Below are 71,910 nucleotides of genomic sequence, written 5' to 3' on the forward strand. Positions count from 1 at the left end.
CCATATTAATATGTAATTACCACTATTACAGTTTCCTGTCTCAAGTTTGAATATCCACATTATATAGAGGATAATGGATATTTTTCCCTCATAATGTTAAATAGGTTGGGACTTTAATATGCTAACACATGTCTAAGTTAGTGTATGCATGTAAGTATTCCATTTTGAAAATGCCATTACTGCTATTTTACCACTGTGTGTTTCAGTTAGGGTGTTTCTGTGCCATGTGTCCCATCAAGTGGTCAGGTTCAGGTGGTCCATTTATGACATATTGTTATGGGAAAACAAAACCATAAAATAAATGAATGAAATAATGTGAGAAGTTTATTTCGGTATTTGATTATCAGGGAACTGCCAGGATGTTTGTACCATTGGGGTTAAGTAGAATGAAGTACAAATATCTCAGAATAAAACAATATGTAGCTTTTTGGTGTTTTCACACAAAAGTCAGATGATAGTTTATGCAACACCATCCATCCATCCACTTATTCTAACAGGCTTGTCTTTGCACTGTTGGAGGAAGGCATGGAGACACAGGGAGAGCATGCAAACTCCTCAGAGAAAAGCTCCAGAATGAATTTGAACCCACGACCTTCTTGCTGTGAAGCAACAGTCGGGCCCTTGAGTTCAATGAGTTTCAATAGCGGCATTATTTTTCAGGATGTGGTGCCCTCTTGTGACTTTTGTGCAAATTTCAATCTGCTGAAAACATAAGTAAAGAAATAAATCAATCCACATAGTCTCACAGCAAGTTGCATTCAAAACAATAAATATTAACCGAATAGTTAATGTATAACAGTTTTGCTATAACTAAACTAAAATAGTATTGAATACAATGTAAAATAAAGATAGTAATAATAATATTTAATAATCCGCCAGTCCTGTGGGGGCGCTGCCAGGCGTTTCTAGACCTTAGGCCTCTTTTTCCTCGGAGCGGAAGCTCGACTGTTGTTTATCCGGCTCTGCATCGTCTCGTCGTGTGAGCAACGATGGCTAGCACTGGTGCAAAACAAGCGCCTAAAATTGTCTCCAAAACTTCTGCGGGAGGCACCGGGGCGGCGGGGGCTAGTGGTGGGCCCCCGATAATGCCCCTCGCCTCTCCGCTCATGGGGAAAAAGAAAAAGCCGTTTCTAGGGATGCCTGCTCCGCTCGGTTACGTTCCCGGTCTCGGCAGAGGGTGAGCTAACTTAAAGCTACATGCTGCTAGCCAGATTGACCCTTTTTTTTTTTTTTTTCTTTTTTCAATCGTACTAACCCAAGTTAATAATGAGTAAAATTTAAGTACAAGGTAGTTTTACAATACATTAATTAATTGGTTAATATATATATATATAATTTATACGTGAATAAAGTGCATATCGTTTCCTTTACCATGGCAAGTACGCCAGACTATGAAGTTTTTAAATAGTTTAGTGGTTTTATGATTTAATTGCTTTACCAAACGTGAACTGTTAAATTGAAATTTAATTCAAATATAGTTAAATGTCAATATATGCTCTTCCTAAATCCATAGTCATCTAATATATAATCTGTTTTAGACAAGCGAGCAAAATTTAAGTTAAAAAGTCATAGTGATCAAAATAGTGTTATGTCACTGTGTTATAGAGAAGAGTAAAGACCTCGCGGTATAATTTTGGCCTGGCTGTGTTTATTTATGTCACATTTTAAATGAATGCTTTTCCCTCCAGTGCCACCGGTTTCACCACCCGATCTGATATCGGTCCTGCTCGTGATGCCAATGATCCAGTGGATGACCGGCATGCACCCCCTGGAAAGAGGACGGTCGGGGACCAAATGAAAAAGAACCAGGATGATGATGATGAAGATCTGAATGACACCAACTATGATGAGGTATCTGTGATTTGTTGTAGATAAAGTTTTTTTTTCTGAGAGTTTAAACGATCAAGTCACAATTTTAAAGCCAATTTCTTTTATTATGAGCAGTTAATTTGATAATCTTGTCATACTTTGTTGTTTCTCTTGTAGTTTAATGGTTATGCAGGTAGCTTGTTCTCAAGTGGGCCCTATGAGAAAGATGATGAGGAAGCCGATGCTATATATGCAGCGCTGGACAAGAGGATGGATGAAAGACGCAAAGAAAGAAGGTTACAAAAAAAAGAGTCTATTGTTTAATTGTTTATCAATGCACAGTGTATTTGTTTTCAAATATATTATGGATTTTATATTGCAGGAGTCTTTTGTTCATGGTTGTCGTTGTATTTTAGGGAGCTGAGAGAAAAGGAGGAAATTGAGAAATACCGTATGGAGCGACCAAAGATTCAGCAGCAGTTCTCAGATTTAAAGGTAAGAGATTGACCCTAATATTCCAAACCTCTCTTCAGTATCATTTATGGAGTTAAAAAATCTAATGTTGTCTTCTTTTTGCACTAAAAGCATCTTAAATGCATTTTGGTTTTATTGGCTTTATTATCATATCTACAGAAGAAAAGGATTAATATTATCCAATGCAATTCTTTGGTTGAATCAGAATCAGAAGGCTTTTTTTAATGCCTGAGGAAATTATGTGATCAGAGTTTCTCCAAGACTGTAAGAACAGCAGCTAACTAAAATAAATGAAATATTTCAATATATTGCAAAGTTATGCAATATAATAAAATAGCTCTAATATAAAAAAAATGGCTTTAATTATAAATGGCTTTAATGATAAATGTCCCAGTATATTACACAAATGAAATATATAGTTGACATTGTGGTGCCCCTCTTGTCATACTGTGCTTTTTTGTTTTCTCTGTAGAGGATGTGCAAATAGTAAGCATGTGCAGGCAGTACAGCATACACTGTGCTTTAAATGGAAGAATTGTACAATGAGATAGCCACAGGCAGGATCGGTTATAGTCTCTAGATTCATGATTTTTAAGCAATGAATTCCCAGGCTAAGATCTTTCTGTGAAAATAGCTTAGTCATAGCCTAGTAGTGAAAAGTGCCTTGCATTTTTGTCTCTGAAACAGTGTTCCCTTTTCTTCTTGTTTTACTGAGGAAATAAAATACTGATTAAAATAGAGGTGCTATTTTAATCAGTACAGATATTTGCAGATTCTGTGCAGTAAATCACATTTAGCTTAGGTACTCAGGTATTATCAAACAATCGTAAATGAAAGCAATGCTCACATCCCATTCTTTTCTCCAACATCTTTCTTTACTATTTCTCTACAGAGGAAGCTTGCAGAGGTGTCAGAGGAGGAATGGCTGAGCATTCCTGAAGTGGGAGATGCCAGAAACAAGCGCCAGAGGAATCCCCGCTATGAGAAGCTCACCCCTGTCCCCGACAGCTTCTTCTCCAAACACTTGCAGAGTGGAGAGAACCACACCTCTGTTGACCCATTGCAAGGGGTCAGTATACTGTGTATACAAATAGAAATAATTTTTGTAACTCATATTTACTTCCAAGTGCACTTCACTAAACTTCAGGGTGTAGTTTCACTATGGCCCAGCAGGAGTCAGGATATCTCCTTGGAAAAAAAGTTACTCTCCAGTTACAGCAGTTTGCTCAGTTTTTCTCTGTTTAACAGACTGGACACCTGTTGCTACAGTAATTGGTCACACGAACTTTGTTGGCATTTAAAATACATTTGAAAGGGACACTTCATTGACCTGTGCATGCAGGTAGACGTCCATGAATTGAAAATGGAGACATGCGTGCTGATTTAAAAAGTTGAGTTTTTTAAGAGGTATAGCCTCCTAACAGAGAAAAAGTCATTGCTTGACTTTAAATTAAAAGATTGAAGTAATTTGTGTCATTTTGCATTGGCTAGAAAAGTGTTACATGATTCAGGCTTTTGTTTCAAGAGCTGTTTAAACGTGCCATGACAGACTTCTCACAGACTGTGTTGCTCCTCTCTGTTGACATTGTTTCCTATCTCTACTAGCTGGGAGGTCTGAACACACCTTATCCAGGAAGCATGACACCTGGTCTGATGACACCAGGGACCGGAGAACTGGATATGAGGAAAATTGGTCAGGCCAGAAACACACTCATGGATATGAGGCTCAGTCAGGTAAATGATGCATCACCTAGCGCAACTTTCACTTTTACTTTCTTCTAGGATTCATGCTGCTGCCATTATACTGATAGAAACAACTTAACTATTCTCTATCCCTTTGTCTACATGTTTTCTGTATTCAGGTGTCTGACTCAGTGAGTGGACAAACAGTAGTGGATCCCAAGGGTTACTTGACAGATCTTAACTCTATGATCCCCACTTATGGAGGAGACATCAGGTAGAGAGACACTGACAGCATCAGATTGCTATATTTGTGTAAAAGAAGTTGCTGTGTGTATATGTGTTTAATCGCTTATTTGTGGCTCTGCTTGTTCAGTGACATCAAGAAGGCTCGTCTGCTGCTGAAATCAGTGAGGGAAACAAATCCCCATCACCCACCTGCCTGGATTGCTTCTGCCAGGCTGGAGGAGGTGACTGGGAAGTTGCAGGTGGCCAGAAACCTGATCATGAAAGGCACAGAGATGTGTCCGAAGGTAAAGGAAGTTAAACAGTACAATAAAACTATTAAATGACAACACAAGGATGCTGATGTTTTCTGGATATTTTGCTCAAATTAACCCTATAATCTCTAAGATTGCATTTCTTAGAATATGGTATTAGTATATCGCTAGTATTATAATGTAACAGCTGCTTAAATTTAAGACGTAACATTACTTCTTGAATAAGTTGCAAATGGGGGCAATGGTTTGTGCTTTCCTGTTTAAATAAGTGTTTTCCCTTTGGATTAGAGTGAGGATGTGTGGCTGGAGGCTGCCAGGCTCCAGCCTGGTGACACAGCCAAAGCGGTGGTAGCCCAGGCTGTCCGTCACCTTCCACAGTCTGTGCGCATCTATATCCGAGCTGCAGAGCTGGAGACAGACGTCAGGGCTAAGAAACGAGTCCTCAGAAAGGGTAAGGTTGTCGTTTATCCCCTCCAATATTTAACAAAAAGCTTTTTTGTGTGTTTGTGTTTATTTATTCACAGATTACCAGAAATTCGTCTTCCTGTTATGATATGAGCCGAAGTTCATGCGCCTTCCCAGCAATGCATATCAGAATGAACCATTTCTGCCAAAAGAAAGAAACTTAATTTCTGCAGGGCCAAAACTCAAGACCAGTCTCAATCTGTTTATCTTCTTATAAAATCACCCGCACAGATCTGCTCACTTTCTTTATTCATAAGGTTGCAACAAAAGATTTTATCACAGTTACATTTGGCAGCTGTGTTTCTGGCTTCTTGTCAAAGCGAGACCATGGTGTCAATGCTCTAACTTACGCACACACACAAACGCTTATTAACACTTCCCAGCAGCATACCCCACTGACAGAGATGGATCAGCGTTTCCTCTGAGGAAGAGCTTACTCCGCCTCTACATGTTCAGTTGCCTCTGCTCTACTTTTCTCAGTTACATACAAAGCACACTCCCATCCCAGCTGACACTGTTGAAAATATGTTATTTATTTTTGTTGTCTGTGCTTGTGTGTTCTCTGAGCTCTATAGGATCTTTGTTAAATAGTTTTTGTGTTCTTGTTTTTATGAATTCTTGCATTGAAGTTATTCAAAATAAAAAGCATCAGCAAAATAACTTAGTACTTATTTAACTGTTCCCTGTCATAGCGCTGGAAAATGTATCCAAGTCAGTTCGACTGTGGAAGACAGCTGTTGAACTGGAGGAACCAGAGGATGCCAGGATCATGCTCAGCAGAGCTGTGGAGTGTTGCCCTACAAGTGTGGAGGTACTTCACCAACATGAACATTTGGAAATTGGACTGAATGTCTCAGAGTGCAGCACAATATATGAACATATGCAATGAACTTTATAACTAACTCTCTGTCCTCTCTAGCTCTGGCTGGCACTGGCCCGGTTAGAGACGTATGAGAACGCTCGTCGTGTCCTGAACAAAGCTCGAGAGAATATCCCCACTGATCGCCACATCTGGATCACTGCTGCGAAGCTGGAGGAGGCCAATGGGAACACTCAGATGGTCGAAAAGATCATTGACCGAGCCATCACTTCTCTGCGTGCCAATGGTGTGGAGATCAACAGAGAACAGTGGATACAGGTTTGTTTCTGGGGCTTTCTGTTTTCTTTGAAATGACTGAGAAGATAAAGGGAGACCAAATTGCTTGTTATTTTTATTCATAAATGAGTGGCTCCCACTTTGAACTGTGATGTGCTTTAAACCTGCATTCGATCTGAAGGCTAACAGACTTTTTGTGACTTTTTGAGTCCTCAGCTATCAAGCTGAGGACTCAAAAAGTCACAAAAAGTCAAAATGGAAAAAATGGCTTTCTTAGCATTTAAATTTTCAATATGATTTAATGGGATCAGTCACTCATTTCAGGACATGCTGAAGGGAAAAAAATTGAGTATGTTTCCTTAAAAAAAAAAAGAGGATATGCTCATTGGCTAACAACTTGTGATTGACCAGGCAACAGCCAATAAACAAGCCATTTCACAGGCATGCTCATTCGTCTTTGTCACATCCCATTTTTTAACCAAGATGGCAACAGTAAGATCACTACAGCACACAAAAAACACTAGCACAAAAGTGAGTCATGCCTGAATGAGGGAATCACTTTAACCCTTTAAAGCCGGTCAGAGCAGGCACGCTCCGTTTTGCGTAACTTTTTTTAAATCCCGGTAGCACTGCAACCGTTTAAGCTAGTGCAATAATTTTTTTTGCATATGAAACCGGAGGAGTTGAACTTACATTTGATGCCATCAGCTTGTCCTAGGTCGCAGTTTCCTTCCACGCATAGCTTTGCAAAAATTGCATAAAAAGCACTTGCAGCAACAAAAACATAATATTCCAGAAACACGCTTTGCCGATCCGATCAGCTATTTGTAGAGCTGGGCGATATAACGATATGTATCGCGATATAACTTTTTCTCGATAGAAAAATTAAACTATCGCGATAGACCTCGCCGCTCTTGTCCTCTTAAAAAAAAAAAAAAAAAAAAAGAACAGCCAATCCAAATTACGTAGCGCAGAGCCGAACCAATCACAGCCGCAGCGTCACGTCACGTGACTTGTTACGTACAGCACAAGTGCCAAGCCGCACATGTGTATTTGTTTGGGAAGCAGCCAGCCACCCTACCGCCCGGGTAATTAAGGAAAAGAGTGAGCCGACTAGAGAAATCAACCGAGCGTGACCGAAGGTTACCGAAGAGAAAACAGATGATGGTTCCAATGCCGGAGAGATTGTCAAACGGAAGAGCCATAGAAGTTCCGTAGTGTGAAGGTATTTCGGCTATTTCAAGTCTGACAAAAAACAGAGTAGCGTGCACTGTAAATTGTGCCGAAAGCAAGTCTGGAAATACAATAAACTGGTGCATGCGCTACGTCCACACGTACCCGGGTATTTTTGAAAACGCAGATTTTTCTATGCGTTTGCACTAGGGCAGGGCGATATGGCAAAAAATATTTATCACGATATAGATTTGAAAATTTGCGATAACGATATAACTGACGATATAATTGACGCAAAACAAAATACAACTCTACAACTTTTTTAGTGGAAAAAAACCCCATCAATTTGTTTTTGTTTAAACAAGCAGCTGTTTATTTTAACGTGCATTACAGCCACACAAAATTCAACAGTGGTTATCCTGTTATATACATGGTTATCCATAATCATGTATATCCACAAAACTTAAGAGGTGCTTTGTAACAAAAGTGCAGTGTGCAAAATCAATAAGTCAAATAATAATATTGCACAAACTCTTGAGTAAAAACAAAACAAACAAAAAACAGATAAATTATGCTACTGCTCCTGGAAGTTTTTCTACATTTCAAGTTTTAAGATTCTTTGTCAGAAACACTAACATGTTCACAGATGCGGGCTTAAGGGAGGACCTTTGACAAGTTACAACATTTCCACCTGTGCTGAACAACCTTTCAGATGCAGAGCTAGTTGCTGGAATGCAGAGGTATTTCCTAGCTAATCTGCTGATGTGGGGAAAGTTTACTGTGTGAACTTTCCACCACGAAAGAGGATCACACTCACTGTCTGCTGGTGGACTATTCACATAACATCTCAGTTCAGATGATAACCTCTCTGCAGTTACCTCCATCTTGCCACTAACTGGTCCCTTCAAAAAACTCCCGAGACTCTTCTTTTGCTTTTTAACAGCTCCCTGATTTGTTTGGTCACCAGTAGATGTATGAAGTGTTTCTGAAAAACCTGTGATACCCTGGTGTGGGACAAGATGCTCTAGTTCACTCATGACTTGAACTTTGATGGCTTTGCTTTCTCTCTCACTGAAATATTCTGTATGAAACCGTGGATCAAGGAAAGAAGCCATGTTAACAAGCCTCTCTGTGACACTGTCTGTGTAGCTTTTGTTCATGTAGTCAAGTATTGCTGTTTTGATGTCTTTGGTCAGCTCAGTGTCACCTTCTTTTACTTTTAACATGTCATTGTTAAACATCTGAAGAACAGGCTTAACACATGAAATGGTTACATACTCTTCAGCAGAGAAAGCATCTGTAAACTCTAGGAGTGGATTCAGTGCAGTGCTGACCGAGTCAAGCACTTCAATGTCTTGCCATGTCAACATGAGGTGCCTTGTGGTTTTATCAGCAGCTAAAACCTGTGTTATAGCTTTTTCTTGTTCCAGCAGCCGTTGGATCATTCTCTGCTTTGAACCCCAACGAGTGCAACATTCAGTTATGAGTTTGTGTTCTGGTAGGCCCAGTTCCTTTTGGGCAGCCTGCAGAGCTCGCTGGCGCTTCCAGCTATGGCCAAAAGCAGCAACAATCTTCTTTCCCACTCCAACTGCTCGTTCGATCCTTGGGTCCTTCACACTTCTTTCTAAAAGACATACATTTAAAAGGAAACACAGTTTCAACAGCACTATTAATGCGGTGTGGAATGTGACATTTAAGTTGTATAACACACAATTATTTACACACACATCTCTCTCTCTCTCTCTAATATATATATATATATATATATATATATATATATATATATATATCTTGCAGTACAACTACCCACATTCAGAGATTAATAACACAAACAGTATTATTACCATCATTTAAACTGATACAATAAGTTCTTAATCTGACGTTATAATTAACTTACCTATAGCAAAAAAACCCCAAAAAAACGTACCTATTGCAATGTGCAGGCGATGTCCGAAGCATGAAAGTCTGGTCCAGTTGTTGAGTGCGACGGCTTTCACAATGTTGGCCCCGTTGTCAGACGTCACACACACTTGTTTTTCCTCCTGAAGATTCCACGAGCTGAGGAACTCTTTTAAGACTCTGGCTATATTTTCCCCAGTATGGTCCTCGGGGAAAAAACATGTTTCGAGGCACTTGTTTTGTAGCTTCCAGTCTTTGTCCACATAATGTATTGTGAGGCTCATGTAGGGGTCTGATGTTCGGCTTGACCACATGTCCGTGGTGGACGCAAAAAACTCCACCGAAGATAACGCATTTGACACCTCAGTACGGACCTCTTCATATAAAGCAGGCAAGGCGACTTTAGAGAAGTATTTCTTTGTGGGTAGCTTGTAGCGTGGATCGAACGTTTTAAGCATCTTTTTGAAACCTTCTCTTTCCACACTCTGAATAGGCATCATATCCCTGGCTAAACAATGTGTCACTGCATTAGTTAGCTCCCCCCAGCGTTTGTTACTTTTGTCATAAGGCATGGAGCTATTTAAAGCTACGTAGATTGTTTGTTGAGTCATCTTCTTTGGTCTTACCACCTCGCTAGTTGAAGCGGACAACTCTTCACGTGCTTTAATGGCTTTTTTGTACTCAGAGGAGTGCTTCTGCTTCAAATGATAAAATAGGTTTGTAGTGTTTCCTCCCTTCGCCGCGATGGCCCGCTTGCATGTTCTACAAAAAATTTTGCTTTGGTGGGTATCCGATGGACGAAAACCAAACCACTTCCACACCACCGAAGTTGCACCGTTTTTACTGACCAATTCTGGCTCACCCGCTTCATTCAAAGACGCGCCTTCGTCCGTGTCATCCTCCATTGCCGCCATACTTTTTCTGCCATGTGCGTATGAAAACAAAGGCACTGCGCATGCGCATTTTGCCCACATTCTATCGCGATATTTCATTTTCCTATCGTTGCCGAACTTTATACCGGTATTATCGTGAACGGTATAATATGGCCCAGCCCTAGTTTGCACCTTTCGTCCACACGTAAACGGCGTTTTTGGTCACTGAAAACGAAGATTTTTGAAAACTCCCGTTTTTGCATTTACGTGTGGACTAGAAAAACGGAGAAAACACAGCGTCAAAGGTGTGCGCATTTTTTGACGTCACACTGTGCGCCACGTTATTGTTTCGGTGAAATGAATTTCTACAATACTGTTACTGTTACTTGTACTCTCTGCAGTGTTTAAATGCTTACATATACACACAGTTACTGTCCCTCCACACATACGACTCGGTTCTGCTTCTATGCCCCGACTCGGTTCTGCTTCTATGCCCCAGCTTTGTTTACTATTTCCCACCGAGGCTTCTAGACTTCTGATTGGCCAACATTTCTGCACGGTTAGGAATCTAGCGCCACCTGCTGCTTCGGCATGTTCATAGCAGCGTTTTCCTTCATTTCTGCCTTTATGTGTGGACGGTGTGTGGATTATGTGTGGATTATTTTTTAAAACGAAAACGGAAAATCTCCGTTTTCAAAAATACCCGTGTACGTGTGGACGTAGCCTCAGTCTCTGACTGGAAGCGCTAATTCGTCATTCGGCTTTTGTCAGACTAAAGTAACTGTTAAAACTGTTTGAAAAGCTAAGCTATACAACAAGAAGAGATTGAGAATTTCCTTTTAGTTCTCAGTTTATTTGATATTGACAAAAGTTAGTCAGTTTTGTCTGTTCTTCTGTAAAACAAACTAAGATTTATTTTTAGAATTAATATTTTGTTTCTAAGTGGAATTGACAATTTAGTCTGTTTTGTTTGTTCTATTTTGAAACTTAAACGCTTTAGCGGCTGCCTTTTGTGTAGTTTGCAATATTTGCCTTTATTTATCTGAAAAAGTCTCATGTTCCTTAAGTACATCTACCCTGTTGAACTTATTATGGGAAATAAATATTTAAATAAAAACAAGCTGCTGATTATTTCACATTTTACTTGTGAGCAACGGCACATTTAAATCTTACAAATATAGTTATTTGGCTTATATCGTGATAGATATCGTTATCGCCTGAAATGAAAAAAACATCGTGATATGAAAAAATCTTATATCGCCCAGCTCTAGCTATTTGTAACACTTCCTATATCCAACAGCGCGAACTATCGCATGTCCGCCATGACCTGCCCGAAACTGGAAGTGACGTCATTTTGCGGAAATGTAGTTTTTTTTTACCATCAGGGCCTTATGAGCCTATACTGGTGTTTTTAAAAGTTATGTTTGACTTTATGACTTTCTGTGTCGTTTCTGGGATGCTTAGGACTCGTATTGCACTGCTGGAAATAGTTTATTTTGATGCATATGCTGTTTTTTTTTTTTTGCAAATTTGCATTATAATATTTATTTTCATTTTTCCTGCAAGTATATAAAAATTGGTGTATTTCAAAAATAAAACTATGAAGACACTTTAAAATAAATTTCCTGTGGTGGGAAACTATTTTGTGCAACTTTTTTGTATTTGCAGTTTTGAGGGGTAAGCCTCTTAAATTTCTCTAACTAGAAATATATGTTAAAAAAACAAAAACGATTTTAAATTTTTTTGTAGTTTATTGCACTTTTTTGCAAATTATGTTATTACTATGCACTTAATGCAGACATATTATTTAAATTTGAGCTATAATGGTTGTATTGATGTATATCTTGAAATGCTCCCAAAAATGGCTCTACAGCATGTAAAAATATAATATAAGCTCTGGCGGACTTGGTTCTATGGTAGGTCTTAAAGGGTTAACTAAGTGAGGAAGCCAATAATGTGACGTATCCTGTTTCTGAAAAGGCCCAAAGATTCACGCTGAACAGCCTGCTGCACTTAAACTTGAAGCGAGGATCTGTTTTGGGAGATTTCATACGAACTTGTTATTGCGAATTGTTCATTGGTTGTTGTTGGACTACTCTTTTAGAGACTTTGCTGTGGAGTTAAGTTTGTAAGTCTGCAAGAGCAAATTAAAACCTTGCAAAGACAAACTACTGATTTATTTTACATTTACATGACTAGAGTCCCCTAAAGGCTCCAGAGAATTGCCTGTTTACACATTACCTGTCTCACTGTTGTGAAGAGAAAACGGCTTTTAGCCAGAATATGCGGAACACTTATCCAAACAACTTTGAAGTCAACCCTACTCTTCCTTGGCTCCCCAGCAATCCACTTGCCAAGTGTGGGACATGTTAAATGAATGGTTTATGAGAACAGCAAACAACTCACACAAGATCCTCAAAGAGATGCCAGTAATGTTTCATCTGGATGCAAAACAACACACCACTGTGTCTAATGTTTTCTTTAGTGCAGTACACAGCTGTTTTGCAGTAATTGGCTTTAACTGAAATTCCTCTTTTGCATAGTTGTTTTATTTGTTTCTTTTTTCTTTTTTTTGCCAGTGGTATTTTTTTCTTGTCACCGCAAATATTTGCTTATTAATGTCTGTCAGCTTTAATATTATTATTATTTTATAAATCTGCAGGTGTTCTGATGTCAGTTTTAAAATTTCTTTCTAATTAATATTAGAATTATTTTTGTGTTAATCACTTTATCATTTCATTTGAATGGCTTACCTAGAATTGATACCAGCAGTTCATCCAGTAATTTTTGCACCCTTCTTCTTCTTCTACCAAAGTGTCTATCCTTCTAAATGCTTGTTCATACCCTGCAGGACGCAGAGGAGTGTGACAAAGCAAGTAGTGTGGCTACCTGCCAGGCTGTGATAAGGGCTGTCATAGGGATTGGAATTGAGGAGGAGGACCGCAAACACACCTGGATGGAAGATGCCGAGAGTGTAAGTATAGAGAGATTAGTTTGGGTTTTTTAAAATAAGTTTTTTACATACTTGCTGTTGTAGTTAAATTTAACAATGAGATGGTTGTGTGTTTGTGCCTCAGTGTGTGGCCCATGGGGCGCTGGAGTGTGCCAGGGCCATCTATGCCCATGCTCTCCAAGTATTCCCAAGTAAAAAAAGTGTCTGGCTTAGAGCTGCCTACTTTGAGAAGAACCATGGCACCAGGTGACAATCTTTAATTTCCAAATGCAAACATTAGCAGTCAGAAGGTGACAGTTGCTGTTTCGCATCACTATACTTATTTATTCTTTTTTGCTCCTGTGCTTTATGACCTGCTGCTTCGTCGTCGCCGCCGCATCCATTATTCTTTCATGGCACATTTAATTTCTCAGAGAGTCCTTGGAGGCTTTACTTCAGAGGGCTGTGGCTCACTGCCCCAAAGCAGAGGTATTGTGGCTAATGGGTGCCAAGTCCAAGTGGCTTGCTGAGGATGTGCCAGCAGCCAGAAGCATCCTTGCTCTGGCCTTCCAGGTAATTAAAAAGCATTCACTTCTCGATACAGCATGTCAAATATTAGAGTAATCTATGTATACCTATGTCTAACTCTGTTATCCTGTGTCTTCTGCTTCTCCTCTCCCTCTGTCCTCCTCTGTCTGTTTTCATAGGCTAACCCAAACAGTGAAGAGATCTGGCTTGCTGCTGTCAAACTGGAGTCGGAGAATAATGAGTATGAAAGAGCCCGTCGACTGCTAGCCAAGGCCCGCAGCAGTGCACCAACAGCCAGGGTAAGTGTATCTGTGTGAATTTCAGAGTAGGGAACTATTGTAAAGGTTACTTCGTAGAAAGGATAAAAGTTAATACTTGGTTTTCTGTTTGAGCTTTTAATACTTGGTTGAATTATAGAATTGCCTAAAAAGCTATTAAAGGAAACTGAATATTTGTATAAGAAGATTAATGAAATCAAGTTGTTCAGGTTATCTCATGTCACTTGCACTGAGTATGACTGCGTTTGCATTGAATCAATCCTGTCCTTTCACTTTGACTGGCCTTTTATGAACTGTACTACATTGTGTTTTTCATGTAGTGTTATTAATTTTTGAACTCTGACACATTTTGGATGAGTGATTCAAGTGTTAGTTTATTTTTCTGTTTTGAAACCACTGCTCTCTACATAATGGTGCAATTTCCTTGAGGTTGTTTCTGGGAACACTGTCAGGTTCAGGCTTGCAGGTTTTCCACAGATTATGCCGTTAAGTACCACATAGGCTGACAGATGTGTCAGCCAAGCTTTTAAACCACCACTCTCTGTCAAGTGACCTGGCAACACTCCCCTTTATCTTTGTTGTATGCTGACAGATGTGAGTAAGAGAATCTGCCTTAATGTTTGCTGTACTGCTTGTCCTATCAGATAACACAAAGTTTTAGTGTTAACCACTTAAGCATTTAGGCAAAAACTTAGCAAGTTGGCATTTGATAAAACTGATGTATAGACTTGCAAGTACTGGGGTTCAGTATAAGCATTTTCCTTGTTTTACATTATTCTGTTTCAGGTGTATTACAATGCATTTGCAAATATAAAACTTCATAGGTCTCATTTGTATTTGTAATCTCTACAGGTGTTTATGAAGTCAGTGAAATTGGAGTGGGTGTTGGGAAACATAGAAGCTGCCCAGGAGTTGTGCACCGAGGCCCTGAAGCACTACGAGGACTTCCCTAAGCTTTGGATGATGCGAGGCCAAATCGAGGAGCAATGTGAAAATATGGATAAAGCTAGAGAGGCCTATAACCAAGGGGTGAGGATGGGGTTATGTTTGGGGCGTGGGTTTGTTTTACCGGTAGTATTGGATTGACCACAAATGCAAAGGAAGGAAGTGTTTTATTTTTTGATGAAAATGAGTGTATCATTAAAAACCAGAGTAAGGGTTAAGGATTTTTATTTTCATTGGTACAGTTAAAGAAGTGTCCCCACTCTGTGCCACTGTGGTTGTTGCTGTCACATTTGGAAGAGAGAGTGGGACAGCTGACCAGAGCCAGAGCAATCCTCGAGAAGGCGCGGCTCAAGAATCCCCAGACCGCTGAGCTGTGGTAAGAAAATACACGACAACAAGGAACTAGGAAGAGTTTGGAAAAGGTCACTTGCGCAGCAGTGTATTTTAGCATATGCAGGTTTTTTTTCTCTCCTATCCATGAAAACCTGTAAAAAGTTACAGCTGGAAAACATTATATTTGTGCCTCCAAACTAGAAGCAGGCTTAATTTGCTTTTGCAAAACCACATCAACCGAAACTGGCACATCAAGAACATATATAACACCAACACCATTTATTGCCATAAATTCTGAAATAAAGGCATCTAAAAGTACATATGATCTTATTAATCAGGCTGGAGTCAGTCAGATTGGAGTACAGGGCTGGACTGAAGAACATTGCCAATACGCTGATGGCCAAAGCCCTGCAGGAGTGCCCAAATTCAGGTGTGTATAAAATGCTGCTATAGATGGAAAAGCTTTGTTTTTCTGAACCTGTATTAGTGCAAAAAACCCAACATCAATGTATTTTCAGTTAAACAAGCAACTGTTTTTTATGTGGATTAAAGTTATATAAAAATTTGACAGTTTAACCAAAAGGCATTTCCAGTGGAAATTGGCCGACATATCCTCAGCATAACCATGTATAATATCCACAAAACTTAAAAGAGGTTAAACACACACAATACGGCAATATTATGTTGAAGCACAGTACGTATCACTCCGCGAGGCTCCTGCCTACGATAGCCATAATACTCAGACAATCCATCAAGCGGTGCAGGTTCGTAGCTTAGCAAAGTCTTGCTAAAACATTTGACAGATTTTCGAGCGCCGTGTACCACATAAAATCGTTTTGAAGTAGGCTGTGCCAGATTGGAGTCTTTGGCGGGCCGAATCTGGCCCCTGGGTATTTAGTTTGTGATCCCTGCTTTAGATGGTTTGTTTTCCTCTGTGCCCTTCACGTTTATGCAGACTTAACTTTCGTTCATTGCACTGGCACTATTGGACTTTAATGCACAAATTTCAATCTCCTTTTATTTTCTTCCTTCAAAGGTATCCTGTGGGCTGAGGCAGTGTTTTTGGAGGCCAGGCCCCAGAGGAAGACAAAGAGTGTGGATGCTTTGAAGAAGTGTGAACATGATCCACACGTCTTGCTCGCTGTAGCCAAGTATGACTTGAACTTTTCACTCCCTTTAGTAATAGCTATTACTTTTTGTGATAACCTACAATATAAAAATGTGTATTTTGTTGGTGTTTTACATTCAGCAGACCTTTCTGTATGAAACTCTTAACATTTTGAGATGTTCTGCATATGTCAGGTTGTTCTGGAGTGAGCGTAAGATCACCAAGTCTAGAGAGTGGTTCCTCAGGACCGTAAAGATTGAGCCAGATCTGGGGGATGCTTGGGCTTTCTTCTACAAGTTTGAGCTGCAGCATGGCACAGAGGTAAGGATCTGGTGTCTAGACTTGTGCTATTTTGTTCATGCATTAATAAGTTGATTAAATCATTTGAAGTTTGATTCAAACCTGCTGCCTGGCTGGGGGCTTTCTGTGTGGAGTTTTCTAGTTCTTCATGTAGCTGTGTGAGTTTTCCTCAGTATTGATTGCATTGGTCCAGTTTTACTCCAGGCGTTGGTTGTGAATCAATTGTTTGTTATTACTTAGTGTTATTGTATGAAGTGGATATGTCAGCTGCTATAAACTTAAAATTTTCAGATTTATGTTCAGTCGTTAAAATGTGCAGTAAAACGTGAAATCATACATGATAAACATGTAATTAGTTTTTCCAGCTGCATGATTTATGGTATACATTCTTGCTTTTTTTTCCTTTCTTCACAAAGTTGGTAGTCACTTGTTTGTGTGGCCGGTCCATGTGTTGTGCTGTGATTGTATAACATTACTGCTCTGTATGCTTCAGGAGCAGCAGGAAGAGGTGCGAAAACGCTGTGAGAATGCAGAGCCCCGTCATGGAGAGCTGTGGTGTGCCGAGTCCAAACATGTACTAAACTGGCAGAAGAAGACAGGAGAGATCTTAGCACAGGTAGCCAGCAAGATCAAGAACACATTCTGAGAGTGGGGAAATTTGGACTGAAAACACCTGGAGGACTCTGGCAGTCACCAGTATAGAAGTGAGCAGCTATTGACATGCTTATTCTGTAACAGGACTTGCCCATCTCTGGCAGATTTAAAGTATTTACACACGCCCTTACATTTTTTTGTTGTTGTATGTGTCAGGAGAAAGTAATGATTTGACGTCAAAGTGACGGAATCTGTGGATGTTTTTTAAAAATAAAAATAAAAAATCAAAGTGACTGATGGTTACCCTCTTCATCCTGATATGCAGTAAGGAGATCTTTGGCTGCGATGTGAGATTTTTGTGGATACGTTTTTGATCTGTCTGTGTGTATGGGGTTTCAAGGTGTGGCCTCAGCTATCGTTGTGATTTGGCTTCTTTGTTAAAATCCTTGTCTTATACTCTCCTAAAAGTGCTAGAAGAGTACCCTTAGGTGTCCTCTCGGATTTCACAGCATTTTTCTGTTATTATTTAAACCTCCTGAGTCATGCTCTGCTTGATGTTGAAGATCAGAGGTGGTGTGTTTTGTTTTGTTTTGTTAAAACATTGAATTTTGTTTTGCTTCAGGTCCCACACGCCTTCTGGCAAATAATACATTGTTTTCCCTTTGCAACTCTGCTGTGAAGATGCAACCGATGAATCATCTAGTAAGCAGCTGTCGCATGTGCATTGAATAATTAAAGAGAAAAACACCCATTCTAGTGATTCATTCATTCATTTTTAAATCCACCTTTTTAGAATATTACTGAGTATAAAAGGTTACTTTCAGGTTTATTAAATAAATGATTATGTCATAGTAAATCTGCCGTTCTCTTCTCTTTGGTTTAGAGTCATGCAGAGTGTCTCCCATCTTTTTTATCCAATAATCCCTGCTGTTATTTTATAGTTCTGCCGTGTTGGATCATTCAGCATCATCTAAATTTTAATATATTACCACAGAATTCTTCCAAAGGTCTGCCTAGTTCAGCTAACAACCTGACTAACTTTACCGATATCGATCAAATATCACAGTCTGCACTCCCATTGGTCAGTGTTGGTATTCTGCTTGTTAGGCAGAAGAAGGGCAACAAAAGATAAACAGGGCAGGCTATAATAGCTTTGTGGAGTTGGAGTTGGGTAACATTCAGCTCTGTGTACAAGTAGGAAGATGGCAGTTTTTTATTACTGAAAATGTAACAAAAGCTACAGTTATATAATCAATATGGACTTAAAGGACAGACTTATAAGCTTTAATTCAAGGGGTGTCCAATACCACTGATGAGTTAGAGCTGGTCCAGTGTTTTTACAGTGTTCTGTTTTTATTTATTATTTTGTTTTGTGAGCTGCTTCTATTTTTTTTTCTTCACAAGTTAATGCGGTAAAAGGTTGTGAGATGTTTCCAAGTGATGTGTTTGGAAAGCAGCTGTGAACCACAACGTGCCATCAAAAGAGCTCTTAAGTACAAGTGTAACAGACCAAATATCAGCTGCAAAACAAGAAAAAACAGCTCCTTCAGCGTGATAGCGAGTGCATTAGAGAGGCCAAATCATTTAGACAGGAAAAAAAACAAACCAAGGCACTTTGCAACATAACAAAGTCCACATTTCCATGGATGACAACACCGGTGGATGATCCTGGGATCCTTTCCATTGTAAATGGAGCCTGACTGATATTTAGGACGATACTGATATTTGTTATTTTAAAAATATGATATTGCGATATATTTGTCGATATCTTTTTCTTTTTTTTAAAGAAGACATAAAATAAACATAAACATTTGTTACGTGTACGGTACTTTTTTTTTATCCCCTACCTGAAGCTGCACGGATCAGCTGCTTGTTGCGTTTGGTGGGTTGCGAATAGGGAAGTTGCAGAGTGCCCTCTGGTGGACAACTTATGCAATATCAACACCCACAACGTGGTTGAAGGGCGTTTCTCTCTTCTATGTCATTTATGAGCTGTTACAAATGCAGGTACCAATAGACTGGCATACAACTAAGTCAGTCGGGCTCTAATTATAAGGATACAGAGGGTTAACGACAAGGTTCAAACCATACCTGAAAGTAAAAGGAAAGACTTTGCCAGAGCAGTTTGGAAACACCATTCTTTAAACAAATAAAACTGACATCAACCTTTACCAGAATGACGGGACAAAAAAAATTTGGCACAGCCATCCATTGGCTCATAAATCAAGCATACAGCATCTAATAAAAAAATGGACTGGAAACAGTATGATGCACAGACACACATGCTTTCCAGTTTCACTAATCACTAGTGTTGTGATGACACAAGACAGAAAGAGTCATGAAAAACTTAAATGTTGGGCTAAACACCACAAAGTAGGAAACTCATTCCACATTAATTTATTAAATTACATTCTAGCTGCTGAAAATAAGTGACTGTGAAAGATGGTTGTGATTTTTCAACAGTTCATGCAATATTTTTGTTTAACTCAAAGCTGAGAGTCTGTACTTAACGTCCATATTCACTCTGTAATAGGGGTGGGTTTTAATAATCGATTTATCGATTAAAATCGATTCTGGCTTGGATAACGTGATATCGATTCATTAAAATCCCGAATCGATTTTTTTATATAAATGTATTTTGCCCAAAATTCAAGAATCTCAGGTGAAACGTCACAAAATTTTGACAACCACCAAACATTTAAAACAGTAAATGAGAGCAGGTACACGGCTTCTGCACAAAGACGTAAACACAAAGCGCGGACCCGCGGATTAGAATCAGTGAGATGTCGCCTTTCTCACCCGACAGCACGGACACGGTCTGGGCTGAAAGCCGACAGCTCGCTGATTCTGATCCGCGGGTCCGCGCTTTGTGTTTACGCCCTTTTTGCGCTGATTCTAAAGCTGTTAGTTTTATCTCTCTCCAAACAATATTGACCAAACCAGCAGCAAAAGAAGATCCCAACTACGCTTCACAAAAACATCGTCATGGACTCCCTCTGACTTTTTCTGTTTTGCTTCCACCACAATAAAATCACACTTCATGCACAGCTCTCTCTCTCTCTTTCTCAGTGTACTTCAAGAACAGTTTCCCGTCTATTCACGAAATCTGTTTTCTGCATTATTCGCTTGCTTGTTACGCACAAGTCTACCGTTATTTACAGCGCTGTCGGCCACTGTTTTTTTTTTCCTTTTACTTACTTCCGAAAAGAAAACCTAATTTCTGCCATTCAATAGGCTTCTGAACAAATTTAAACTTTTTAAAATTATACAAAATGCAAAACGCTGTGTCTCTAATAAAACCACTGTAACTTCAGAGATAATGTTCATATGTTGATTAATGGTTTTCTTTCGTTTTTGATGTACTGCAGAATATTTTTATAAAATCCCAGGCCAGGAAAACCTTCATGTTTTTCTGTGTTTTATCTTCAGCTACTTTGACACAAAGGCATCTGCTGTGATGCTCACACCTTTGATAAAGTCTGGAAAGTGTCAGCTTCCTTTTTATAGATACAAAAATATGTAAATGTACTGATCTGAATTATAACATTTCTGACTGTCTGAGGCAAAATTTCCCAGATTCGAATCGAATTGAATCGAATCGTGGATCGAATCGATTCAGGACCCTGTGAATCCGAATCGAATCGAATCTATTCTAGAAATCAGTGACGATACCCAGCCCTACTCTGTAACACTTGAATTTGTTTTTGTGAAATCTTTAAATGAGAAAATGTGTTCTCTGGTGTGTTGACAAGCACTTATTTTGCTTTCACGATGCTTGATCTGTTCATCATTCTTTAGCTGCCTGTGACCAGCCATTTCAAGTCATCTCACAGCAAACCAGCACACTGTCAGCTGGATTTGGCACACATGAGAATTCTGTTAACGAATTATATTTATAGCTCACATTGAAGGTGGTAAAAATGTACTATTAAATCAAAAATTATGCTTTATTGTTTTGATTTATTGTTCTGAGTTCAGTCTATGTGGTTGTTACAATTGTGAAATAAATGCATATTTCAGGCATTTTATACAAGAACTATCTAAAAAGGGCAGTTTCACCTTTACAGAATGTTTGAACTGAACACATTAAGGTGTTTTTATCTGTAGCTGTGTTTGTTAAACACTTTACATTTTTGTGGAATTATATGTTTTGTGTCTTCTCCAGATTTGGCTATATCTGTTTAGAAACACATGACAGTATATAAACTCTTTCTCAAGGATTATATCATGTAGCCACGATTTTTGTCCTTTCTACATATCTTTTCTGAAATGTGTTTAAAAATACTTTGCAGGCATCCAATAAACAGACAAAGTTTATTGCAGAATTCACTGTTTCTCCCAAACAAGTTGGTTTCTAAGACTTTTTTTTTCTTGTGCTGTAAGTTAAATGTCAACTCAAACTCTGACTGCACACTTTGTTTGTGAGATGTGATTTCCCACACTTTCACTCTAAGAGTGACATTCATCCTCCCGAGCAGTTCCCATGCAGGGTCATAGTTTTGACTGCTCTCTCTGGTATTTCATTCCATTTTTTTATGTTGTAGGCTGCCTTTTTTTTCTTTTGCTATCACAACAAGCTTTTAAAAAGTTTAAATCGGCGCTTTGGATAAATGCCGCGTCGTGTCTTTCCAACGAAACCGAAAGGATGGAGGCAAATGATTGATTGCAGAAGTTGTCCTTGACTTGATCGGACTGGAGTTTGGTGAAATCCTAAGCCCGGCGTCAGCAATCCACGACGGGGAAGGAAATAGGAGCAGTCAGTTTGGTAATGTTGGAAGCCACGGAGCGCCACATCGGAAGTCTACCCGTCGCCGTATTAACGTCTCCGCCACAGGTAGTGCAAAAGTACTGAAGGGGAGCCAAAGAAAAAAAAAAGTGAAAGTTTGGAGCTCACCATGAGCGAAGACGGTCACGACTAGAGATGGGTTTGCTCGTCTGAAGATCCTGCAGAAAAACATGATAAATGGTAAGCGCAGTTTGAACATCTGGTGCGTACTTACGCAGTAAATGAGCTGCTGCTGATGAAGCGTGCACACCGACGTATATTAATGTGGTTATTTCGACTTTGGTCGAGATGTCAGGTGGCGCAGACAGCTGGAAACTGACAGATGCTTTTAACGCACTGTGCGCCTCAGCGGGAGCCAAATTGAGCGATGATTCGTGGCCTGTTTTCCTTGGTTGCCTGTGAAGAGTTGTAACACTGCTCTCTTTTCATAGTGTCTGACTGGAACTCTGCTCCGTAGTGTCCTGGTGGCTGTCTTGTTGGCCTACTCCTGTGGGAAAAGTAGATGTAACTATAAAGAAATACTGGGCTCCTACAGAGAAGTCATCTCCGTTGAACTACAGAATCTGGTATGATTGCAAAGTTTATCATAAGACTGTGGGATTAATTAACTGTGGTAGATATTTAAAAATGATTGTGTTTTAAGTATTGTATTGGCAGACATCCCCACTAACTAAACTACCATTAAATGCAAGTTCACTGCAATCAGTTACAGCTGTGATAAAGCTTGTGAGTTAATAACATGTGCTAGGCTGCCCTCCAGTGTTTGCTCTTCAAGTAAAGCTCTTTCTCCCCTCTCTCTTTTGCATCACAAGCCAAATAAATGTCTTAAATAACTCAACACTGGGCTTTTTCTTTTGCAGAATCTGACTGTTTCGGCGAATAAATTTAAAGAGAGAGACCCTTGTCCCTCAGGAAAGGTAAGTGGCACTACATTATATGCACTTTCAGCACCATGGACAGGGTAAAAATGACAACCTGCATGGCACATGTTGTACATTTACGTTTGGGTAAATACAGAAGAAGTTTTCAACCTTTGACTGACATGCTAGATGGACTATTCCACCTTTTTAATTTTCTACACGTTTGGGCTGTTATCTCATGGCAGGCACGTCGCATCCTGGTTTCCATCTATGGTATGACACAGCAGATGCGGTGTCAGGGGAGTGGCAAAAATCAATCTGACCTGGAGAAGCCAGTTGAGAGCATGGAGCAGCTAATTGTGCAAAACTGCCGTCCCCAGTATTTGGTAAGATGACTTTAATGTGTTCTTCTGAGCCCCCAGCACCACCGCACAGTGAGAAAACAAGCCAAACCGCTCTTGTGCTATTTTCTTTTTCCATTTTTTTCAGGGAAATAAAACCTCTTGTTCAGCTGTCCAGAAAATACGAGGAAAGAAGAGAAAAAGGATGAGGTTAATCCGAGTTATCAAGGCACTGATCACTTGCTGGCAAAAACTTCAAAGTGTCTCTGTGCTTTAAAAGTAGGAAATGTATCTCCCTGGTTCCTATAGGCCTGTGCTACTTTCTCATGAAGACATAAGGTGAATTTACACAGTGTTCCTTGCTACAGATAGCGAATATTACATGTGACCAATCAGTGACTGTGTTTAGACAGCTATTTTTCAAAAGCAAAGTCATGAATGTTTACTGTTGTCAAGTTCTCAGTGTCTTGTGTATTAAAAGCTACACCAGCATCTGCATGTCAGCATTGCTACATTTTATGGAATAGCTTTATATAGTAAGCAAAGATAAGCTAAAGATCGACGCGTTCAGATACTTTTAGACCATTTTAAAAGTTTCTCCTGTTGTACAAACTCTTATGTTTTGTGTTTGCAAACCACATGTCATCATACCCAAAAATGTTCTTATGTCGGTTATATAGTTGAGTATATGCCACATAATAAAATTTGTACATGTTTGATTTATACTATTCTGAAGTGAGCCTATGCAGTTATTGTAATAATGATATTAATTAATTAATTATTATTATTAGGGGTGCTATAGGTGTATCAGCTACAATAGACTTTTGTTGCAAGATATTATATAACCATCCTTTTTTTCATTATTTTGATTAAGGAATGAATGTTAGTGTTACAAAATGTCATTCAATAAATATTGCACAATGTCTTTATTGTAAAGAATGGAAACATATAGAAGCTTGTTTCTGTCAATCAAGATTTTTTTTATTTTAATTTAATTTTTTTTGTTAGTCAAAATTTTCAGGTGATGTCTTGAAATTTTCTACTCATGACAAATCACTCAATTTTAAAACATTTAGTCAGTAACTTGACGTTTTGTGAAAAAAGTTCTAACTTAGCTTCTAACTACTTTTTTTTTTCTGAGTGACGGAAAAAAGCTTCCATAAAGAGGTCACAAGAAAAAGCTAAATGTGAATAAAGCAGATATTAATACATGCTGGCTAAATCATTATATTTTAAATAAAGTGTAGCAAAAAAACCCCAACCAATCTGCTATTTATTTATTAGTGATCTGCTCTTAGCCACTTTGTAGTTTGCAGTTGTGATGGACAAGCTGATAGATGAGGTCAGGCAGGAGTCTCTGTGTACTGTGATGTTTGTAAACGACATTGTGATCTGTAGTGAGAGTAGTGAGAAGGGGTGAGAGCCTGGAGAGGTGGAGGTGTGCACTGAAGAGGAATGAAAGTCAGAAGAAGCAAGACATGTGTGTGACTGAGAGGGGGTAAAGGTGAGGATGCAAGGAGCAGAGGTAATGAAGGCAGACAAAAATATAGGAGGTGGAGGTGGCAGAGTTGAAAATGTTACGATTTTCATTTGTGGTGACAAGGATGGACAAGATTAGAAATGAGTCTACTGGAGGGCCAGCTTACGTTGAGTGGATTGGAGGCAAAGTTAGAAAGACAAGGCTGAGATGGACATGCGCGGATACAAGAATGAAGAGGAAGAAAAGAGCAAGACCACAGAGATTCGTGGATGTAGCGAAGGGGAGCATGCCAAGGTTTGGTGAGACAGAGGACGATGCATAGGGTGAGATCTCTGGCGACACCTACAGGCAGCAAGCAAAAGACGAAGTGCAAATATAGATAATATACAATAACTATACACATACACAAATCATATAATACATCTATATAATTATTCTATTATACATAAACGATTTATAACATTTTAAATTTATTAATTAATGTATTTAAATTAAAAGTAGACGGACACAAATGTGTTTCATGGTACTGTTTCCGTCCGGAGCAAGAAATTTGTGGCACAACTTCCACCATACGAACGACTCGAAACGTCAACAGCTGGATGTATGAAGTGTGGCTGTGAGAAAGGCTATTACACCGAAGTTACTAACACAGTGTAGCTTTAAAAAAAAATTTGCCATGTTTTCAGTCATCGAGAATCGCATCAATTGAAAGTATTAGCGTCAAAGCAGCAGCGGCTCTCTGACCTTTTGAGGAAATCCGTTTGAGTGATCTGCATTTAACAGGTGAGAGCAGAGTTTAGTTAGTTAATTCGTTAGTAGATTCACGTTAAGTACCCCTTAAAAGACATGGCCAGCAGCAGCAGTGGTAGTGTGGACATGGATCCAGATGTTGCCCTGAGGCTTTTCGAGGAGGGAGCTACCCTCGTGCTGCTGGGTGTTCCTCAGGGTACAGAGCTCGGAATCGACTGCAAGAGTTGGCAAGTGGGTCCTCGTTTCCGGGGTGTTAAAATGATCCCCCCTGGTCTGCACTTCCTCCACTACTGCTCGTCAGGCTATGGAGGACAAATTGGCCCGAAGACAGGCCTCTTCCTCTCTCTCAAACCCAGAGAGATCATACTGGCCAACTGGGACGCCAAGGAAGAAGATCTGGACTTCTCAGCCTCCAAGAATGAAGAGGAGTTGAGTCGGATTCGTGCCAGCTTGCGCGAGCTGGATCCTTACCTGGGCCCCTATCCCTATGAGGTGATGAGGAAGTGGGTGTCCCTCACTGACCGTATCAGTGAGGAAATGGCCAAAAACTTGCAGCCTCTCTCAGGTCGAGTATGTGCATTCAGTGACGTGATTCCCGAGCTTCAGTTCACACACACCAAAGACAGGGCGGAGCAGCCGAGGAATGACACGGCCTGTCAGAGCATGAAAGAGGGGCTTGACAGGCTCCCCAAGATGAAACAAAGGGAGGGTACGGAGTTGCGCTTCTCTGTCATCCCTAAGAAGACCTACCCTCCCGGGGCTACGCCGGCTGAGATCACCAAGTGCAGCATGGACCTGAGCTACGCTCTGGAGACGGTGCTGGAGAAGAACCACATGCAGGAGGCTCTTAACGTGCTGGGTATGTATCACATTTGTTAAAAATGGGTTACTCTTGATTCATTATGCAAGAAAAAGTACTGACATTTAGCCCCTCTCTCAGGTGAGCTGCAGTTTGCCTTTGTGTGTTTTCTCTTTGGAAATGTGTACGAGGGCTTCGAGCACTGGAAGTGCCTCCTCGCTCTGCTGTGCCGCTCAGAGGAGTCCATTCTGAAGCGCAAGGACCTCTACCTGGGGCTCATCGCCGTGCTCTACCACCAGCTTGGAGAAATACCTCCTGATTTTTTTGTTGACATTGTATCTCAAAACAACTTCCTTACCTCCACGCTGCAGGTACATGCACAAATCAGACTATAGTGTTTGTCACTTGATGCTCCTTTATATCTAACTAAATAATATATATTCATCTCACTGGTGCAAAATTGATTTTAGATGTGAACTAAGATGTTGTGATATTAAAAAGTTAAAAAAATGTGTTCTTGCAAACTAATCTTAAGTAATTTAGGGTCCATTAACCAGTATCACACTTTTCAACCAACAAGCCAGAAGATCAGCCTTTTACTTGCTCCTTGTGTGACTTTATTGGCCCACAAAAATGACAGTTTAATTTCAAGATTATACTATAGGAACATATAATTTTTTATTAGTAGATTCAAGCTGTATTCAGACTACATTGTGATCTGTGGACAGAATTAGAATTGAGTACATCAGAGGGACAGCTCAGGTTTGAGAGTTTGGAGAGGGAAGGCTGAGATGGTTTGGACATATGCAGAGGAGGGATAGTGGCCAGATTGTACAAAAGAAGCTGAATATGGAGATTCATGGATGTAGTGAAGGAAGATATGCAGAGAGTTTGTGTGACAGAGAAGGATGCTAGGGATAGGCGGAGATGGAGGCAGATTATCCACTGTGGTGACCCCTAAATGACGCAGCTAAAAGAAGAAGATTATTAGGAAAAAAGCTGTAAATAAAGGTTTAAAATAAATGTAGTGGAATAAATAAAATGGAAGTCAAAGCAGCTAAAAACAGTCGATCATTTCGGTCAGCTCTGTTCAGGGGTAAATCGGTCAGTGGAAACACCGTCACTGGTCCAAATGGGTCAGCAGCTGGGCTATCAACTTTCCCAGTAGAGTTTTCTGCTGGCCTTGGGCCATTGGCCTGTTGGTTATGTTGAACCCTGCATTTGTACTACTTAAACCCCAGCGGGGATTAAACCTGGGCTTGCTCCACACTTTGCATGCTCTTCTGGTTAAATGTAAAAAAATAAATTATAAAGATAATAATTCGTATGCAACGAGAAAGGGATGTTTAAATTGCCAGTGTGTTGAATACCTTTCACAACACTATTTTTTTATGGCTGGTATCTGAGGACAGTTTATAATTCGATCCGTACAACATACGTTCATAATCCTGAATGATCTCCACGACACACAGAAATGCTTGCAAACAGAAAATGGACCACAGTATCAAAGCATCACCTGAATTTTTACAGATCACATTTACAGTTACCAGTTTATAAAATTGTTTGATTAATTGTTCTTCACAGGATTTTTTCCAGTTTGCCATAGGGCCTGGTGTAGATGCCAACCTGCGTAAGAGAGCAGAGAAATTCAAAGCCCACCTGACCAAGAAGTTCAGATGGGATTTCGATTCAGACTTGGACGACTGTGAACCTGTTGTGGTGGAGCTGCCTGAAGGTGTGACAGTCGACTGAAACTACTCAATGGACTCTCCTCACCGAGAAAAAGGAACACAGAAGGAGATCCACAAAGTATCTTATGCTACAGTCACACTAGGGAAAACAGTGGGTGGAGACGACGGCACGACCAAACATTTTTGCAACTGACTGATCTCATTGGCTTTCAAATAGTTGCTTTGAAGATGGCGACCAAGTCTGTGATCACTTGCAGACAACTGCTATCTTTAAAGTGGATTTGGTGATGGTGATAAAATGGCAATACACTGAAATTCACATTATGTACTTACATTCAGAGTCCAGCTAGGACCTGATAGTTTTGAAGCATAATTTCAGACATTTCTACACGAATGGTGACACAGCTGCTGCAGGACGATGATTCAGCTGCAGAGTCACATAAGCATTCGGCAGCCTCACATTTAAATTAGCAGCTGGAAAACAGTTGCAGAGAGATGCAGTGAAGTCTGGTTCAGCAGAGACTGACTCAGAAAGATTGTGTTGTGTTGAATCTGTTTGTGTTCATAAATTAGACAGCATACTTTCTCCTGTCTGTCTGAGAGTGATTGCAGACAGAACCTATTCAGTCATTCAGAGGCTGAGCGTGTTGTTGGTCACTGCGACTGCTTCCAGCTGTTTGCTACCATCATTGTCTTTCTCCTAGTTACAAGGAATCCTCATAATGTTAGTTTGTGTAGCTCTATTAGTTCTTTTGCAGAGTGCATTGAAATGATCGTGTGTGAGCTGCACTACACCTGTGGGAAAAAGCATACTCACAAGATTTACCAGGTTTTCTGAAAGGGTTGGAACTCATAAAGTAATGATTTTCTTGTTAAAGTACTGCTTTGTTAAATTTTGTTTTTATTATATTTCTTTACTGTAATCAATTTAATAAAAACAGCACTTCTGAAACAAAATATCCACCTGTGTCTGGTGGTTTCTGTCACTGTTGTTTATCATTAATGAAGCTTTCAATACTTGCTGCCATGTCTTTTCTCTTTCTCCTCCACTAGATGGCGCACATAGGCTTATTTACAGCTTTAAAGCTGCTCTATAACACCATATTTGCAGATTGTCAGTTCCACAATCGATAAAAGCTGCTGTTTTTGGTGGGAAGGACTTGTAAGAAGAATTTCATACAATTTAGTAGCTTTTTTTTTTTTTTTTTTTTTTTTTGCCTGTCCCGTTTGGCTCTTTTGCCATCAGAATTGTTGTCTAAAGGCAAAGAAAGATGCCCAACGGATTTACTTTACCAAATTGACCATCCCAGCCTTGCCGTAATGGTCCATTTGATTCACCTTTTATTGTTTATTTTATTTTCACTTACTGAATACGGGACAGACTTGACTGGGGGAAATAAGGAGAGAAAGAAAGAGGGAAAGAGAAACAGCTGAGAAGAGGGACGGGGGAGAAGGGCAAAAGACAAAAACCAACAGAATGAGCAGAAAAAAAAAAGAAATAAAAAATGCATATATCAATCACCTGGGTCACCTGCTGAGAAAGAAAAAAGAAAACAAGCACTGTCCCAGAAAGAGCTGAGGAGAGTCCCAGATGAGGGCTCACTCAGCAGCCGCGGAGCAGAAGCCAGGGGGAGTTGCAGTGACGCGCCCGTGAGCTCCGCCGGCAGCCAGCCGCGCCTGAGTGACCGAGCCCCAGGCTGAGAGGCCGGGGGCACCCCACCTCCGAAGTGGCCCGAGCGAGCCCCAGGCTCCAGGCCCCGACAAGCGGCCGCCAAGGAGTGAGCCGGTGTGTACCTGGACGCCCACCCCCGGACACAAAGAACCACCAACGCACCGATGTCCGAGGGGGACCGCCACTGGCAGGGGAAGTGGTGGTAGGGGGAGATAGGCCTCCATACCTTGGAGGGCCTGAGATGTCCCCAGAGAGGTGGCGCCTGACACCCAACCTGACATATAGACACAGACATACAGGCACACACAGATACAAACATCCATTCCCACCCTCATGCTCTCATATGCACTTACTCCACACTCAACCAACAATTTAGTAGCTTTGATAAGTTTTTTTCACTTAAAGAAGAGTAAAGAGAAGATAAAAGGTGCTGCTATCATGATGACATGGATGACTGGGATAAGAGCTTTTTTTGTTAATCGACCTTTTCTTCTTCCACCATCACTCTTAACACTTATCTTCAAATATCTATATAAGATTATCTAGAGCGGTGTGGAAAAACACCAAAGGAGGAATGTAATTGTATACATATGCAGTTACAACTCCTATACAGTTTACCCATACCTTTCAGCTCCATCCTTTCAATTACAACGGTGGATTTCACAGACTGTGCTCTCCTGTTGGTTCATTGATCTGTTCACCCGTTAATCTTGCTCTTGCACTTCTTGAACCCTTTTCTCTTCAGCTGGACCTCTTTTATTTGACATGCCCTGGCTCCATGAACCAATCTATAGCTATAAAGCTGTTTTGAAAAGGACAAAAGTCATCTAATGCAATTATGGGAATCAATAGAGTCCGAGCCCGTTGCTGGAAATCTAAATGGCAATACAAGAAATCCATTCTCTTCCAGGAAGACAGCTGGTATTGTGAAAGTGATGGTAATAGTGGGCTTTACACTGAAAACTCCCCTTTGAAGATTTACGCAACCCTTTAAAGAAGATCAGTTCGTGTTTGTGGTCCGCTGTGAGACCACTGGGGCCCTGTGCTGGTTGTTATTTTCCTTTTTAAATGCAATTAAATGGCGAGTATGGCTTGGAGAGCATGGCGGAAACTTATCAGCACAACATGGAAGGAAAATGTATGCCAGTGATTGGTAAATGCATTTTCCTCTCCGGAGATGAAATACTGTACATTGTTGATGAAGACAGTTGCAGAAATGACTCCACTGGGATGTCCTTGGCATTCCAGCCCCTCTATTAGTGCTGGAATTACAGTGTATAGGAATTCAGCGGACAACTCACTGAGGGTCCAGTTTTTCCGTGCCACATGCACCCCTTCACCCTCAGTGAAGGCTCTCCTTCTGTGTTCCCTGGTATGGCAACCATTTTCCTTCTAATCTCTCTTATTTGTTTTGTTTGGTGTGGCCACCCCGGGGGAGCGAGGCACATAGAGAAACAGACTGCACTGACTGTGCAGAGCTTCAAAAGCCAGGCCCTGTCAGTCATGGCGGAGCTTTCTCGCCATCAGATGTGAGCTGGCCATTTCCATGGGGCTCACAGGCCGCTCACTCTGCCAGTGTAAACACAGGCCCCTCTGTTTCTTTTTCAGTCACTCGCCCACTCGCCTTTCTCTTTTCAAGACAGAAAGATGGATAGCGCTTAGTGTGTGCGACGTCTTGACAGTCGGTGGGCTGGATGTGATGAATTCATTGTGGATTAAACAAATCAGGTGTTTGATCATGCGCGTACTGAACTGCTAAATTACTAACTCTTAATTCATTTGGGATAAACAGTTACGTTTTGCCATCCCTGTGGTGTAAAGTCAGAGATTAACTAGGAAATATAAAAAATATCAGGATCCACAGATTTGCTGCTAAATGGCAAATGATTTTCTTATTTATTTTTAATTTCATGTATGATTTCCTTTGTTCTCCCTCCCTGTGTGTACACACAGTTATGTCTGCATGTTTCCAGGACTATTCTGAGCTATAGCAGAAGGCATAATCTGGATAAAAACTAGTTAAAAAGTAAGATTTCAGTCATTGTTTGCGTCCCAAAGTTATATGTAAGGATACATATAGATCCAGAAGTGGAACGGGTGTTTGCTCTGCATCAAACCTGGTTTTGCTGATATAAAAATGCAAGCAAATATTCCAGATGAAGGCAAAATGACCTGCTCTCATAAACCAAAACTGGTGTCAGAAAAAGTTTGATGGTGTGTGCATCTGTGGAATGGATTTTATTCCCTGTTCATACACACATCAGTTTTCAGAAGCTACTTTTTCTCATTTTTTTGTTGTTGTCTTGATGTTTGGCATTTACTAAATTGGGAAGTATATGCTGATGACCAGGCACTGCAATAATCCCTCTCTGCTGCAGTGCTAGTGGGAATTCACATGTCTGACTCGCATGACCCAAATGTGATTCAGGCACGTGTACATTTTCCCAGGGTGCATATATGAGTGTGCGGTCTGGGTGCGTGCACATTTTGAACCCAGACTTATTGACGGCGGAGTGGTAGGGGTGTTAAAAGAAAGGATGAACGAGGTTAAAAAAAATCTCTCCTGGAAATTTCATACACATCAGGGGAGAGAGAGTGAGTCTATGAACAATATGTTCTGCTATAGTGATCTGGTGAAGCGATTAAAGGCAGGAGTTAAAAAGAAGACAGACCTTTGAGACCTAGTCGGCAGTCATCTGTGTGTCTTTCTGATCAAGTACAGCATAAGCACACAGCAGCTGGCCAATAAATTTCACAGACTAAGCAACTAAATGTGTTGAGGTGAAAAAAGCACCGGCCGTGATGAACACATAGAGATGCTCCAGGACAACAGAGGCCTAGATCACCTTCACTTACATGTTTCAGTTTTGTCACAGAGCTTATAAAAGTGTCTACACCTGTGCTGTATGTCATCCCTGAGAGCTTAAATAAACATCAGATGATCATTGAGAATCAAACGCGGGTTAAACAAACCAAGACCTTTCTGGTTCCTATCCCCCGTTCACAGTCCATCAGCTATCTTTCACTCTACCCCACCTGCTCTTCAGATGACTGAATCTGACTTCCATTTTTAGTGAGCTCGTGTTGTCTTTGGCCATGGCACGAACTCTGGCCGACATCGTCACAGCAAAAAGGATTTGAATACCCCTGCACCCCAAATACACATAGATGCACACACTCTTCCAGCTGCTCACTTTCTGTTAGGGGGCTCTGAGGTGATAGCAGACCCCTCCTGGTAGCCAAACACTCAAGAGAGAACTCCCCCAAAAGGCTGCAGCATGGAGGCAAACACATAAGCAGACTGGACCTTTGAGATTGGTCTCTGAAGTGAATGAAAACTTTCTTTACTCATAGCTTTCCTGTCAGTCCTGCTTTATTCATTGCTATTTTGTTAAACTTTTAAAATTCCCTTTTTTATTCTTTACGCACAATGTAACTTGCCATCACCAGTGTGTATGTGTGTGTGAATGGGTGGATGACTGGACGTGTAAAGCGCTTTGGGGTTCTTAGGGACTAGTAAAGTGCTATACAAATACAGGCCATTTACCATTTACACACAAGCAAACACTGTGTTGCTTCCAACATTTCATTTCCTGTTTGATTTGTACTTATTTACATTGCTTTGGATTAACCTCTGCTAGTTATTTTTGATTGTTTGTTTGTTTTCTTATGAAACAAAAGTCTTGTAGATACTGTTGTGGTCAGAAGTTTACAACCACTCATCATGGGCATGAATGTCACTTTGAACTTTTCTCTTGATGAGAATTGGATCCACAAATTTGAATTTATTTGGGATTTTCTTTAATCCACACAGGGTCAAAAGTATACATAGAGGCATAGAGGCTCTCTATTTTTCCATGTATAAAGGCTCAAATAGAGGATATGTATAACAACACAAGGGGCAGTACCCTCCATGGAGAAGGAGGCTAGAGGCTAAGATCAAGGTAGCATGGAGGGAGGTTAGCCAACTATCGGAGTTGCAGAAAGGCGCGATGAGGAAGGTGCCTAAGAAGTACAGGAAGCTGTCCATACCTGAGGCCTTGGAAACGACTCACAGCCTTGGCCAGCCGCTTGAGGAGGTACACCAGAGAGATCGAAGGCAGGAGAATAAACCAGCTGTTCTCCACGGAACCAGCCAAGGTGTACTCTCAGTGGCAGGTGAACAATATGAGAACAGCACCACCAAGGCTGGAGACGGAACAATACTGGAAGAGCATATGGGAGAAGGACGCAACCCATAACGGCAATGCTCAGTGGCTAGTGGATCTGAGGGCAGACCACAGCAACCTCCCCGAACAGGGTCCCCACCATCACAGTGGCAGATATCCAAGAAAGGGTCTCCAGTATGAAGAGTTGGACAGCACCAGGCCTTGACATGGTTCACGCCTACTGGCTGAAGAAGCAGACTACACTCCACGACCGTCTGGAAGCACAAATGAACCAGCTGCTAGTTGACGAGAGACACCCGGAATGGCTAACCGAAGGCCGGACAGTCCTGATCCTCAAGGACCCCCAGAAGGGACCGGTCCCCTCCAACTACCGACCAATAACCTGCCTCAGCACCACGTGGAAGGTCCTGTCAGGCACATGGGTGGGCACAGAAAGGGATGGGCAAGAATACCAAAGGTGCAAAACACCAGCTACTGGCAGACCAAGCAGTCAGCCGAGACTGCAAGACCAGACTGATCAACCTGTGCACTGCCTGGATTGATTACAAGAAGGCCTATGACTCAATGCCCCACAGCTGGATCCTGGAATGCCTAGAACTATATAAGATCAACAGGACCCTAAGAGCCTTCATCAGGAACTCAATGGGGATGTGGCGGACAACACTAGAGGCCAACTCCAAGCCCATAGCACAAGTCACCATCAAGTGCGGAATCTACCAAGGAGATGCTCTGTCCCCACTGCTGTTCTGCATAGGCCTGAACCCCCTATATATAGATATATAGATATATAGATATATAGATATATATTTGAGCCTATGACTGTACTTTTGACCTTGTCTGGATTAGAAAAAAATCCAGAATTAATTCAAACCTTTGTACCCAATTCTTTTTTTAAAAAATTTATTAAAGATCTATTTTTTTTTATTTAACCTTTGTTTAACCAGGAATGTCCCGTTGAGATCAAAAACCTCTTTTTCAAGGGAGTCCTGGCCAAGAGGCAGCACATTTCAAAACAAATACATACGAACAAACAAAGTTAAAATTACACAAAACAATTGCACATTATTGAGGCAGTCTGTAGGCCTTTGAGTTTAGTTTTAAAAACATTTAAAGACAACAGTTCAGTCAGTTTCCAGTCTTTCTGTAACAGATTCCACGAAAAAGGCGCAGAGTGGACAAAGGCTTTCTTACCCAGCTCTGTGCGGACAAGAGGAACAGACAGCAGCAGCTGATCATTTGAACGCAAGGAGTAAGAACCACTATTTGTCCTTGTGAGCAAAGTACAAATATAAGGAGGCAGCAATCCAAGCATAGCTTTGTAAATAAAAGTGTACCAATGCCCCTGTCTTCTAATGGCCAAAGAAGGCCATTTTACTCTTAAGTACAAGTCACAGTGATGGGTCAGATATCTACAGTTGGTAATAAACCTCAAGGAAGCATGATACATCGTGTCCAACATTAGAAGACATGAAGAAGAAGCGTTCATATACAGAATGTCACCATAATCTAACACAGATAAAAAGGTTGCAGTGACAAGACGTTTTTTTACTGCAAAAGAAAAGCACTGTTTATTACGGAAGAAAAAACGAAGTTTAAGTCTCAGTTTCTTTACAAGTCTCTCTATATGTGGTTTAAAGGTGAAGGAGTCATCAATCCAGACACCAAGGTATTTATATTCATGAACTATCTCTATGACATTTCCTTCAAGGGTGGACACCACTGGAATAGGCTCCGGGACCTTCTTTGACTTAGAAAACAACATTAGCTTAGTCTTGTCAGCATTGAGAACTAATTTTAGCTGAATAAGTGAATGCTGGAAAGCAACAAAGGCTTTCTGTAGGGTTTCAATGGCCTGAGCAAGAGATGATCCATAACAGTAAATAACTGTGTCGTCAGCATAAAAATGCAAATTTGTGTCTGAGACATTTTGACCCAAGTCATTGATATATAAAAGGAACAGAAGGGGACCCAAAACTGAGCCCTGTGGCACCCCCTTTGTGGACAGCAACAAATTTAGAACAAAGACCTTCAAGTTTAATGCACTGGGTTCTATTATTCAGATAATTTGAGAACCACGCTATTGCATGTTCTGACAATCCAAGGCTGAGCAGTCTATGCTGTACAGTTATTCCACCCTGGAAAAAGAACAGTTCAAAGCCCCAAACTGCCATGATGATGAGTATGTGAACTTCTGACTACAACTGCACATATGCTCCTTTATTAATTGTGCTTTAGCTCATTTTAAATGTGCACGATTTATTTTGTGACACAGGCAGCATTTAAAAAGCCACAGAAAAATCCCAGCCTCCCCTGTTTTATTCCCACATCTCTTTAATACAACAGTAAATCGTGATCTTCCTGTCTCCTTTATGTACTTTTTACCCTTCCCACTATTTCCTACCGTATTCCACTTCCCCCATACCTCTGCGTCTCTGCGTCTAGGCCTGAGTTGAGTTATTGGACCATCATCCACCGTAGCTGAGCAGAGAGAGGTCAGTTCTCTTCGGCTATCAGTATTTTGGGGAATTTGGGGAAACTGACATTGCTGTACCAATGTCAGTTTCCCCAAATTCCCTCATAATCATTAGCAGACCTTAAGGAAACATCACTTCTCATCAGGGTGTTTATTAAGTAAATAACTCTTAATTACCATATTCTTTAAACTCTTTCCATCTAGCCTTCCAGCTCTAACTCCCCTGTGTCCCTGGCCAGAATCCTAGACTCATCCAAGCCCATCATCACTAATCTGAGTGCTAGCTGTCTCCTTTCCTATCCTACTGCTGTCACCACTGCTATTAAGTCTGTCTAATTGAAGAGGCTTCTGTCAGTGTGTGTATGTGCATGCGAGTATGGGTCCGTATTGTGGCCAGGCTCACTGGAGCCAGGTGGCCACGTGTTTGGCTCATAGGAGGCCATTTTTCTATTGATGTTAAACCATAGACTATAAACTCAGCCATGTGGTGAACATAGAGCAAGATTGTATTTGATGCCAAGGACTTGGCAACTGATGCGTAGGAAGATATAATCAGGAATGCAAATTTGGCCAATTATTTTTGAAATTTGGTGGATATGGCCAAAGTGGTTTGAGATTTTTCCAATACTTTAATGAAACTGCAAGCAAGAGAAGATGACCCTGGACGAGATGCTAATAGATAAACAATACTGATCTGCACATGAGAATTCACTGGGTCTTGATTAAGCTGAAATGAGAGTGTCGATACTTTATAACAAGCAAAACAGACACAACCTCCAGTGTTAAATCATCTAGATTTGAAAAAAAGAAAAGAATTCTCCGGCTATCCAAAAACATGTTAGATGTGGTATATTTGTGGTATGTCAGCTTAGGATAATTAAGGGACTTGAGTTACTCAACCCAAATCACAAACAACTTGCAGAAGCTGTTATTTTGTTGTGATGTCACTTAAAGCTGCAGCACAGCTTTCTGTCATAAACATATTTAGCAAACTTCTCCCTCTTCGCTGTATCAAATCAGCCACATTTTTTCACCAACTCCTTTCACTCTTGTTATGTTTACCTCTCTAAACCCAAGATGTCTGGCAAGTAAACAGATACTGGCTCTTGTCATGGTCTGAACGAGGTCCACGTTTCTCCTTTAGGCCCTTCTTCTTGTCCAGATTAGCGAGGAACCATAGCTGCTTAATGAAAGTCAGGAGTGACTGCCCACAGAATGCCTGCACAAAGACTACTGTAGTGTAGTAACAGGAGAGAGACCACTGCCGCAATATAAATATTACTGAATAAAAGCCAAGAACATGAGAGCATAATTGTGATTTGTTATTGTATATTAGTCAATCCATTGGTTAACATGCTATATCCATGCAAATAAATAAGTAAAATCAAATCTTTGATCTCAGCTATGTTCTTTAGCTGACCGGGACCTCCATTTCTTTTTAAGTAGGAGAACCCACAGTTGAGATTGCATTCTCCTGCAGTCCTCCTCCTCCTTGGGAGACACTAATGCATCCACATACTGAAAAACATTTTCAAAACTGAAAAGGAGTATCCATCTCTCAGTTCAGACTCACAGGGTCCTGTTCATGTATGTTACTGAAGGAAGAAGAAGCTCCCTTGGCCTTATGCAGTCCTTGCCCCATCCTGAGGTCTGCAGAGTGAAGATTTATGCTTTATGGTTAATGATATTCTACTCCCACAGCTTCCAGCCTGCATCCCTCCCTGCAAACCCCCCAACACCAGGGCTGCTGGGATTCATGTGTAGACAAACAAAGACCCTCACTCGGACGGAAACACGTGCAGTGATCTGGTCGCATTTAATGGTCAAAGAGAGGAATGGAAGCAATATTTTTACACGGAAGATTGGTTCCCAGTGTATGCTGTGCACAAAGGCATCCAGCCTTTACTGATTCTAGTATTGTGCTCAAAAGTTCAAAAGAGTGTGTTGTCAAGCACACTTGCTTAACAACACACTCAAGAGTTTTACTTAAAGTTGGCAAAGCTGAAGACATGCATATGTTACTCTAGACTTGTTTGCCATATTGAATATAATACAACCACCAGTAGATAGGAAAAAATGTGTATTCCCTGACTTGTTAGCAATGTTTCTGGAGGTTGCTAGCTCTCATTTGCTAGCCAATTGCCACGGGTGCTTATAATTATTCATGTTTGCCTTCAAATACTTGCTAAATACTAGATGATTGGTAGTAAGCCAACATGTCTCAAAGGACACAGCTTTTACTTTGAAGGCAAACAGTCATTTTCACAGTTTGGTAAATGGTAAATGGACCAATTCTTATATAGCGCTTTTCTATTCTCCCAGAGTACTTAAAGCACACCCATTCTCACAAGCACTTTCTCTGTACTTAGTGCTTTCTAACTACATTCACACATATTCATACTCCGATGGATGCATCGGAGAGCAACTTGGGGTTAGTATCTTGCCCAAGGATACTTGACATGCAGACCAGTGGAGTCAAGGATCAAACCACCAACCTTCCGATCAGTAGGTGACATGCTCTACCTCCTGAGCTACAGCTAGTTTCAGGACAACTCGGAGAGTAGCTGGACAGTGTTTCTGAGACAAGTATGCCACTTTGTGCAAACTACAGGCAACAACAGAAAATATTAGAAACCAAAACAATTACAGTTTTTGCCAACATTTTCCCATAGCAACAGGTGGTTTCAAGTCAGTCGCAGACCAATTTCTAGGCCTGTGTGCCTCATTTGACCTATGACACCATGATGTCATAGGTCCAAAGTGGTGGACACATTAACATCACATGGTTAGCAGTCACATCTCTGCAAAACCTTGATACTACACAGTGGTTCAAAGCAGTCTATGGTGTTCAGACAACTGTTTTGAGAAGAAGGATAACAGGTTGTCTTCTTCTGTGTTCACCCATACACACACACACACACACACACACACACACACACACACACACACACACACACACACACACACGATTTAGCATTGGTTCTTTATGTCTAAATAAAGGCTTTTTTTTAAAAGAATGTTTTTTTACGGGTCTGTGTGTTGGCATTTATTTGTTTCTTTCTCTTTCTGGTTTAATCTGAAAGGCAGTGTTTCACACTTCTTTTGGCAGCCCTGTCAGTCTCCTGAAAGAAATGGAATGATTGGCAAATCAGTGGCCGTCACACCCAACCAATTTGGAGTCCAGCATTTCACAGAGTGATTTCACACGCCCAGGAGTGACCTTTGTCTCCGGCAAGGACACGTGAGCACATTATGAATGGTTTTGTTTGAGTTCTAGTATTATGAAGGAAAGATGTAAACTTTTTATGAGTAACTGCAGCTGGGCAACATATACGCACCATAAAAAACAATGAAAATGCTTCTCTTTTCTGGGATGCACTGGTGATGGCTGTATACTTTAGGGGCTTTCTTAGCTAATCTAACAGAAATCCTGACCAGTCCATTTGGGAATTGTTTAAGTCAAAGCCATACCCGGTTTCAGCTGAAGTGCTGCCATGCTAAGTGGGAACAATCAGCCATAAGTTAGATGTCTGGGGTCACCAGTGCACAATTTCTTGCCTTAATAACCAATAGCCTGAGAAAAGTCAAATGTTGGAGGTTTGCACGTTGGGGGTTCCTAATCCAAACCACAAAAATGTACTTACATGTGCATGCATGCACTTTGTGTCTCTTTCTCCCACATGCACTAAATGCACATACACGTACCCAGACGTGTTTGACCGGCACATGCTCTATGATTGCTGCAGCATATAACCTTCATACTCTGTCTGCTAAAGAATGGAGATTTGTTAGTTTTTCAGATTCCTGGATGTGTTAATAAATTCATGCCATCACAACCACTGGAACCCTTTGTTTATTTTCATTAAGAAAAATCATCTTCAGGGCAGGAAAAGTGTAAAATGCTTTAAAATACTGAGCTCATTACATCATGAAGAGTAAGAGATGATAAGAGCTACAAGCAGGGGAAGATGTATTTTATTCTCAGAGTATGAGTTATTAAATTACAGATTCAAGGCTTTTGTAACTCTAAATTATTAAGAAGGTGGAACAATTCATTCAAATAAACTAGAAGAAAGTTCATTAGTACTACATTCCTTGAATGAAACCTGTTAGGTATGAAGATATTTAATATAATTTATGGGTCTGGGGCGATGGGATCAGGGTTAGGGTGAAGGACAAAGTCATGAAGATTGTGCATTTACCACATTCACACACTGAGAGTTTTTTGATGGCTTTCTCTATTTTGATAAACTGTTAGTGATGCAAAGGACAACTACAATTGCACTATATTACAACTGCAAGCAGTACATGGCCATACTACCACCTGCTCTACACTGCATGAAGTTGAATAATAGTAAAGGCTTTAAAAATACCTCCAAGGACAAAGACATCTCTGAATTGTTATCCATGCTAACCAGCTAGGCTCATCTTAGTGCCATTTTGTACCTCAAAAGTCCATAGTCACTGTAGCGACCAGTCTGGTTCAGAGAAGAAGAGCATCCTTTCATTATTTTGTTATTCTAACCAACAAATGAAATAATGAATGCAACAATGACTGATGCTCTTAGCTTGCAGAGCTGAATTAATGAAGAAGCCTGCTGGTTAGAGTCAGTTAAACTAGCACGGGCCGTTGCATTCCTGCTATTCTTAATGGTATAGTGTGGAAAATCTCACTGTAGATAGCAGATTGCAGTCAATTGAATTCAGTTTTCTTACCCCACCCAGTTCAAGTGTATTATTCTAGCTGCAGCGCCTGCTGTTGGAAAGACATTTTTTTGTGTCAAGATTATTTAAATCATTTTCTCTCTGCAAATCCTTGCCTCTGGAAAGATACTATGCCAAAATCATCACTTTGTCTCTTTCTGTCATGTTTTTACCTCTTTGGTGAAGGGAAGCCCTTCTCAGGTGACAAAACATAGGCATGATTCATTATATCTTCAGTCTGAAGGTGCACGTGTGACTTAAAATTTGTCTCCACTGTACATGAACACCTACGAGTTCTTGTGTCTGCCCTGGTGTACTACGTACAGTATGTAGATTAGTTGGAATGGTGATTCACATCTTGGCGACTATAATCAAGACATGGCAGCTTCCACAAACTGACACCTGCTCCTGTGTATTTTTATGGGATTAATTCTAAATTTATGAGACTCCATGAATTTATTGGAAGATGTAATTACACACTAACTGATATACTATTATGCGTATAATAGTCTTATAAAATTTTTTAAATAACCTCAAAAAATGACTCACTGTACTTTTTAGCGTTTTTTTGCCTTAGAACTGGTACTTACAAACATGTTTGCTCCAAAGTTCACAAGGTGTAAAAATTTAAGACACCTCCGATAAGAGACAAAAAAAGAAAGAAAGATCAGTTTAGAGTCTGTAATGACCATCGTATGATACTGCAAATACTGATGATTATGAAGTTGGATTTATGAACCTAGTTGTGGCTCCTCACAGCTTCTATAGTGATTGGAGTGCCTTTTTAAAAATATGTGTAAATTATGGCACAGCACATCAAAATGAAAATGTCTTCAATGCCCAGAGCTATTTAAAAGAAATGACCGCATAGCCTTCTAGAGAAAGGTACTTTTCAGCTATTTTACAACCATTTTACAATCAAAATGTTTGTGACTTTGCCAAAAAAAAAAAGAAAAAAAAAAAAAGAGTTAAAGCGGTACCTGATTTAAATCTGGCTATTACAAAGCCCTTTATTTGCAACAACTCCTGTAACAAAATATTAAGTTTTCATTGAGATTCCAAACTTCTTGTTTCCACATTACCGTTTCCACAATAAAAACCTTTGATTCTTAATAATTATTTTCATGTTGTAATACCTGGCTTATCAAACCTTTATGGGCTAGACCTTTCCTTTTAATCTACAGTGAATGTCTTCGTTTTAAAAGTGATTGGTTGTGTCACATCCTGATTTTTGCTGAAATTAATTTAATAATTGGCTGGGTGCTTATCAACCATGGCTTGCTGACTGCATAAATAGGGAACAGACTCCCCTTATCACATATCACCAGAATCAATTTCATACGCACACATTAGGCCTTATATTAAAAATCAAAACATTTAAAGTACGTAATATATTTTCCCTCCAGCAATGCACCAAGTCGGGACTTGGTCCCTCTTGCAGTCAGATGAAGAATTACATTCTTTATTAAAATATGAGATTTGTTTGGCTGGTACTGTGTCATACAAAACTTCACCGTGAAATATAGCTCTTCTTTAAACTAACACGATCCAGCGTGCAAGCTAAATCCATGTATTTCATTAGGGATTTATTGACACTGATCCACCAATCGAGCATAATTGCATTCCAGACTGTAATGTAGCAACAGCCCCTCTGCACTTCGTCAAATCCAAGGGTGGGACTTGCAGGCACCCCTGAAAGTAATGTATGCATGCATGCTCAGGATTTTTTAAGGGCACAGTGAAGCGCCATACAGGATGGTATGTAGAGTAGAGGCACTGATAGCAGCTGCTGTGTGTTTGGTATGTGCTCTATCCATTACAATTGCATGTATAGCCTCTGACATGTCATTAAAGCATTCTTCAGGAGTGACAACATGGGGTCAGGAGATGTGACAGCAGATATCACTGTCTGAGCAATTTGTATAATGTCATACTGAACAAATATGCAAAGACAGCATCAGATAGAATCACAATTTTATGATGCTATCAAAGTTGTTTACTAGCTAATATGAATGGTGCTTAGCCTTCTTGATGTGTCCTACAGGCCTGTCTTGTAAGGGTGGTTAAAGGGCACTTCTAGGCTTTGAGCTTGTAAAAATAGCTCAACAAAATAGGAATCAAAGATGGAATGAACCCAGTGAAAATACTTGTGATATTGATAGTTCAACAGCTACCATTTAACTTGATTCTAATTAAGACCAAACATTTTAATCTGAATGAAAGCCAAAAAACGTCAGTGCCTATGAGGGATCGTTTCTGCAGGCCACAAACTGAGGAAACTGGAGAAGGGTGTGAATATAAGTGGGAAGGAAGGGTGAATTTAAGTTATTCCCCCAAGAACTTTGTGTTTCAGATATATAACTTGGGGATACATGCACCCTAATACGTTTTGAATGCCATCCTAAATTTTATTATAAGGAAACTTAAATATCCCATTGCCTCAAAAGACAAAGGACCCCTAACACACACACACACACACACACACACACACACACACACACACACACACACACACACACACACACACACACACACACACACAGCAGCAGCAGCAGCATGTGATTGGACCTCCAGCTTTCAGAACTCTGTGTGCGTCCCCTTTTTTCTGACCCTGTGCCAGAGGCTGTGAAATGAGATTATTATGTGTGAAATGATAAGCCGTCTCACTTCTTCCTATAATCCAGACAGGACAAATCAGGGTTAAAGACAGAGGCTAGACAGTGTTGAGCGATAGCTGCAGGCTGGTGCTGCGCCACAGGGGAGTACAGTGCTGGACTAACTTCTTCCACATCATTGCAACTTTCTTTTGTGTCCTGCGGCTTGGGGGAGAACAGTTTATACAGATAGAAGGCGAGATAGAGACGACGGCGGCGTAACCACCTCCTTCAGCGTGTGCTTTTTTCATAAAAGATCCCAGGTTGAACAAACATCCAGCTGGGTGCGAAGCACGGTCCTCACCCCTTAACCTACAATTCCTCCCACTCGCACCCCTGAGCAGCATCTGTCTGGCTCTGCTGTGATAGCATTCCCTGCATACCTGTGCTCTCAACTGACGGGAGCACATGCACAGGTCACAGGGCCACAATGGGGAGCGGATGTATGCGTATTAACTCAAATCTCCAGCGACAACCCAATTTTGCCATTATTGCAGATTAATCTTTCCCAGACTGCGACGGTATGGGGACTATAAATGTACGTTAGACTGCTGAGTGGAGTAAGGGGGATTAGGTGATGGTGAAGGTGGGCATTTAAGTGAGAGGTTTCAACCCTGGGCGACTGTGACCTCTGGCCTCCTGATGTGAACTAGAGAACAGCCTCCTCTAATGGAGTAATTACCGTGAACAATAACGCACAATTGGTTACAGTTGGATTAGCTTGAGCTCATCTAATAAGTCATGCAATGCACCAAGTGGGTCAGTGAAGCGCTCAGTTTAGGGGATGATACACATTCTTTAATGAAAGGCATTGCTCTCTTCCCAGTTCACTGGCCATTTGATGGTGATATACAGTATAGATAATGATAGAGGTATGAAGTTTCTGGAAGGGCAGAGCAGTGATGAATGACTAAATGAATACAAAAAGACTTTTTACTACTGGATTTGCTCCATGTTAAGGTTTAAAATGTATTAATTTATCAATTTTAGTCATTCTTCAGTTGTTAGTTGGATATATTTAACATTTCTCTTTTCACACATTGAACTTACACGAGGGTATGCGTCTGCAAACCCTTAAAGTATTTTTTTTCTTTGAGTGCAATCCCTCATGTAGTTGATTAAAGGAATTCAGTAATGCCCATTTCAGGCCTACAGTGTATTTCATGGTTACAGTCTCAATAGAAAACACATTATTACGCATATTTGCTTGTGATGAAATGCAATCCCTGGCACAGAGGCCCCAAAACTGTTTAGTATTTCATTTTATTCAGTTTACACATTAAATTTCCATCAGTGTGGTTTATGAATGCAGTCCATTCGCTCTGTTTCCATGAAATCTTGGGCAATGTTTGGTTCTGCACAGTGATTTATTACCCGAATAGAGTAAATGTTTAATTATGAATATGTTTGATTTATAGTTTAACACACACCGTTTTGAATAAATTCAAAATCAGCATGAAAATCAGCAAATAAAAGCCATATTGCAACATTATGACCAGAAGACTTCATGCATATACCTGCTAATAAACTCTGCAGTCTGAGTGTGTTTACCACATGCTTATTGGCTTAACATGCAGATGTACCAGTTACACACATTATAAAATGCTACTTGTGTACAGTTATGATCAGAAGTTTACACACACTCATCCTGAGCATGAACTTCATGGTAATTTTGGGCTTTTGAGCTTGGCAACAATGCCAAATAAATTCAGACTTTTGGGCCCAATTCTTGTTTTTTTAATATCATTAAGGATGTATGCAGTACAATCATTTCACCCCGGACAAAGAATAGTTCAAAGACATCATTCATGCCCCTTATTGCCACGACATTCATTCGACTTTAAACTTTTAAACTAAATCATGACTGTACATATTACACACAATTTCAAAAAGTGGTTCTTTAACACATGTATTGCAAAACCTATATGAAGTCACAGCTACAGTAAACCCACTCATGCGTGGTAATTATTAATGTAAACGCTATAATGAAGGTTTGTAAATGTATGTCAGTGCGCATTTACATTTTCAGCCAGTTGATTAAAAAAAAGTCAGGCCTTACATTTGAGCTTCTGGAACTGAAAAAAAAAAAAGAAAAATATGACAAATTAGAGAAATCCTGTTCCTTACAATCGGAAACTGTTGCTGTATTTTGGGACAGAAGGACAGCTGATGCACTAAAAGCTCATCCACGCTCCATGACTCAATGAACAGTGCTACTATTTTATTTATTTGAAAAATGATTTTTCTGATTTATTCTCTTATGCTCCTGTGTTTGTTATTTATTTTTATCTGTAGTCTAAACTTCTAGTTTCATGTTTTCCAGAGCTACCACACACATTCATGAAACTGTTCCTTCTGGTGGCCTGAACTCATAAACACAAAGGATTTTTGTGTGACTCAAAGATTATCTGCTGTCAGAAAAATGAAAAGCAAAACGTCAGACTCTTTTTTTTTTTAGAAATTTATATTCATTCTTAATTTCAGATGAGTTCTAACCAGGTCCTCTTGGAATGTAAAAAAAAACATATATCAGGAGACAAAAAGCATCGTCCCTGCAAGTGACACAGTGTCACAGGTTAAGACTGGAGGGATAACGGGGAAAACAGAGGTAGGATCCAAACTGCAGTGATTCTCTATTTGTTATTACAGGTGTTGAGACAGAATGAGCTGCAGAAGTCTTTCTTTGCCAAGTTTAAGCCACGATATATTATTGTTGAGATTTGCTCTTTTGGTCTTGTCTAAACGTCTAAAAGCATCAGATTAATTACTTTACTCTGTCATGTCACCAGATGTCTGCCTGATTAAATACACATTCACATGTGTGTCAAATGCTGATATGAATTAGGGGATATAAAACAAAGGTTCATATTACAAAAGGGGTTTTAGAGTAGCAGCAAAAGTGTGAACTGGAACATGAATTCTGTCATCTGATAAATCATTACCAATTTGCATGTTTTCGTTCAGTTTATTATTCACTAAGTTTTTCTACTTAATGCTAACTCGCACTGTTGGACTGTGCGAACGTGTTGGTCTCAATGTATGTGATAGTGCCATCTGCTTCTTTACACCTGTGAGCAGTCAGCTTCAACAGGAGGGCGCCGCACGCAAGGATGTTGATGCCATGTGCCTCAGACTTGGTTCCTTTCCCCACAGGCGCTCTGCTGGTGCAATAAGCAGTTGCATTTGGTTAGCTTCAAAACAAAACCAGTAGTACCCTCAACTGAACTCAAGTCACTGCAGTGGTTAGCAAGGGCCTTTTCCCAAGGCAACCTCAGCATCTCTGCTGTTAAACAAAAAAAGACTCTGTGCCAGAGTGTGAGTGAATACAATACTATGACTCTGCCAGCTTCTCCAAGAGACCACCTTAAAGACTTCTGGATCCTCTTAGGCAAATCTATATTTTTTTTCCACAATAAACTGCAGCATATTTTATCTTGCCACCATTGTCTTACAGTGTTGTATGCAGTTTTTGTTCTTTGCACATGGACCTAAATGATTAGGTGATCACTCTGACTACACACCAATAATCAGCTCCACAAAGCCTCCATTGGCAGTTTCTTTTTACTGCCTGAGGTGCTGATTGATTGCAGCTCTCTCAGCGTTTACGGTTGTAGAGCTCCAACATTATTACCCGAACCGAGTGGACTCCAGAGTTCTGAGAACCAGCCTCTGGTGTGCATTCAGTTTGTTGCTGTCTTCAGCTCCTGACCAGCATCCAGCAAACTGAACCTTCCTTCCCTCCAGTTTCCAGTCTCTTCTCCAGTCACCCACCGCAGGCAAAAACAATGCTTGAACGGAATGCAGTTTATTCATTTCAACTGTTTTGTATTTCCAACATTTTCCTCCTTGCATCTTATTACCATTAAAAGCAGTACATAACATATGCCTCTTCACAAGACATCAAAGCCCTGAATTGCTTTCATTTAATTAACTGCCGCAGCATAAAAACAGAATACTCAGCAAAAGAGATAAGACACTCCAAAGGAAACAAGTCATTCCTGTTAAATTAGAAAATATTTGTAGTAATCCAGTGCAGTGGGAGTATTATGGGGCAAAGTATGGGGGAAATAACTGACCAACATAAGTGAATCATACAGACGTTATATGTTTTCTGGTTTAAACACCCACTCATATTAGACCAATAAGTGTCCAACTTTCATTACTTATTAGAATAAGTGTAAGTGACTGAATGTCACTTTTGAAACCTGCCCCGGATACAGTCTTGTTTTGCTTTCCGTTAGTCTGTTTGTCCCACTGTCTTACTTTTGGAAAGCTTCAAATAGCAGCCATGAAAACTAAAGGGCTCTCATCTTCCTTTTTCTTGGTTGCAGCTTCGTTTTCCTGATAAATTTTTTAGTCGCTGGGGGAAAGATCTGTATAGTTGTATTATAATAGAGAGCCACTGTAACTCTGACTCTACAGCCACTACACTGTGCAATCATTTCACCATGTTAATGTCAAAAAATTGCCCAATGCTCATTAAAAAATGAATGAAAGTGAGAACCATTCATCTGTAAGTCATCCAAATTGTAAAATGATCCTGCAAAAAAGTAGATGCTTATCTTAATTACTTTGCCTTAGAGGGAAAGGCACACAATAATTTCATGTACGATTACAGCGTGTTCTGCACAATTAGAGGGTCCGGTCATGTGATGCTTTGCAGAGGGGAGTCAAAGTCAAAAATCTCAGCTCATAGCAGAAGTAACCACTGAAAGATTTATAGTACACACTGGCAGTACTATTTAATTAGAACAGGGGTGTCAGGGGAGGACTAGCATCTATTACCTCTGATTGGTGAGGCTGAAATTATTTCCATTCCTCAATCAATTAAGTTCAGTGGTTGAAGACCCATCTGTTTGTGGTTACTGTGCCTGGCTCTAAAATCTCCTGTGCTATTCTTTTATTTTAATGCTGAATGGGCTTTGTTATGATCAGATAACTTTTTTAATCCTTGCTTTGGGTTATAAAGTGCCCATTCAGTACAGTAAGCACATCTATGTGTGTGTGCACATGTGTGTATGCTCACAACTGAAAGCTGATTCCCATTCATTTGCAGCTTGAGGGGAATCAAGCACAACATGAGATTTCATCAGAGGTTATGTTGTTTACTGAGCTTGACTTTCACAGAGAAGATTCAGTTGTGGGTTTGGACAGTGTCACGTGTACATTTGAAATGTCTTGTAAATCAACTTTATGGAAGTAGGATTATTTTAACGAGGCCATCTCTGGCTGTAAAGAGAGGTCATGGTAAAAACTATGGGAAAGAAAATAAATGGTTATCCCTGTTTTAATTTGACTTTGCACTGGCGATGAAATGGACACAAAGAAAACTGTTGAGCAAATCGTAAAGTTGGACTGAAACTGTCCAACGACTGAAAGCGGAAGCAAAGACTTATGCAACGTTACCGTCGCCAGGTCTCTCTCATCTTTGCAGCTGTGTCAACACTCAAAACTCGGAAGCTTGTTAGCCAGCCTTCTGTAAATGTGCAACAGAAGACTTTATCCAACTATTTTTTTAATGAATAAATAAAGGTATAAATTAAAAATGCAACACAAAATCTTGAACCTATCCAGATATGCTGTTTTATTCAGGAAACCTAAAAAAAACTGTCTGATAAGTCAGCACAGAAGGCTATGCACATTGCTGGTTAACCGCCTGTTATTTAAGTGATAAAACTACTTTTAGTGGCTTACCCTAAAGATTCCACACCATGGAGTTACACATCACTGTTTGATTGGGGTTTTCACATAAGCCATATCAAATAAACCATATCAAATCAGTTTTAAAGCTCCTGTAGATCCCAGCCCAGAGACAGGGAGGGTTGAATGAGTGCATGATGCTGAGAGCACTGACTCACTGGATTAAACATGTTTGGAATTCTTGGCTGCCCTCCAGAAGAGATGGCTTTCAGTTTTATGATCACAATCACACAGCTTATCGTCATGTCATCGACTTGGGGCACAAGGGAGCTGACTTTAAAATTCTTAGATCTTTGTTGTTTTCATTGCAGTGCACTTAAGGAGAATTTCAGCAATGCAGCTTCCACAGTCTCCGTCGTGTTTTCAGCTTTTTGTTTTTTGCAAAGCAGAGTGTGGAAAAAACAAAATGCAACCACTTTAAGAACGTATTCGAGAGCTCTAAACATACACAACTCCCTGTCGTAGCCGGGTGCTCCTACACATCAGCACATGTCCCACATTAATATGTTAACAATTTCAACATACTGACATCCTCTCACTTGTTGATTTGTGGTTTGTCCATATGGCAGTGATACTGAGAGAGGGGATAGTGTTGGACTGTAGTGATGTGATTGGCCGGTTGCCTGTGTAAGTGTAGCCGCTAGACTGGTGGACCTAAATCTTCACCACCACGTCTGTATACATACAAGCAGAAAGGGGAGTGAGTGGGTCAGCGCTCAGAGCACAGAAATTTAGCTGGCTTCAAACACACCATTTATTTTCAGGATAAAACACGGTCAGAACCCCAAATAGTATGGCGTTATTTTTGTGCCACTATTCTGAGCGCACGTAAAAAAGGTTTGCAGGTGCAAGTGTTGCATTTTGAGGAGAAATTTATTTTGAGCGAAGAAAAGCTGAATTTGAGTGAACAAAATTCATTGCTGCATGCAAAAAATGTATATCCGTGTTTGCTATTATCCATATACACACGCACAATAGCAGCCCCTCTCGCTCAGTTTTTGTATTTGCGCTCGCAATGTGTCGCTCACGCTCTCAACATTTCTGCCCGTGCACGCTCAACTCTTTCTGTACACCGTTATATTTGTGCCACAAAACCAGCCAATCACAGACTTGGATGCAAAAAAATCTGATTGGCTGTTTTTGTCTCCAATCAGCTCGAAAGGACGAAATGCAATATCCCAGAATCCATTTCGTCCAAAGCTCAAACGAGGCAGTGGCGGAGGAACACAGAGTGGCGGAGTTTGAAATATTACTCTTTCTGGACACAAAATAAACTTTTAAGATATTTTCATGTTAGAATGTAGCTGTGTGAACTTCAAATATCTGCTCGATTTATCAAGACATCACATATTTGCATAAGTGCTCCAACGTTTTCGGAGATGCCTGTTACCCACCAGCTGACCGGGTGGGAACTCGGGTTAAACATAATATATAAGGCTGAACTGACAAAAAAATCACCGACTACACCACCAGGTATTATTGGAAAAACCATAAAGCCTTTGAACGAAAACAAACGCTGTTGTGACAGTGATGTACACTGTTTTGTTGGTATATATGTATGATTTGTATCACCTTCATGTTTCCAGCTTTACAGCTGTGGCTCCAGCAAACATCAGCTGATACTAGAAATTAATTTTAAATAAATTCTAACAACAGCTGATCAATTTTGAACGTGCTGCTGTTGTTGTTTAGCGCAACATCCGCTGGTTTCCTGTTTCTGGCGCAAAGTGGGAGATAAACAAACAAGAGAGACGATCAGCTGATCATTGATCAGTTTCATGATTGAAGTAGCAACAGGAGAGGGAGGGAGAATGAGGAGAGAAGAGGCAGCTAAGACACAGAATAACTCCAGCTTTGTGTCTTTTTTATTCTCGCTGAAGTCTTTCCCCCTCAATACGGATGTATTGTAATTGGTCCAGCCCAGAGTTGATTATTACCAGCTGGCTAATCCACCACCTTTCATTGTTTATACCATTACAAAAACAAACAAACTAACATAAAAATGAAAAATCACCATTGGCCCACCGGGCAAATGCCGGGTAAATGCCCAATGGCCAGTCCAGGTATTCGGTCAGCTGGTGGGTAACAGGCATCTCCAAAAACGTTAGAGCACTTATGCAAATATGTGATGTCTTGATAAATCGAGCAGATATTAGAAGTTTACACAGCACCATTCTCGCATGAAAATATCTTAAAAGTTTATTTTGTGACCCACAAAGAGTAATATTTCAAACTCCGCCACTCTGTGTTCCTCCGCCACTGCCTCGTTTGAGTTTTGGACGAAATGGATTCTGGGATATTGCATTTCGTCATTTCGAGCTGGTTGGAGACGAAAACAGCCAATCAGATTTTTTTTGCATCCAAGTCTGTGATTGGCTGGTTTTGTGGCACAAATATAACGGTGTACAGAACGAGTTGAGCGCGCACGGGCTGAAATGTTGAGAGCGCGAGCGACACGTTGCGAGCGAGCGCAAGTGCAAAAACTGAGCGAGAGGGGCTGCTATTGTGTGTGTGGATAATAGCAAACACTGAAATACATTTTTTGCACGCAGCAATGAATTTTGTTCACTCAAATTCAGCTTTTCTTCGCTCAAAATAAATTTCTCCTCAAAATGCAACACTTGCACCTGCAAATTTTTTTTACGTGCGCTCAGAATAGTGGCACAAAAATAACGCCATAAAATACAAGCTAAAATCCCCGTATACAATAAAAATAGTGTTTACAACCCGCTAAAAACCCTGCCGGCAGGAATGATTAAGCACTAAAAACACAAAGCTAAATGAATGTTTTTCCCTATGCTAAAAACTCCCCCCCCCCAGGGTCCTAATTCTCACAGTCCAGCAACACACGGGCAAATTCTCCTGAGCTGAAAGAGACAGGAGGGGAACTCCTCTTCCGGGATGGGGAATCTCGCCAGCAGAAGACCAGGGAGGAGGCTCCTATCTCCACCTGACTGTGCGCGATTGTGCAGTCCAGCCACTCTCCACACCCGCGCACGGCCTCCCTCGTAGCCCCGCCCTGAAACAACAGACACGGGCCAGCAACGTTGTCGGCGCAGCCGCTGTTACCCTTCCCCGGCAAAGCTACGCCTAGCGCCCAACAGTGGGAAAGCGATACTCACAGATGCAGGCAGAGGCGTACCCCTGCCCTACTGTGGATTTCATGCGTCACCTCCCATGGTCGCTATTCTGTCCGTCGGGACTGGATCGCCGGGTTATGCTGGCCGATCGCCGAATGTCTCGTGGCGCCCCACAGTCAGGCCGGAGGTCCTTCTTTTCATATGCTGGCTTGCACACGTTTTGTTTCCAGCTCTTCACTTGTCGTGTGTCTCTCTTTCAGTCTTTGCGCTCACTATCTCCCTTAAGTCAGTTTGGCAGCTGATAGGCCACCTCGGGGAACGCCCCCACCTCACAGGTGCCTACAATTGTCCGCTTAATCCACAGTGGAATAAAAAAAAGCATATTGTTCAATCAACACTAAACACACACTATAAATATGGGGATAAAATCATGCAATAGGAATATCAATAAACAAACATGCAATATCACTATTACAATAAAATCATACAAATAAAATCGACACTATGTACCAACACAGTCTGATCCAAAACAAAATATAAAAACACAATTTTCCACTGTGTGACATCCCCCCACATTTTTACCTGTGACAGTCCCTGTCACCCTAGTCAAGCGACCTGTAACGGGCGGGTGGCTGACCAAAATTAGGCCTCGTCGAGCGCCGCACCTCCGACAACTCTCCCGGCTGCTGGGCTGGAGCGCTGGGCACAAAACCATAAAATGGAGGCTCAACTAGCACCTCTCCCTCAAGGCTGACTTCCTGCCCCTCTGAGTGGTAGTCTGCTGCAGGGGTAACGCACAACTTTAGTGCATTCCGATGGAGGACCTTCTCCCCCCCCTTCTCCGGACGCACCCTATATACTACACCTGTATTGCCAACTTCTTCCACTACCACATACGGCTCTGAGCTCCAACCTGGGTGCAACTTGCCTTGTCCCTGCCTATTCCTGTCCCTTATCCAAACTCTCTCGCCTGGCACCAACGGCAGGGCCCGCGCACTTCGGTCATAAGCCCTCTTGTTTTGGGTGGCTGCTGCCCTCATCTTCTTCCTAGCCATCTCATAGGCAAAAGATAGTTTCTGGTGATGGTCCTTAACCCACCCTCCCAGGTTGTGGCATGGGGAATCCCGCTCAACACCTAGGTTCAAATCCACTGGCTGCCTCAAATGCCGCCCAAACATCAGGTACGACGGCGCATACCCTGTGGCACTATGGACAGTATTATTGTATGCTTGTAAGAGCTCTGGGAGATATTCTGGCCACCTCTGTTGTCTCTCTGACTCTAGGGACCGAAGCATGTGCAGCAATGTCTGGTTCATCCTCTCAACCCCACCATTTCCAGCCGGATGGTATGGGGTGGTCTTGCTTTTTGTAATGCCATAGCACTTACACAGCTGGTACATCAGGGCAGACTCAAAACTACCACCTCTATCTGAGTGTAGCCTGGTCGGGCAACCGAAGGTCTGAATCACGTGAGCCCAAAGAGCATGCACCGCAGTCTGAGCAGTCTGGTCTTTGGTAGGAACTGCCCAGGCGTACCGTGTGAAAAGATCAGTCATAACCAGAATATTCTGGTACCCGTCTGTGGGCCTCCCCAATGTAAGAACGTCCAGGGCCACAACCTCAAGGGGATAGGACACAATAACGGGATGCAAGGGGGCTCTAGGCCTATTTCTATCTCGTAGGCCACACGCAGCGCACCCTAGCTGGAATTCGCGCAACTCCTCTTCCATGCTGGGCCAATAAAAGAAGCGACGTATCCTGGACAGTGTCTTTTCCACTCCCGCATGCGCCACTGCCTCGTGATACTTCTCCCACACCTCCTTGTGTCTCTCTGCAGGACATAGGATCTGAAGGTACATTTCGTTAGTGTTAGGGTCCCTTACCGCTCTGCACAGCGTACCCTCGCAAACCTGCAGCCTTCTCCATTACTGTAATAACTTCTGTACAGAGCTAGGTAGGGATCTCCTCGTTGGTGCATCAGGGGGGATTCCCTGTTCCACATACTCCCTCAGGATGCGCAGATCCATGTCCTTTTCTTGAGCCTCCTTCCAGTCATTCATCTGCGGCACCAGCCCCTGTGGATCCCGATGTGGAGCACTCGTGATGTTTATGTAAGCTGTTTGACAGGTGTGGAGGAGAGGAGGACTCCACACCTGCTTCATGCCCTGGAGGACGGGGCTGTGGCCCCCCCACACCCTCTAGCAGATTATTACATGAAGGAACCTTTTTAAAAACAAAAAACAAGCGCGTCCATGCTCACAGGTGTACACACGGGTGATCACACCCACAAACTACACCCTCTTTGGCTCCTACCTCAAAGCACACTGTGTTCTGTTGATCTTATGTGCTGCACAATAATGTTTAATATTTAGTATTTACTGTCATATTCCCATATATCATTGTGATGTTGTTTATTCTATTACTCTTGTTCTCTTCTGCTTGCTTTCTTTTTTCTTTCTCAGCAGGTGACCCAGGTGATTGATATATGCTTTTTTTTTTCTCTGCCCGTTCTGTTGGTTTTTGTCTTTTGTCCTTCTCCCCCGTCCCTCTTCTCAGCTGTTTATTCTACCCTCTTTCTTTCTCCCCTTCTTTCCCCCAGTCAAGTCTGTCCCGTATTCAGTAAGTGAAAATAAAATAAACAATAAAAGGTGAATCAAATGGACCATTACGGCAAGGCTGGGATGGTCAATTTGGTAAAGTAAATCCGTTGGGCATCTTTCTTTGCCTTTAGACAACAATTCTGAGGGCAAAAGAGCCAAACGGGACAGGCAAAAAAAAAAAAGAAAAAAAAAAAAGCTGTTTGACAGTCTGTGGGAAATCTAGAGTGAGCATCAGCATTAGCATTCTCTTTTCCAGCCCTGTACTTAACCTCGAAGTCAAAGGATGCCAGCTGTGCCACCCAGCGTTGCTCTGTTGCCCCAAGTCTAGCACTCTGTAAGTGGGCCACAGGATTGTTGTCGGTATACACGACAAACTTGGCACCTGTCAAGTAATCCTTGAACTTCTCAGTAATGGCCCATTTTAGAGCTAAAAGTTCCAGTTTGATGGAACTAGTTTTTGTCATTTCGTTCGGTGGGGTGTAGGCTCCTGCTGGCATATGCAATCACCCGTTCCTTGCCATCTTGCACCTGAGCTAACACAGCACCTAAGCCTTGATTGCTGGCATCAGTATAAAGTGCAAAGGGCTCCAGGAAATCTGCATAAGCCAGAATAGGGGGCTCGGTCAGAGCACATTTCAAGCTGTCAAAGGCTTCCTGACATTCAGCAGACCACTGGACCTGCATGCTTGACCTGCTAGAAATTCCCACGAGCAGAGCATTTAAAGGTCGAGCCAACCTAGCAAACCCTGGGACAAATCGCCTGTAATAACCTGCCAGGCCAAGGAAAGCTCTGACCTGACGGGTGGTAGAGGGAACAGGCCAGTTCTGGACAGCTTGGATTTTCTCAGGGTCCGGTCTTACCCCTTGTTGGTCGACAAGATGCCCCAGGAACTTCACCTGACGGTGGAACAGCTTACATTTGTCCAGCCTCAGCTTCAGACCATGTTGCCACAGCTTCTGCAGGACATTCTCCAATTGCTGTAGATGAGTAGAGAAGTCAGTTGAGTAGACTATTATATCATCCAGATATACCAAAACAGATTCAGAAAGGTGACTACTTAGACACCGCTGCATCAGGCGCTGGAAGGTGGCAGGGGCATTACAGAGTCCAAAAGGCATGCGATCAAACTCAAAAAAACCCAGAGGAGTGGTAAATGCAGTTTTCTCCCGATCCTTAGGATCCATTTCCACTTGCCAGTATCCACTGGCAAGATCCAGTGTGGAAAACCACTCAGCTCTGGTCAGACATGTTAAAGTCTCTTCAATTCGGGGGAGCGGGAACGCATCTTTATGAGTTACTGCGTTTAATTTTCTGTAGTCTACACAAAATCGCCAACTGCCATCCTTTTTCCTCACCAACACAATGGGGGCTGCCCAGGGACTGCTACTCTTCCGAATGACACTGTTTTTCAGCATATCTGCTAGAAGTATCTTAATCTCTTTGTACATCAGTGGTGGTAAAGGGCGATATTTTTGTTTAATGGGTGGTGTATCACCTGTGTGGATCTGGTGTTGGACCAAATCAGTTCTTCCGTAATCCTCCTCGTTCACAGCAAACACCTTTCGCCACCTCTGCAGCAGGGTCTGGAGCTCGGCCTTCTGCTGGGGGGTCAAGTCTATGCCGTTAAGCAGTTGACTCACCTCCTCTTCAGGGATCGCATGCTCTTCGGGCCCAGCTACTTCAACTACGCCCACCTCGATCACACCATCGGATCCCATTGTCAGGCTAAGATCACTGTCCATCTCCACGTCCGACTCCTCCACCTGATACAACTGGCCCACTTTCTGGTAGCGTCCTATAGTCACGTCGTATGGATTAGGGTTACAGACCCGGATAGGGAGCCTCCCTCCTTTGACTACTGACATCAGGCATCAGGTAAGGCTTCCACTAGTGTCAAGCGTTCTGTCCCACCCTTACCTTTACACCCTTACCTTTACACGTCCGGCCCCAGACCATCACTTCACAGTTCGGGGGCACCTTGACTCCTCTGTGGCTAGCAGGTCGAACATAGCCTAGAAAGCCTTCAGTCTTGGTGGTAGCAGTCTGTTGACAGATGGCAAACGCCTCTTTCCATGCTCTGCGGGACTTCAGCTTTTGAGGATGAAAAGCAGACTTGCCTTTGGCAAAAACATCATTCCAGCATGCACTAATAACATTCATACCAATAATTAAAGGGTGCGTGGAATAGTCATTTCTCACAACCACAACCCCTTTTCCTGGTATCTCCACCCCTTCTACCTCAAAATCCATAACCACATAGCCTGAGTATGGTACCTCAAGTCCATTGGCTGCCTTTAAGGTGAACAACAGGGGTGTGTCAGTTTTATTCACTTCAGGGAAATGGAGATCCATTACCTGCTGTTGCACTAGTGTAACCTGAGAGCCTGTGTCTAATAATCCCGTCATCTTAACCCCTCCCATACACACCTCAATGAGTGGACATTCTCCCACAAAAGCTGTACTGGCCCCCTGATTGTTTGAATAGTCCCTTGTCCCCACCGCCTGGGCCTCGGCAGCGGGGTTTATTAGTTTAAAGGTGGTTGCTGGTCTAGTGTGCTCGGACAGAATCTGGCAATATGCCCAGCTTGTTTACAACGATGGCAAATGGGTTTTCCCTCTCGGGTCCAGTTATTAGCATACCCAGAATGCTTTGGCTTAAACCTTGATTTATTAAAAGCTGAGCCGGCTGGGGTTTGCTGTGGCAAGACCGGTTTAATTTCATTAACAACATCTTTGACGAGATCGCGCATTTGACCCTTGACATCCTCCATAATTTCTTTTTTAAATGTCTCTTTCCAGTCTGGTTCATAAGGTGGCTTAACACACCTGGACTCACCCACTGCCAAGCACGTAGTTTGCAATCCCTGGTGTCCCAACTGTTCCTCCTCTAGGAGCAACGCCTCCCGATGGACTGTTGCAAAATCCTCTTCTGGATGGTGACACACGTAGGCTCGCAGGGTTTGTGACAACGGGCCCGCCCAACAGCATCTGTTCCTGTAAACGCTTACTTGACGCTTTGCCTCACCGCTTAAAGCCCCAATTAAAATTTCTACTTTCCGGGTCTCAGCTATTTCTTGAGCATTCAATAAACCTTGTATTTGTTCTTTCCAGTCTCCATATGAAACATCTGCTTCAGGACCCTTATATTTTGGTACCCAAGGGGCACCCGGATACACTGGCATCATCATCTCTATATCTGCACTCCAGGGGCGGAACACTGCTCCCCAAACTTGTATCCTGTCGACAAACACCAAAATTATGTAGCCGCTAAACTGGTGGACCTAAATCTTCACCACCACGTCTGTATACATACAAGCAGAAAGGGGAGTGAGTGGGTCAGCGCTCAGAGCACAGAAATTAGCTGGCTTCAAACACACCATTTATTTTCAGGATAAAACACGGTCAGAACCCCAAATACAAGCTAAAATCCCCGTATACAATAAAAATAGTGTTTACAACCCGCTAAAAACCCTGCCGGCAGGAATGATTAAGCACTAAAAACACAAAGCTAAATGAATGTTTTTCCCTATGCTAAAAACTCCCCCCCCCCAGGGTCCTAATTCTCACCGTCCAGCAACACACGGGCAAATTCTCCTGAGCTGAAAGAGACAGGAGGGGAACTCCTCTTCCGGGATGGGGAATCTCACCAGCAGAAGACCAGGGAGGAGGCTGCAATATCACTATTACAATAAAATCATCCAAATAAAATCGACACTATGTACCAACACAGTCTGATCCAAAACAAAATATAAAAACACAATTTTCCACTGTGTGACATAAGCAAGCGTTGTGTGGTTCTATGGTAGTGACCAGAGAGACTTTCAGTAATTTTCATTTCCAATCGAGCTTTTTCATGTGCTTATGTAACACACTGGCCAACAGCTGCTGTTACATCAGCAGAGACAGGACAGCGATGTCCTTGGAGTAAGCGCAGCTGAAGTCACTCTTAACTGCACATGTTCAGCCATTATAGAGTCTAAATGGTGCTTGACTGTGTTTTAGAAATGTTTGGACCCGTCATTGATTGGTGGGATTTGTTTCAGTGGTCTTCAGTCTCCATGAGATGGACCCAGAGGTTAAAAATGCTAAATGATCACTTGGGTAGGATTCTGCCTGATAATGTGTTGGATGCAACGGACTGCTGGAAAGTCAGATTCTGGAAATCCTTGGCATGGGCCCTGAGTGAAGCTAATAAATAATATAGAGAATAATGCAGGAAGCCAGGAAAGCATCTGGCTTTTGTTTGACCAGCAGGCCACAGAGTCAGTCTGTATCTCAGACCCAGAGTATCTATTCAGTTTAACTCTCTGTTGTCCTCATAAACAACCAGCTGTGCCAACAGAGCTTCTGTGTTTCACTGTAACCAGGAATGTGTCACTCAGTCTGGTGCCAAGCTGTTCAATTTCATGGCCAAAGTGAAATGAACTCCACCTTTAAACTTTATGTCACTACATTGACAGTTCAGCTTCTATATATTTAACTATTCAGATGTGTCATTCATAAACTGTATATAAAAGATGAATGTCATCCAACAGTCTGTTCCATAGAGAACATACCATAAATTAATAAGTCTCGATAAGTCTCCAAAACGCACAGACACTACAAACACTGGTGCTAAAAGACTATTCTTAAGACCTTTACATTTATCATAACTGTGAAAATATATTACTGCAGATATATATATATTTATTTAGATTTTTCCATTTGGCATGAAATGAGCCATGAAAAGAAAAAGAAACTTGCCACAAAAGCCCTCTCCAAACTAAGCTTTTTCTTTGGTGCCCACACAGACACAAAAACACAGATTCTTTCACTGGCGAGCCGATGAAATGGGGCTAAGCCCTGACTGTTATTTATTTATTTATTTTCTCAGCATGGATAAATACACTATGTGGCTTCTCTGGCAAGAAGCCACATAGTGGAACAAATACTTGTGGACTTTTTTATTAGTTCAGTGACAAAATAACCAGCTCGATGCATCGCATTAAGCTCAGACCTCAAAGAAGACGGCACAGAGTTGAAGAAGAGAAACACAGGCAGTAACTCTTACACCACTGCAGGAGCTGAGAACACAAACAGAGGAGTGGAACTTAATCATACTCTGAGATTTTTTTTACTGTTACAGTAGATGGCCTGTGTATGAAAAGATGGAGAAAAGAGATAAAAGGCAATGAGAGTGCTGAACAGTGAGGAGGACAAAGATGCAGACAGATGTAAGGAGAGGTAGAGAGCAGTGGATGTAGCTAACAGTCAACTATATGGTCAGAGGTCAAGAGGACCAGGGTGAAGCTGAAAAAGTCACGAGTTGTTTGTGAGTCAGTGAACTGTGTGACAGTGAGTCTAACAGCAGCTCTGCAGGACAGCTCTCCACCTGTGACTTTGGTATTACTGCATTGCTGAACTAGACTGTTTAAAAAAAAACATCCTCTGACCTATAAGACACAAAAAAGAAAGGATAAGTAGAAAAACACGAAAGTGGAGATATTTCCTGAAAGGAAAGGGAACCCTTTTGGAATTCTTGAATTCCGGGATTCTCAGGCTCCCCACGGTGGCTCGGAAGTTGCAGGAATCAGATTGGCTTCGAGTGACAGGATGGAGAAAAGTCGGCTTCCTGACAGGATGTGAATCTGTATAAATATGTAAATGAGAGGAATGTGATTTCTGCATTTATTGTCTTGGAAGAAGGGCCCATGCTTCAAGTGGTTTAAAGGATATAGTGTTTCCCACTGGCGAGACTGACTGATATTTGAGACAGCTGAGATTCATTTGAAATGACATGCTGGAGGCACTAGTTTTGGATTGAATATGACCGGGCATTTGCTTTTTGAGCATTTCATCTTTGAGTCACTCAGACTTTCTCAGTGGCACTGACACTGTGTTAAGTGCTCTTTTTACAACACTTTCCTAAAAAAGCACTCTTCAGAAAAACCCATAAACAAACAGGGGGCTGCTTTAGCTTTGTCATTGTGAGAAGTGATTAATATACAGGCCTCTAGTGTGCTGTTGAAAACAATGAGTCACAGTGCTGGACAGTGTCTTGCCGAGTGAATTCTGATTATTTGGAAAGCACACTAAAACAAAAGCTGCAATTTGAGGATTATATAATATGTTAATGTGCTGTGACTGGAGGGAAAACTGGAAGACGGATCGTAGCAAAGAGGAGTCCGGAATTAGAGAGCAACACGCAAAAACCCCCAAACACAGCTGGGCAAAAAAGGTGCCTGATTATGATTCACTGCACATTGATGATCAGGAAACAGCCACGTTAGCAGCCATGAACACATTTTTTTGCTGGATATTTCATACTGTGTTCTGTAGCCTTAGTTTTAGCCCATACTGCCAGCTGCTCAGGGCACTTATCAAACACATGGGCTCAGTATGTGAATAAAGGCATTCGGTGTGTTGGCCAGAGATAAGAGAAAAGACAATGGGAGGAATGAAATGTGAAACACTAATCTAGCTGTAAACTCAGGGTATGGATCTGCAGTTGTAAAAGTTCGCAGAGTTGAGCGTAGACACTTCTGAGTGGAAACACTGTATTGTATTAAACAAATGACTCTAGTGTTGGGAATCAGCAAGAATTTTATGGGAATATATTACATTTTGTATAAACTGTGAATAAAGGTATATCAAATATCATAAATCTTGCTTCAGGCCTGCATGCATGTATGCATGTGTGGCTGCAGAAGAGAAGGGTCTGTATGTTTAATTGTATAAATGTGTTACACACACAAGGATCATTGTATTTTGCTCAATTATCCTTGGGTGGAACAAAGGCAATTATTGTTCTGAAAGCCAACAGCACATTCTCTGACTACCCACACCTAAAGCCCTTACAGATGAGCAGTATCCACATGATTGTAGCTCTTATTGTTGTGCACTGCTGTTTGCAGAATTTCTTTCAGGTGCCAAAGCTAAATGATCTTTTCAGCTATATTAGGGGGAAAAAAACCACTAATCCAATTATAGCTACAGTCAACATAATTTAAAATTACTTTCATGTTTGCTGACACATCTCAACGGTGACCCCTTACACTTTGACATTTTGTCTGTTGTCCGTCTGTCGTCTCAGCTGTAGCAGGTGCCAGGTGCCATGTGGCAGGCAGGCTTAAATTTACAAAGCAAAAAGAAAGAAAAAAAAAAGAGACAAATTTCCTCAGGGAAGAGATCCAGAAATATGCTGATCAGGTGGTTTTCTGACACATTTTTTTCACTCACTGGACTTCCCTTCTGAAAAGGCCACTCATAAAAGGCTTACTGGGTATAGACATGTCCAAATACTGCCATCATCACCGTAGGCTCCAAGTGTCAGGCCAAATTAGTGTCAGCATGCCTACTAAACACATCTGTCCTCCTCCATTAAGCGCCGAGTCTAACTCTAGCTTTCTTGGGCCCAGGACCAGACACACCTGCTTTAACCTGCCCACAAAGCTGCTGAAGACAATAGTCTAGAATCCTTAATGCCCCGCCAGCGCTCCATCACAGCTTGGACACCTGCTACACGCAAGAAAGAAAAACAAGCATGAAGAGAGGGACGCTGGGTCTCCAGGATAGTCACCCTTGAGCTCAAACTGTCCTTTAAAGTGAGCTATCTCTCTCTCTCTCTATATATATATATATATTACAGAAAGATGTTGCAAGTCTTGGTGCAGCCTTTACGCCAATGAATGGAAAGCAGTGATTGATTAAACACTTGTTATTCGTTACACTCCCAAGCTAAACCAAACAAAAGCTCTTATCTCAAGCTTCCATATCATATTTGTTTTAGTACTCCCTGCACAGTTCTTTGTACCTTGCACTGCCACAATAACATCTACAGAGTAAGTTAGACCTGTTGCTTCACTTTCATGTGCAATAAATGGATAATAATGTGTTTGTGACCATCATCGGTGTTTCCTCTCTAACACCATAGACTGAGAAAGTGTCACTAAAAGAATCCTGAATCAAAATCTATGCTGCAACAAAGAATGTGGTAGAAGTTTAAATTTAAGGGGAAAGAGTTTTGAATATTGTTTCGTTTTTTATTCAAGTTTCTAAGCTTTGTTTTGTTTTTATGTAAACAAAAAATAAATAACTACATCCAACAAGACTTGCATTGTAAAGTTGAACACATAAATGCTGTTTTAACATAACACCGTAGTTTTAAGCTGGGATAAACCTGGTCATTTATAAACCAATTGTGAACAGTGAAAAAAAAATAGAATCCTTAATGAGGCACTGACTGAAGGAAATGTTTTCAGCAGCTGTTCCATTTCATTTGGACTGTAGAGTGACATTAGTCATTCTCTCTCTGCCCCCAAGTAAATTACCTTATATGTCTATAGCACAGGGGATGTGCCAAAAATGAGATAAGATAGTCAAAATAAGTCAACAGGCCAGGGGAGGATGTCTGTACAAAGCAATAATTTACTTTTTAAAAATGTAATTATTTAAGTTTCCATTTTCAGCTCTTTCCATGCTATTTTATAAAATCAACTGACTTAGCTCAAGCTTTAGGGCTTATGTCCAGTCATCACATATATGAAATGATTTTAGAAAATTGCCATACATGCTATCTTTTCATGATTGGCCTTAAAGTGTCACCAGAGTTTAAGGTGGGCCAGAGGGAGCCTGCACCTTCAAATAAAGAAAAAAAAATCTGAAGCTGTTTTTCTGAATGTCAATCTCAAGTTCATCTGTTTAACTCGATAAATGAGAAAGTAATGTGTCTCTATGGTGTTTCCACTCTCCTCACAACTCCCTTGAATGGGTTCAAATTCAGTGTTTAAAAAGAAAAGAAAAGACTGGTTGTGGTATTTATTACCAGTGTAGCTAGCAACATGTTCTATCCTTTCATCAGCCATGTCTTCATGTCTGTTTATTGTCTCTGTGTGAAGTTCACGTGCCTTAGTCTGGTCTCAGTGTGTTATTTCCTGTTTTATTCTGATAGTCTCATGTCTTGTGTGTGTGTGATGTTCGCGTTTTCTTCGCTTCGTCATCAGTCAGATTCGTTCAGCTGTGGTCCACAGGTGTGTCAGCTTTGCCCTAATTTCCTTCTGTGTATAAATGGCCTGTATTTATATAGCGCTTTACTAGTCCCTAAGGACCCCAAAGCGCTTTACACATCCAGTCATGCACCCAGTCACACACTGGTGATGGCAAGCTACATTGTAGCCACAGCCACCCTGGGGTGCACTGACAGAGGGGAGGCTGCCGAACACTGGCGCCACCTCTGACCACCACCACCGGCAACCTTCTGATTACAAGGCGAACGCCCAACTCTTGAGCATCTGTATATTGTGCATAGTCTGTCTTAGTCTGTCCCAACCCAGCATAGCTATTAATTTTGCAGTGCCTTTTTGCCAGCGATATTGCTGTGATTTTGAGTTTTCCACCTGTCTTCTGAGTCCTGCATTCTGGGTGTACTCCAGCTGCTTGCTCTGCATCACATGAAATAGTTTTGGGGTTTTTTTGTTTGTTTTTTTGAGGGGGGGGGGGGGGGGGGTTGTCAGTGAATGTGCATAAAAAATGAAGTTGGTTTAATACATTAAAGAGTAGCAAACCTCACAGCCAGCAGCACTGGTCACCTGATCACATGTCCTGCAAAGAGAACAGGTCCAACAGTGCACAGTACAATTTCAATAAATTCATGAGTTGTTTTGAGGTGAGTCATTTTCCCCTGCTGCTTCCATTCACTGGATCAGGGGTTCCAACACCTGCCAAACCCTATAAATCCCAGATGTAAATGACCTCACTAGTCAGTAGCACCCTCAGTCTACCAGCCAGCCAGCACCCCTATCTTGCTTTTTTACAAAGAACTTTTTGTTTTTGTTTAACAGACAATTATTGCATCGTATCTCATATTCCACTTTAACTCAGCAGGGTGGGCTAATGCTAGCTTGCTGACACTCACTCTTAAGTATATGTGCACAGTATTTGGATCCTCATATTAAACATGACCAGCTTTTTAAACAACGTAACAGTGAGGTCAGCATGTGTGCAAGTAATCCCTGCCCTGTATGATGTCAAAAACAAGAGATCCTCCCATCTCTGGCTTTGAGCGCAGCGTCCCCACCCACTATTTGCAAGGGTCAGCCAATTCCTTTAAAGCTTTTTGACAAAATAAATCAGTTTTACATTTCAGTCTGTATTTATTTAGGGTTTTTGAATTTTCTATTTTCTATTTTTCTTTTAAAATGTAAAAACTATATTAAAAAAAAAAATCAATATAGCGTTTGACAAATGCTTTCTGAAACTCGATAAAATGAAGTAGAACCAAAGTTCCGCTCTGCGTTATCACAAGCAAATATTCAACTCCTGTCATGGAAAAATCTGCAAAAAAAACCCCCTGGTGCAATCAACAGAAACCTAAAACCTCAAAGTAAACCTTCAGTAAATTAATTTCTCAGCATTTTAGTCACTGACCCTCGTTTTTACCTTCACATCAGTCTTGTATGGGATGAACTCAGCGCTCAGGACAGGTCAGATCTCATACACACTGAACAGATCTGCTGATCTCCTGGGTTCTGATAGCTTCCAGCTGCCCCTTCTCTCTTGTCTCACAAGCCCAATGTATCCCAGATGTCTCACGCTGGCTGGCTGGTTGGGCAATCTCACAGCTGGCTAGGAGCACCAGATGAGAAACAGAGAGGGGAAAGAGTGAGGGAAAGGAGAGAAAGAGCTGAGTGTACCTATCAAACCTGGATAATTCTGCTGGTATGTACGCTTTATGGTCTATCTGTTTCGTCGTCGTCATTGTCATTTGTGAAAACATGTCATTAACTGTTGCTGCGTATTCAGCGAGCAGAACAGAGATGCACCCAAGAGACACAAGGCCGCCTGCTTCCACTGTCCCTTCACACCGACACTCCCTTCTTAACCAAGATCTGTCTCTCCTCTGTGTCGCATAAAAGTCACGCACAGCCTGCACACTCATACGCACACGCGTGCACGCACACACACGTATACACATAAAGGCGGACAAGCTTTCAGTCAGCCTGCCTCCCAAGTGCCTTTGTCTGGAACAGTCTCTTAAATTGTGGAACACACCTTTTAATTGGTCTTTTGGGGATGATAGCTAATGCACATTTCATTAAATGTTTTGACATTGTGTTATTTTATTTATGACAGCGGTCATGAGAAAATGGGTGTCTTTTTCCATTAGAGAAGGCAGCTGTAAAACATGCACGTGTGTGCATTTATGCTTGTGTGTAGGAGAAGGTGGTACATAGTGTCAAAACAAACATGACATAATATGTTTCTGACCATCTGGGTTTGTCCATTTAAAGGTCTTGTGTTGTGTAGGGAAGAACAAAGCTGTGAAAACAGAATTCAAGCCATTCCCTCTTCACTTGATTTTTTTTCCAGTTTATATTGTAAAAGCGTTGAGCGGAACTGAGATTGGGTGAGCAGTGAACTTTTGGGGGACTCGTGAAATCTTTAATCCAGGACGGGTGAAGCAAACCAAAGAAGAGCGCTCGGTCTCAGCTCTTCACACTACAGGTTTTTATGGTTCCTCTGTGGTTTTTTGGATCACCACCGTTTTACAACGTATGCTTCACTCCCTGAATCATGTGTTAGGTTTCAACTGCATGGCTGTGTTCACATCACTTTGACCATGCTGGTCCTCCCTGGGAGATTTTTTTCTGGTCTTTTAACAGAAAACATTTGATGTCAGAGGTGCTGTCAAACCAGATGGCCCTTCCATTACTTATCAGGTTCAGGACCAGAGATAGCAACACATGGGAGCTGCTAATGGCATGCTGACATAAATTTAACAAGACGGAATGCATTTCTGCTGCCATTTATTCATATGTTAAACAGATCCTGTTTATGGTCACATTCTCAGACATTTTGGGAACTATTTGCTTTGTTTTGATTCAAGGAGCAACTGAACCGGTTTTTTTAAAACAATAACACAAAATGAGACCAAATATGAGGTCTAACAAGAAGTGAAACTTACAACTTGAGCTGAAGATGTTCATGTTATATTTCTATCTGTTCCGCCTTAACAAGCCATCAGCTTTAAGGCATAGACAGATGGGTGCAGATGATGCAAAAGTGGAGTGCTATTTTATCAGTTAATACTGTAGCTAGCTTGGTTAAGCTTCTTTTTTCAGCCCATGCAAACTTCAGCAAATTTTAAAAAGTTTAGTTACTTAAAATTTGTTTGAAACGAGTATATCTAAGCCATCTTTTGCAGTGTTTTTTCAGTCAGCCTTTCTTTTTGTCTGCATCAACTGTAATGCATTTAGTCTCTATTATGATATTTCTTTTTTTTATGATTATAGTTTGTCATCTTGTGAGAAATATGTGACTCTAGACCTGCGCATGTTTCCGTCTGGTCATCTGGTTCCGTCACGGCTACTTCCATGTGAACATGTTTCTATTAAATTTGGGGAAAATGTAGGTCAGATGTGTTGACTTATCCTTTCTGTGTGAGTCGAGGCAATGCAAATTTTATTGAGGAGCAAAGCAAATGCATTACGAGGTAATACAAAGGTTCCCCCAAATCCCAGTGCTTGATGAGGTCTTTGCTTCTTCAAAAGTATATGCTGACAGGAACAATCTGCAAAAGGTCAGGGGTTGCAATTGGTTTATTAAGTAAGCAGGTGACTTTTTCAAAATGTTTCAAAATCTGTAAATGATGAGTCTGTGAGAGTGGAAAGTCTGACAGGTGTAGCAGCTCACAGAGGACAGGAAGTTTATGGCTCATGGAGTTTGAGTGATGTGGCAGTTTATTTTTAAGCACATTTACAACAGTGAAACAAAGAACCCCTTTGGTTTAGCTGAGAGGGACATAAAATCAGGGTATCATAACTTTTTATGTGTTTAATTTGAACATTTATGTTTTATGTTTCTGTGATCCAGTAAGCTTGTAGGAGTGCATTTTTACCTTTTATCCTAATGAGAGAAAAAAGTAATGATTGAGGTGGAACTGTTTTTTGTTGTCAGTCTGTTGGACTGCAAGTTTTTTTCTGTGCATCTCTTAACATAGTTTGTCATCTGTGCTGAAGAGTCACATTTTCATAAGAAAATGTGTACTTTAAACACACAAGAGTCACAAGAAAAGTTTTTACCGAGCTTGAAATCATCTGTGTACACGATAATCTACCCTAATACATCATATCAAGTTTTCAGACTTATCTGCCAACAAGGACAAAAGAGATGGGGATCAGCAGAGTATTTGATGATGTAAAGATTCCTGAGATCACATGTAGCTGCAAGCAGTGGTTGCATGTGTGAAAGAGCTCTTTGTGTGCAGCCAGGGTGCCTGGGTTCAGCTAATCAAACGGATTAGAGACAGCTTTGAAAGTCTGCCTATTGGAACTGACCATCAGCACAAAAACAAACACGCTTTAGTGGCTGCAGCCGTCCACTTAAACTAAGGTGCCTGTTTTTGTTTGTGCATGTGTGCATGCACGGGTAAGTCTGCATACCAATGTACTGGACTATAAGGCTCTTTATGTCCTGGTCCCTGTGTGTGATCTGTGAAATTCGGCCAATTTCTGAACATATCCTCTCTCATAGGAGCAAATAAAGCAAACATATTGTTTAACAGCTGCTGGATTTCTTTTAATAACAAAGAAGATAAATGTTTTTCTGAGCTGTCACTATGTGTCCAAAGTGTTTTTGAATCCGTATCTGGCATTTTAATATGACCCAGATCCCATTATTTTCAGACCAGTCTGACACTTTCAAGTGCATCTGTTTGTACTTTGATGTCCGACCTAATTAGTGAGTAAAATCCCTGGCTAACTAATGTCCAGTGAAATGTAATCCTATGAAATTATCTCTGGGACAAAACGAGCGTATTCCATTATATTTCCTAAAGAAAGTTTGATCAAAATTACTTCAAACTGTAGACCAAGTGGTTAGAATAAAGGCACGGCCTATAGCAGGCAAGCTTGGTTAGCAAGATAGATCCATGCACTTCATGTGTGAATAGCAAACAGATCCCTGGCTCTTTGACAGTGTACTAATACAATTAACCACACAGCATGCCAAAACTTTTGTCAGATTTCATTAAAATGCCTCAAAAGGCACCAACACGACAGAGAAGCCTCTTCAGTGACTCTAATTAGCTGTGGTAAAGCATTTATCTAATGGGTCAGAGTTAGGTCCTTTCCTTATTTCCAGTTGTTTCTTTGGTGTCCTACTTGCTCCTCTTGTTTTTCTCGGTTTATTAGTTTGGCATCTGTATTTGAGTCTTCTCCATTGGTCCTCATACACCAACAGGATGTATGAGCAGCTAAAGATGTTGAGTGACCTAGTCTCTTTGTTTCGACTGGCAACTAACAGATATGTTAAAAATGTTACAAATCTTATAACATTTATTTATTTTAATAAAAATGGGTATAGCATGAGCATTCTTTGAATTGAAATGCTCGGAAATCTGTTGGTAAAAGAGGGAAAAAAACATTTTATGAGCCTCAGTCTCTCCAACTCCAACTCCTATCAATGTGAAGTGATCTCTGCCATCACGCTACACTGCAGAATGTTACAATATGGCAGGAGTGCCACTAATGACCATTCCATACACCTATTTCTACAGGTGTGGGTTTACAGACACTGTTCAACAAGTTCAAACATTCGTTGATCTGTGTACAGCCCTCTGTCTTCATGGCGACTGTTTACATGGAGGAAGTTTATACGAAGACAAATGACGTAATGTCTGCACATTTCAGGCTCCTTTTTTACTTTAAACGTGGCTCTAAATGTTTACGCTACATCAGGTTTTAGTTTTATTGGCCATTTTTAATCTTTCTGGATGTGTTTGATCTAAAAACGATCACATTCATCCTAATCCCGTGAGGTTGAATGTCCTGCCAGACGATGTAAAGCAAGGTTTACAATAATGTAGCAAAAGCTCCAAATAGTTGGGCGATAAAATACATTTCAACACAACACGTTTCTGTGATTGATGGAATAATTCTTTCTGAGAACAGTGCAAACTGAGACACTCAGACAGGAGGGCTCCTGGCTTCCAAATTCTTACTTTGTTACCCAAGGTGAATGGATCTTTTTGTGCATGGATGTATATCTTCCCTTCATCTGTTTTTCTTAACTGCTTATCCAACTAGATGTGTAAATTGGGCAAAAAGTGGGGCACACCTACTCTATTATAAGGATGAGACAGAGAAACAGGGTAATAAAATAATTAGTCTCATAAGCATTTGTGTGAGAGCGAACCAAAGCACCTGAAGCATCAAGGCAGCAAAAAGGAGGGAGAACACACAGAAACAACCCAGAGCGCTGAAGGCAGATTTGAACGCTATTGCTGCAGTGAATATTTTGGAAAAGACGCAACACAAAAAATCTCTCTGGATTACTGAAAGTTTCTGTGAACCAAAAGGTCAGAGCATGATAGGAACAGGATTTTGGCTTATCAGCGAGGATATAGGCTTGTTGCACAGCTCCTGATCCTAAGGTTTGATTACTTGGTTTTCCCGGACTGGGAAACACCATGACTTTCCACTCGATCTACTCCACGTGCTTATGTGTTTGTATTTTCCTTTCACTGCGTTGAGGAATTTCCATTTAATGTTTGTTTAAAAAATGAGAAGGCCACACTGTGCAGGACTCGGCTTACCCTCGTGTCAGAATTGCAGCTGTTTTTGTGCCTTGCTGCTCGTATCAATCTCGTGTTGTGCTTTTACAGGCTGAACACCCACAAGTGTGGATGTGCATGTGCGTGTACACGGTCATCGAACTGTCTGGAAGTGATAAAGTTGAGAAGCCCCACGAGATGCAGAGAATGGGAAAACAAGCTTTTTCATCCAAGAGATGGACATATTCAGCACCACACCATCAAGGCCTCAGTGGAGATCACACAGAGTTAAATCACCCCGTTGGGAAATGACATGTCGGGCTCTATTTACTAACAAAGCACTCTCATGGATACAAATTGGACTGAAAAGGAAATAAATGCATGAACATGATTTAGTGATAATAAGCTAAAAATGAAATTGATGCAGTCCATTAGTCATCACCATAAATGAGCATTGCGACATTGTCTTCTTTTGCCATGTCCATTTCCATATAATGCAAGAGTGCCATAATCAAATCCAGCAGCAACCACAAGATACAGTTCTCACGCGGGTTTTCTAACTTTCACTTTCTCTCTCGCCCTCTCTCACTTTGTTATTGCATTAGGAAATGTAAGCGTGTCACCCTGCTTTACTGCATCAAATCTCTTCTGTGCTTAGCTCTGGTCTGCAGATGTGAATATTTGTTGTGGAAGATTTGTGTCTTTCAAAATCTTAGAACACAGAAAGCAACACCAGAGCCAAACCGGACACATAACAATTGTCTTGGCTTTTCATCCTTGTCTGACCACAGTGACCTTTCTCTAAACCATTGGATTCCACTGGAAGAAACTGTGATATGACTGTGCAAACTTTTGTTCCAGGAAAGGAGATGAAAGAACTTTAAATAACAATGAGAATATTGGTAAAGTTGTCTAAAATCTCTTAATCTGGAAAACGTTTCTCTTTCACGGTATGGCCCTGTCCACTCTAACATCGTAATGATATCTGATCACTTAAGTTCCTGTTATTGGGTTAAATACCCCTTGGTATTAACACAGATACTCTAGTTATTCTGGAGTTCTACATGTATTCGGGTTTGCTCACGTTTATACTCACAGTAACACATGTGGAGATCAAATGAGCAAGCAAATGAGCCGATAAATCTGATTAGATATGGAATATCTGACAACCACACATCAGTATGTATAAATATGAGTCATTCAACACTCATTTATTCAAAATAAATACTTGCTCAATGACAGACAGGTGGGATTTTGAGAGCCTTTTGCCCCCCATCCGATGAGTTTTCCATGATGATATTGCACAATTTTCTCACCCAGTAAAATTTATTGCATTCATTTACCATTAATTTTTATCTGAAACATAGAAAATGATTATGTTTTTCTGGTTTATTTTTAGCTATCACTATAGGATATTGCTCTTAAATATATCTAACTAAAGATTTCAGACAATTATGGTGGTTGCAATGTATTAATATTTGTCTCTGAGACAGTCATACAGGTACAGAGCTATATGACATGAGCTAAAGGGACTCAGTCTGTGGTGTGCAGTAACCAGAAAGGCAAGCAGAGACGATATCTACAGAAGGAATTAAACATATAAAAAATATTATGAAACTTCTTACATTCAGACAT

The 71,910-nt window shown here is 41.1% G+C and overlaps 3 protein-coding genes across 3 annotated transcripts; all 3 read left to right on the forward strand.

Annotated features, from left to right (window-relative positions):
* The first annotated feature begins 910 nt into the window (after positions 1-910).
* Positions 911-17,737, forward strand: prpf6 (PRP6 pre-mRNA processing factor 6 homolog (S. cerevisiae)). The gene is made up of 21 exons (XM_085443102.1): positions 911-1,177; positions 1,689-1,851; positions 1,987-2,105; positions 2,226-2,304; positions 3,176-3,352; positions 3,889-4,017; positions 4,146-4,240; positions 4,340-4,496; positions 4,752-4,914; positions 5,621-5,739; positions 5,848-6,066; positions 12,820-12,942; positions 13,046-13,167; positions 13,335-13,473; positions 13,608-13,727; positions 14,559-14,735; positions 14,894-15,027; positions 15,323-15,414; positions 16,021-16,135; positions 16,287-16,413; positions 16,886-17,737. The coding sequence occupies exons 1-21, from the start codon at positions 990-992 to the stop codon at positions 17,036-17,038; spliced, it is 2,910 nt and encodes a 969-aa protein (XP_085299228.1). The 5' UTR covers positions 911-989; the 3' UTR covers positions 17,039-17,737.
* Positions 17,738-21,827: 4,090 nt separating this feature from the next.
* Positions 21,828-24,226, forward strand: LOC146684842 (uncharacterized). Its single transcript, XM_085443103.1, has 5 exons — positions 21,828-21,952; positions 22,204-22,338; positions 22,633-22,689; positions 22,878-23,018; positions 23,122-24,226. The coding sequence occupies exons 1-5, from the start codon at positions 21,950-21,952 to the stop codon at positions 23,248-23,250; spliced, it is 465 nt and encodes a 154-aa protein (XP_085299229.1). The 5' UTR covers positions 21,828-21,949; the 3' UTR covers positions 23,251-24,226.
* Positions 24,227-24,959: 733 nt separating this feature from the next.
* aar2 (AAR2 splicing factor) lies at positions 24,960-28,663 on the forward strand. The gene is made up of 3 exons (XM_085444466.1): positions 24,960-26,062; positions 26,144-26,373; positions 27,587-28,663. The coding sequence occupies exons 1-3, from the start codon at positions 25,300-25,302 to the stop codon at positions 27,752-27,754; spliced, it is 1,161 nt and encodes a 386-aa protein (XP_085300592.1). The 5' UTR covers positions 24,960-25,299; the 3' UTR covers positions 27,755-28,663.
* Positions 28,664-71,910: the final 43,247 nt, after the last annotated feature.

This window comes from Copadichromis virginalis, linkage group LG20, assembly GCF_057382275.1.
Source record: "Copadichromis virginalis isolate Kocher_CV1m ecotype Utaka linkage group LG20, C_Virginalis_male_GT1.1, whole genome shotgun sequence".
In the NCBI taxonomy this organism is placed as follows: Eukaryota; Metazoa; Chordata; class Actinopteri; order Cichliformes; family Cichlidae; genus Copadichromis; species Copadichromis virginalis.

What these genes read in the sequence shown, in the direction of transcription:
- prpf6 (XM_085443102.1), top strand. Translation starts at nt 990, where the DNA reads ATGGCTAGCACTGGTGCAAAACAAGCGCCTAAAATTGTCTCCAAAACT. An exon ending in AGCAGTTCTCAGATTTAAAG is followed by an intron (nt 2,305 to 3,175) that starts GTAAGAGATTGA and finishes ATTTCTCTACAG; the next exon opens with AGGAAGCTTGCAGAGGTGTC. An exon ending in GGATGGAAGATGCCGAGAGT is followed by an intron (nt 12,943 to 13,045) that starts GTAAGTATAGAG and finishes TTTGTGCCTCAG; the next exon opens with TGTGTGGCCCATGGGGCGCT.
- LOC146684842 (XM_085443103.1), top strand. An exon ending in ACCCTTGTCCCTCAGGAAAG is followed by an intron (nt 22,690 to 22,877) that starts GTAAGTGGCACT and finishes ATCTCATGGCAG; the next exon opens with GCACGTCGCATCCTGGTTTC. An exon ending in ACTGCCGTCCCCAGTATTTG is followed by an intron (nt 23,019 to 23,121) that starts GTAAGATGACTT and finishes CATTTTTTTCAG; the next exon opens with GGAAATAAAACCTCTTGTTC.
- aar2 (XM_085444466.1), top strand. Translation starts at nt 25,300, where the DNA reads ATGGCCAGCAGCAGCAGTGGTAGTGTGGACATGGATCCAGATGTTGCC. An exon ending in GGAGGCTCTTAACGTGCTGG is followed by an intron (nt 26,063 to 26,143) that starts GTATGTATCACA and finishes CCCCTCTCTCAG; the next exon opens with GTGAGCTGCAGTTTGCCTTT. An exon ending in TCCTTACCTCCACGCTGCAG is followed by an intron (nt 26,374 to 27,586) that starts GTACATGCACAA and finishes TGTTCTTCACAG; the next exon opens with GATTTTTTCCAGTTTGCCAT.